This window comes from Ranitomeya variabilis, chromosome 4 (assembly GCF_051348905.1).
Source record: "Ranitomeya variabilis isolate aRanVar5 chromosome 4, aRanVar5.hap1, whole genome shotgun sequence".
Lineage (NCBI taxonomy): Eukaryota > Metazoa > Chordata > Amphibia > Anura > Dendrobatidae > Ranitomeya > Ranitomeya variabilis.
In genome coordinates, this window is record NC_135235.1 from 592339793 (window position 1) to 592411881 (window position 72089).

Here is a 72089-nt window from a genome sequence, read left to right on the forward strand (position 1 = left end):
GACTCAGAAAGAGAATTGGAGGGATCCAATGGCTTGATATCCTTAAGGACAAAAATGTCCAGGAAGGATGGGAAATCTTGAAAAATGAGATTCTTAAAGCACAATCAGTAACAATTCCAAAAAGAGAGAAGAATACGAAGCATTTAAGGAAACCAGGATGAATGAACACAGAACTTAAACACATGCTAAAAAGGAAGAAAAAAATGTTTATCAAATGGAAAGAGAGAGGCATATCTAAAGAAGAATATAATGTTGTCTGCAGAACCTGCAGGGCACGAATCAGATTAGGTAAAGCTGACAATGAACTTGTAAGCTTGTAAGAGACGTCACAAGCAATAAAAAAGGATTTTGGGGATATGTCAAAAGTAAAAGAAAAGTAAAAGATTCTATAGGATTTTTACAGGATGAAAACGATGAAATGGTAAGAAAGGATGTTGAGAAGACTGAACTTTTAAATTCCTATTTTGCATCTGTTTTCTCTCAGAAAGGAAATGTAACATCAACTGATCTTCACTGTCCTATTAAAGGAATAGAAGAATCCAGGATATCTATAAACAGAAAGATACTGAGGAAACACTTAGCTAACATAAATGAATTCAAGTCTCCAGGTCCAGATGAATTACACCCCAGAGTACTGAAGGAGATAGCAGAAGAAATTTTTGAACCACTCTCCATAATCTTTGAAAATTCTTGGAGAAGAGAAGAAGTTCCAGAGGACTGGAGAAGAGAAAATGTTGTTCCTATCATCAAAAAGTGGAAAAAGGTGGACCCAGGGAACTATAGGCCGATGAGCCTGACTTCTATACCCAGAAAGATCTTTGAACAAACATGTATGTAAGTACCTGGATAAGAATGAAGTGACTAACCAGAGTCAGCATGGGTTTGTAACTAATAAGTCATGTCAGACTAACTTAATTTCCTTCTATGACAGAATCACTGACTGGGTGGATCAGGGGTGGATGCTGTACATATAGTATTTTTTGACTTCAGCAAAGCATATGTCAAAGTATCTCACACCATCCTTATTGTAAAAATGACTAAGCATGGAATGGACAAGGCAACTGTTAGGTGGATTCATAACTAGCTTAGTGATCGGACTCAAAGAGTGGTCGTAAATGGCTGCACATCCAGATGGAAGAATGTCTCAAGTGGAGTACCACAGGGTTCTGTCCTTGGCCCTATATTGTTCAACGTCTTTATAAATGACTTAGAAGAAGTAATTGAGGGTACACTGATTAAATTTGCTGATGACACAAAGCTAGGAGGGATAGATAATACTAGAGAAGAGAGCGGATTTAAAAAGATAAATAAAATGGAGCAGTGGGCAGCAACCAACAGAATGGTTTTAACAGGGAAAAATGCAAAGTACAACATCTAGGCAATAAAAATGAAAAAAGAATATGCAGAATGGGAGGAATAGGGCTAAGCCACAGCTCATGTGAAAAAGACTTGGGTATACTAATAGATCATATACTGAACATGAGTCAACAGTGTGATGCAGCAGCAAAAAAGGCAAATGCAATTCTGGGATGTATTAACAGAAGCATACAGTCTAGATCACGTGAAGTCATTATTGCCCTCTACTCCTCGTTGGTCAGACCTCATCTGGAATACTGTGTCCAGTTTTGGGCACCACACTTTAAAAAAGACATCAACAAACTGGAGCAAGTTCAGAGAAGAGTGACCAGAATGACGACTGGTCTGCAAACCATGTCCTATGAGGTACGGTTACAGGATTTGGGAATGTTTAGCTTGCAAAAAAGAAGACTGAGAGGAGACTTAATAGCTGTCTACAAATATCTCAAGGGCTGTTTGGGATGATTTAGTGAATCCTACTTTCAGCAGGGGATTGGACCAGATGACCCAGGAGGTCCCTTCCAACTCTATCATTCTATGATTCTATGATTCAATCAAAGATTTTCTTACTGTCATAGTGAGGGTATGACATACTTTACAGGCAAAGGAGGTACTGCTTTTGTATTCTCTGTCCACCAATCCGATTGGCACAACTTTAACAAGTTTTCTAGAAATCCATGAACAAAATGGTCTAGAACTGTGCTAACATTAAAGGGTTTACTCAGGACTAAATAATTTTTTACTATAACATAGTAACATAGTAACATAGTTATTAGGATTGAAGAAAGACTTTAAGTCCATCTAGTTCAACCCATAGCCTAACCTAACATGCCCTAACATGTTGATCCAGAGGAAGGCAAAAAAAAACCATGTGGCAAAAGAGTAAGCTTCACATTGGGGAAAAAAATTCCTTCCCGACTCCACATACGGCAATCACACTAGTTCCCTGGATCAATGCCCTGTCAAAGAATTTAGTATATATAACCTGTAACATTATACTTTTCAAGAAAGATATCCAGTCCCCTCTTAAATTTTAGTAATCACTCATTACAACATCATACGGCAGAGAGTTCCATAGTCTCACTGCTCTTACAGTAAAGAATTTGCGTCTGTTATTATGCTTAAACCTTCTCTCCACCAGACGTAGAGGATGCCCCCTTGTCCCTGTCTCAGGTCTATGGTTAAAAAGATCATCAGAAAGGTCTTTGCACTGTCCCTCATATATTTATACATTAACATAAGATCACCCCTTAGCCTTCATTTTTCCAAACTAAATAGCCCCAAGTGTAATAACCTATCTTGGTATTGCAGACCCCCCAGTCCTCTAATAACCTTGGTCGCTCTTCTCTGTACCCGCTCCAGTTCAGCTATGTCTTTCTTATACCCCGGAGACCAGAACTGTGCACAGTATTCTAAGTGTGGTCGAACTAGTGACTTGTATAGAGGTAAAATTATGTTCTCCTCATGAGCATCTATGCCTCTTTTAATGCATCCCAGTATTTTATTTGCCTTTGTAGCAGCTGCCTAAGACTGGCCACTGAATATGAGTTTGTCATCCACCCATACACCCGAGTCTTTTTCATTGACGGTTTTGCCCAGTGTTTTACAATTAAGCACATAGTTATACATCTTATTGCTTGTACCCAAGTGCATGACCTTACATTTATCCCCATTAAAGCTCATTTGCCATTTATCAGCCCAAGCATCTGGTTTACATAAATCATCCTGTAATATAAAATTGTCCTCCTCTGTATTGATTACCCAGCAGAGTTTAGTGTCATCTGCAAATATTGAAAGTGGACATGGACAAAACAGAATACATCATCTTTCAACCATCTCACGCTAAATAGACATGAGAGCTGTGTATACATAATTCGGTAACACTTTCGTAAGAGGGAAAGTTTGCCCAAGAGAAAATGATTTTCCATACATTCACGGCCTTTTTTGCACATTTTTGCAGCTTGCTTCTTGGTGTTGATGTGGTAAATTTCAAAGTCGTTATCAATACCATCATCGCCCATATCTTGTAAAGCGGAAATCTGGTGTTTCCCAGGGTCGTGGTTATCTACATATAGTGGCATTCCTTTAATAGTGTTTGTTACACTAGAACAAATAATTTTCGACTGTAACATTTGGATATTATTGGTAATATGTATGGGTGAAGATGAAGAAGCTTGCGCCACGGGTGTGTTTATAGTTACAGATGGTGCACTCCTCTTTAAACTTAGTTTTTCACAAGCATCTATCAGTTTGTTTGGTTTTCCTCCAACACTGATCTGCTTTCTATAATTCAGCATCTCACGAACATGTTGCACTTTGCCCTTTAGACAGACACGTGCGTCTTTGGTTTGGCAACATATTTTTGACATGCAGTTTTTAGGCTGAGTCAAACACGCGCATCTGTTACACCGATCTTCTGACGGGCATGAAACACATTCTGGTAATCGGTGGTGGATAAACGACTAATCATTGTAGGCTGTATCCTGGATCTCATACCTCCCATAGCCACCGCTGTTATTAATCGTGTACGTTCCCATTCCTGTCATCACAATGCCCCAACGATTTGTCTGCCATATTTTTACTAAAAACCTGCACCTTCCCAGCAGCATCTGTGTAGGAAACCACTTTACAGTTTTGCAAGGTGTTTATGATGCCTGTAAACAATTTTAAACAAAAATTGCACCCCCCATGGAGAAATGTTAGTCAGCCCATGTACTTAGTGTATGGGCATTACAAGTCTAGGAGACCCACTCCTTTACATTGGGCCTACTTTTTAATGAGGCCTTCCTCCACATCTCATCATTTTCCATGACTAGATCACCAGGGTTCATGTGTTCCGTGCTGCTACACACAGTCAATTTTTTGGAAAGGGTGTCTAGGATGCCCATAGTATGTTTTTAATAAATGTACCCCCCTTGGGGAAATGTTTGTCAACCCATAGGCACTTAGTGTATGGGCATTACAAGTGTAGGAGACACAATCCTTTACATTGGGCTTAGGTTTTAATGAGGCCTTCAGCAATGTCTCCTCATTTTCCACCACTAGATCACCAGGGTTCACGTGTTCCGTGCTGCTACAGACTGTCAATTTTTGGGAAAGTGTGTCTAGGATACACATGAAAGATTTTTTTAAAAATTAACCACCCATGAGGCCAGGGACTCCATTACAAGTCTAAGAGATCCTCACCCCTACATTGGGCCTACTTCTCAACTCTCCTGCAATGTCTTTGTTTAACTGCCACTAGATCACCAGGGTGAACGTGCTCTGTACGGTGCATTTTGGGCAAGGGGCCTGCGATGGCACTAGTATATTTTTTAAAAAAGGTACCCCCATTGGGGAACTGTTTGGCAGCAAATGAATTGCATTACAAGTCTCAGAGACCCACACCACTACATTGGGCCTACTTCTTAATTCTGTCTCCTGCAATGTGTCCTTTAACTGCCACTAGATCACCAGGGTAAATGTGCTCTGTACGGTGTATTTTGGGCAAGGAAGCTGTGATGGAACTCTTTTATTTTGTAAAAAAAAGGACCCCACATTGGGGAATTGGGCATGACATCACATTGTGCCTACTTCTTAATTCTGTCTCCTGTTATGTGTCCTTTAACTGCCACTAGATCACCAGGGTGAATGTGCTCTGTACGGTGTATTTTGGGCAAGGAAGCTGTGATGGAACTCTTTTATTTTGTAAAAAAAGGACACCACATTGGGGAATTGGGAATGACATTACATTGGGCCTACTTCTTAATTCTGTCTCCTGCAATGTGTCCTTTAACTGCCACTAGATCACCAGGGTGAAGGTGCTCTGTACGGTGCATTTTGGGCAAGGGGGCTGTGATGGCACTCTTTTATTTTGTAAAAAAAAAAAACCCACATTGGGGAATTGGGCATGAATTGGGAATTGGGCATACACCACATGGCCAGCTAGGGTTGTTAAATGTTACAATGACATTTCCCAGTGAACGCATTTGTAGTGGTTGAAAGCAATGTTAAAGTTGAAAAATGCTTTAAAAACGCTGCGACTGAACTAAGCTTAAGTGAGGGAGGAAACTTTCGGGATGGGGTTAATTATTTGGCCTTACAGGCAAAGTCATTAACCTGAAAAGGATGTACCTTAACATATTTCCCAGCAAAATCTGTTTTGGTTTCTTTTTAACGTGTTTTTGGTGGCACCGGGAAAAATGGCATGAATCTGGGAAAAAGTTGATTAAAGCTGTGAACTAGGAGTCAGGAATGCTTCCAGGGGCGATCCCCATGATGTCCCTGCGTCATTTGAGCAGTGTTTCCATCATTTTTAGACGTTTTTAGATCTTAAAAAGACCCCCGGGGTGGATCGCGGTAAAAATACTCGGGTCTCCCATAGACTTACATTGGGCTCATTGTTCTGGCCGAGTACCCAAGTATTCCAATCTGCTCGACCAGAGCAACGAGCACGCGAGCATTTTAGTGCTCGCTCATCACTATTTATAGTAAATGTCAAACTGACAGGCAGGTAGATGCTAACCATTTATCAGCTACCTGCCTGTTCTATTAAGCGCAGGCTCAAAGTGGTCATTGACTGTTCCTGCCAGCAATTCAGCTGCTCCACATCAACAGAGTCATGATGATTGACAGATGGCTTTCCGCAGTTAGGCAGCGGGGATCCAACTGTCAATCAGCATGACATCAGCAGTAACTCCCTGTCAACAGAGTAGAGCGCATGAGAAGCCACTGCTATGTCAACATGACATCAGCAGAGGCCGCAGAATCGCTGGTAGAAGTGAACAGTGACTGCTCTGTGCCATCAGAGATGTGCACTGGGCAGAGCAGACCTGAAAGTTTTTAGGCCTACAGTAGAATTCATATAGTATTGAAAAACTATTTTTAGTCAAATTAGGAGCTGTAACACAATAGATGCATAAACAGTTGTGTGAAGTAGTGTTTGCCTCGTTCCTAATTTCCTATTTTTTTTACGTTTGTCACATTTAAATGTTTCAGATAACCAAATAAATTTAAATATTAGACAAAGATAACACATGTAAAAACAAAATTAAATTTTAAATGAAGGTCTTTATTATTAAGGAAAAAAGAAAGCCAAACGTACAGGACCCTGTTTGAAAAAGTGATTGCCCCACCCCCTTAAAACATAAATTAACTGTGGTTTATCACATCTTAAGAAGCTGAGCTCAGATTCTCTAGCCACATGCAGGCCTGATTACTGCCACACTTGTTCTCAATCAAGAAATCACTTAAAAAGCACTTGCCTGACAAAGTGAAGTAGACCAAAAGATCTTCAAAAGCTAGACATCATGCTGCAATCCAAAGAAATTCTGGAACAAATGAGCAACAAAGTATTTGAGATCTATCAGTCTGGAAAAGGTTATAAAGCTATTTCTCAAGCTTTGGGACTCCAGCAAACAAGCAAAAACATGGAATAGTGGTGAATCTTCCCAGGAGTACCATCCAAACAAGAGCGTTACCCCAAGAGCGCAGTATTGACTAATCTAAGAGGTCACAAAAGACTACACAACAACATTCAAAGAACTTCAGGCCACACTTGCCTCGGTTAAGGTCAGTGTTCATGACTCCACCATAAAAAAGTGACTGGGTAAAAATGGCCTGCATGGAAAGAGTTCCAAGACGAAAATCACTGCTGAGCAATAAAAACATAAAGGCTTTTCTCAGTTTTGCCAGAAAACATCTTGATGATCCCCAAGATTGTTGGGAGAATACATTGTCGACTGACAAAACAAAAGTTTAACTTTTTGGAAGGTGCGTGTCCCATTACATCTGGCGTAGAAGTAACACAGCATTCCAGAAAAGGAACATCATACCAGCAAAAAAATATGGTGGTGGTAGTGTGGTGGTCTGGGGCTGTTTTGCTGCTTGAGAACCTGGAAGACTTGCTGTGGTAAATGGAACCAGAATTCTGCTGTCTGCCAGAAAAAGGAGAATGTCCGCCCATCTGTTCATGACTTCAAGCTGAAGCGCACTTGGGTAATGCAGCAAGAGAATAACCAAAAACACACCAGCAAGTCCACCTCTGAATGGCTTAAGAAAAACAAAATTAAGGCTTTGGAGTGGCCTAGTCAAAGTCCTGACCTTAATCCGATTGAGATGCTGTGGCATGACCTTATAAAGGCTTGAAAACCCTCTAATGAGGCTGAAGTGCAACAATTCTGCAAAGACGAGTGGGAGAAAATTCATCCAGAGCTTTGTAAAAGATTCATTGCCAGTTATCGCAAACTCTTGATTGCAGTTATTGCTGCTAAGGGTGGCCCAATCAGTTATTAGGTTTAGGGGGCAATCATATTTTCACACAGGTCCCTGTAGGTTGGGATTTATTTTTTCCTTAATAATAAAGACCTTCATTTAAAAACTGCCTTTTGTGTTTACTTGTGCTATCTTTGTCTAATATTTACATTTGTTTAGTGATCTGAAACATTTAAGTGTGACAAACATGCAAAGGAATAGGAAATCAGGAAGGGGGCAAAAACATTTTCACACAACTGCATAGTCCTTGCACATGGAAACATTTTGTCAAAATTCAACCCAGTCTAGGGTCCAATTTTCCATATATTTCCCTAAGTATAACCTGTAGCTACATTTAGAAGAAAATAACCAGCACATCCAAACTAGTGTGAACAGGTGCCAACCAAAAAATATAACTATAGAAAATGATTAAATTGCACGCTGAATTGCTAAGAATGATAACTCTAGTACATTGGAATTGCATTACTGCCATATAACATAGAACAATTCTTTATTATATACATATGGAATATTGGAAAAATGAAACTGCAATATTGTTACAGTAAAAAGGAAGGTACTTAGTGTAACAACCCTGCCGGCATCACTGCATGGCCTCCCATCACCCACCTGCCTTACACACCAACTTACTCACTATCCCGGGCCATGTTGTGAGTTCTGTCTTCTGCCAGCTCCATGCTGGGTGCCTCTTGTCTTCTGCCTGCTCTCTGCATACTTCCTGGCTGTGTGCATAGGGGGGTGGCGCCGGCACTTCCAGATCCTTATAGTGACAGTTTGTACCTTCCTAAGGTGTCCCCTGCCAATTGCCAAGAGGCATCAGGTACTAAAAGCATTCCCACCCCTGAGCAACGTTTTTACTCAGTTAGTGTCTTGCTACCGAGTTGCCAGGTCCTGTCTTACTGTGTATCTTGTGTCAGCCACCCAGGATAGCTTTGTACCCTGGCCTGTACCTGTGTCTTGCTTTATCTTTCATGTCAGCCACCCAGAGGGGCTTCGTACCCTGGCCTGTACCTGTGTCTCTTGTTTCTGCCACCCAGAGGGGCTTCATACCCTGGTCTTAGTCTTTGTTCCTGTGCCTAGTTCCGTTCCTGACCCTGTCTGAACTTAGTCCTATACCTGTGTCCATTTGTATCCCTGTTTTGTAGCCTTTCCTGTTCTGCTGTGTTTCCTTGTTTTCACTCCTCTTTGCTTTGCCTTCTGCGGTTCTGCTCTTGGCTCCGCCTCCAGCGGTTCTCCTATTGGCTCCGCTTCCAGTGGTTCTGCTCTTGGCTGCACCTCCTTTGGTTCTGCTCTTTGCTCTGCCTCCTGCAGCTCTGCTCTTTGCTCCGCCTCCTTTGGCTCTGCTCTTTGCTCCGCCTCTTGTGGTTCTATCTTGCATCCGCTCCTTGCAGTTCTGCCTTGCATCCACTCCTTGCGGTTCTGCCTTGCGTCCAATCCTTGCGGTTCTGCTTTGCTCTGCTCCTTGCGGTTCAGCTCACTGCACTGCAACCAGCGTCTCTGTTCTGCTCTCCGCTCCGCAACCTTGAGGTCCTGCTCTACTTCCTTTCTGCAACCTGCAGGTCAGGTCCCAACCTGTTCCCATATACCTGCCAGTCTGAACAGGTCCCTACCTGTTTTTTTATACCAGCCCGTATTCCTGTCCCTACCAAGTCAGTACCTATCCTGCCTGAGTACCAGCCATGTCCGCCTGTCCTGCCAGAGTGCCGGTGTCTCACCCATGCCTGCCTGCCATTGTCTCACCCATGCCTGCCTGCCATTGTCTCACCCATGCCTGCCTGCCAGTGTCACTGCCGTGCCCATCTGCCTGTGTCTCAGTCATGCTAGTCTGCCAATCGAGCCCGTTGCCTGCACCTGTTCATAGTGATCAGTCCCTCAGTGGGATCAGCAGCCACAGCCAGACACCACCCTGGAGTGGTACCTGGCAGCTACCTGCCGCACAAGCCTGACCTCACCATCAGAGACTTCAGTGAACACCAAGGCAGCTGCTTAGTCATGCCCCTTCCAGGGTAGTCTGGTTTGTGGCACAGTGGGGCCACACACCCAACACTCGTGCCAACCTGTCAGGGTGCGAGCGTAACACTTAGTGCATAGATTGGCCAATACATGTGAGCCCAATAACAAACGTAACGGTGTCCTTCATTGTTGGTCCTTGTCCTGAGATGACACCTCTCCTGGGCAAGAAGTCTACAATTTATGGGGCAGGAAGGAGCCAGCTAACTACTTAAAATCACGTAAGACTGAAGGGAGTAGGAGTGCATATCCCATAGGTACATAATGTAGCGTTTTCCCATTTTCTATGGCAGTAATACAGTTCCAATGTTCTAGAGTTATCATTCTTAGCAATTCATGGTGCAACTTAATCTTTTTCTATAACCTGTAGCCACCTCACAAAATTAGCCCTATACCCTTAATCGCCTTTTTAAGATTGATTTCTCTTCTGATGGACTAGGATGAACTCTTGTCTCCATATTCAGTAACTCCATAACAATTCTGAATAATCTTTTCCAAAGTTTTATAAAACAATGAATCACATGAAATAAAAAAAATCCACTTTATCCCTTCAGCTCTGTGAATGTGGCACATTAAATGAGGGGTCATCAGCGAGACGACTTCCAATTGATTTACGCAGGGCTCACAATGAACATTTTTCTGGTGTCTGCTTGGCGGTGGCCTCTGCTTACATTATGCCTGACTTGTACATAGAATAGCATTGCATTGCTTTAATACCCCGCTGCTACAGCACAATTGTTAACAGAAAAACGCACCAAGAAACTTTCTTATATTCTCTGTATGATAAAACATCTCCCTACAGGGACGACAAGATGCATCTCTCTTCTGCTCAGAATCTCTAAGATGGGGAAAGCATGTTCATTTGTCATGTCTGATAACCCACTGCCACTGGTGCTTTAAGAGAGAGGTTTGCAGTGCAGCACTCATAGTCACCAATGCTTTAGGTCAAGTATTTTTGGTAATGATAATCATTTTTTTGTTGGTTTCCCCTTCCTTCATCTATTTTGAATACGGTATATAAAAAATATATCTAAATTCATTGAGATGCTTTCTGTTGTAAAGCCTTGTGTCCCTTGTAGGGGCGACAAGTTTTAATCCTTTTTATTATTTTTTTAATAATATATACAGCATGTAAAGAAAAATAGATATTTTTTGGTATGTAAGGCTGGTTTCACATTTGCGGTCGGGAGGGCTGCGGATGGCAGCGTACTTCCTCCCTTCTTCCTGCTTGAAGCTCCACCTACTTCTCCATGCGTCCTGAGTTTCCCTGAGTATCTATCTTTAACATTGGGTATGCAGGGACGTGCATTGTATGCGATGATTTTTCATGTGCGGCGACTGCACGGAAATGCAAAATTTTGCTCTATGGAACGCTCGTTCTGTCTACAACAAGCTTTCCTACATCCATGATCTTTTTATTACTAACAAACTTTCGTTCTTTGCCATCACCGAAACCTGGCTCACCCTTTTTGGCACAGTCTCTCCTGCTGTACTTTCGTATGGTGGCTTCCACCTTTCTCACACACCCCGCCCAGCAGCAAACATGGCGGAGGAGTTGGGTTTCTCCTGTCAAATAACTTCTTCACCCACATCCCACTGCCACCCTCTGTTACCCTCCCTTCCTTTAAGGTGCACTCTATGCACATCTACTCTCCCTCCAACCTCCAACTGACTGTCATTTACTGCCCCCCAGGGCCAGCGACCACCTTCTTTGACCACTTCACCACCTGGCTACTTCAATTCCTTTCTGCAGACATCCCCACTATCATCATGGGCGACTTCAACATACCCATGGATACTTTCCTCTCAGCTGCCACTAAACTTCTGTCTCTCACTTCCTCCTTTGACCTCACGCAAGTGCAGCGCCCCAGACTCCTGGTCGTTGCAGTACTGTGGCTCCGCCACTATGGGGAGCTATGGTACGTCTGATTGCACTAAAGGAGTTTCTCTGATCAGGTAACACCTCACTACACTTCACACTCCGGCCACCAGGGGGGGTGGTCCTATCTAGTAGGCCACTCCTCACACTCTGGTAAAACTGGGGGTTGGACAGGAAGACAGGGAGAAGTAGCTGGGAAGAGCTAGTAAGAGGACCTGTCAGGGATGGGATCCTGACAGACTCCTCAGAGCAGAACTAACCAGTGCACAACGGGAATACAGTAAAGAGGAATTGGGACCAGAAGGAGTCGTGCTGTTAGACCGAGGCAACATCCTTCTGAGGCGCAAACAGTCGGTGGCCGGAACGCCGAGCAAGTAAGAGACTTTAAGTACTACTGCAAACCACGGCAGGACAGCCAATTACAGGTTGGCTGTCTCACTTAACACCTAAGCAGACAACGGAGGCAGCTGTGGGAGAGGGGCGACTCTAGGGTCCCGGAAGAACTCCAGGCCTACCCCGTCATACGGGTGCGTCCTACCATATCACCTGGAGGACGGAGAGAACGAACATCAGAGATAGACAGAACCAGTTGTGAGGAATATCCCGGGAGCTCAGCAGGGAAGGACTACAACACCCAGCGCTAGAAGGTAGACACTGATTCCCACCTGTAAAGAGAACTCCTGATGTGTCTTTAGACCGGCCGGTCTCTGACAGCCCTGGTAACAGCGCTCTGGACTGAGGACTCTAAAACCTTCAGTAAAGAGGTAAAGAGACTGCAACTTGGTGTCCTCGTTATTTACTGCACCGCACTACAGCCTCATCACCATCATCCGTTATACCTATTACACTGTGCGCCCCACGGCAGGGTCACGGACCGGGGCCTAGCCACTGTGACAACCCCGGAGCAGAGACTCAGAGGCCCGGTACCGGGTACCCCTCGGCCCTGCGGCAGTGGGGGCGCTACAACTTGGCGTCACGAACAGGATCTACTTAAGCCTGAAGAATCAGGTCATGTGTGCTTTGGAACTGTGATTTATTGTGCTTGAACTGTGTATTGCCATTTACCGCCAAAAACTCGCCATTGCCGCGCACGGAGGGAGGAGCCTCAGCTTCGTGGGTGGAACCGGCCAAAAGAAGCGCGGAACGGAAAGCGCGGTAAGGCGCCAATCCCGGAAGAGGAACTCCGACCTCCAGCAGGTTAGTGGGAGGAAGGGACAGCCATGTCCGAGTCGGGAGGAGAGGAGGTGGCGGCCGCAGCCGCGGACGCAGAGGCAGCTCCGGTCCCCGCAGCGGGCGAAGCCGCGGCCCTAATACCACCACCGGTTGCCGCAGAACCCGCTGTTCCCCTCAGCCAGTCGGACGCTGCCGCTAACACAAAAGCCATAATGCCCTTCTCTATGCCGTACCTGCCCGGAGCGGCCTGGCTCCCACGATACTCTGGGGAGTCGCATACATTCACTGACTTTAAGGAAGGGCTCTGCAGCCTGCTCGAGTTCTATCCCCTGACAGAGCCGCAGAAGGTTCATATGATAATTGGCCAACTCTTTGGGGCGGCTCTGAGAGAATTGAAATCCTGGCCCGCCGAGGATAAGGGAACTGCACAGCAGATTTTTGCAAAGCTTAAAGCCACCTTCGATACTCGCACTGCTACGGAAATTAAACTGACTTTCTATGGATGCAAACAGAGACCGCAGGATAGCTTACGGGACTATGCCCTTAATCTCCAGGAGGCGATGCGGGCCATTAAGCAGAGTGACCCCGGCAGCATGCAGGATGAGGATAAACTCCTGAAGGAGCGGTTCATTGAGGGGCTCCTGTGCAGTCACCAGCGGGGCCAATTGCACTTCCTGGCCATGCAAAATCCAGACTTGACTTTTGCGCAATTCAAAGATAAAGCTATCCAGGCATTGCAGGAGCGACAGCCCAGCCGCGCAGTACCACCCAGGCGCCCCGCTCTCACACACCACCAGGAGGTGGCATCGGAAACCCCAGTTGCCGCGGAGGCCGACGCCCAGAGCTTCGAGGACGACTCCCCTGCAGGACTCCGTCTTCAGATGCAGGAGCTGACCAAGAGCGTTGCTGCCCTAGCCCGGACGGTGCAGTCCCTACAGGAGGCCCCCAAGGAAAAGATCCAGCTAGCCTCCAGACCAGAAGATGTCCCCTGGACGCGACAGAAGAGAACCCCACCGACCAGAGGCCGGGACAGCGATCGCTTCCATCAGGACGGACAACCCATCTGCCGCCGCTGTCACCAGGTGGGCCACCTTGCAAGGTACTGTCCTTTAAACGAGCAACCCCTGGGGCAAAGGGCCAACCCCCAGGAGTAGGACGGTCAGGCCCGCAGCATTGGAGAACCAAGTATATTGGAGGACGACCAGTTCTCCCTGTAGTGGTTGATGGAATCCCCTTGAACGCTTTGCTGGACACCGGTTCCCAGGTGACGACTATACCTTACGTGCTTTATAAACGGTATTGGGAGGACACTGATATTACTCGTGGTCCTGACGATGATTTCACCATAATAGCCAGTAATGGTCAGCCGTTGCCACAAGTGGGGTATAAGGAGGTCACCATCAAGGTGGGGCGGGTGGAATTGAAAGCCCAAGGGATTGTGATTGTTGATATTGATCGTCGAGAATGTAATCCCATGATGACTCTTGGTACTAATGTTATAGAAAATTGTCTTGCAGAAGTTATTGTTTTGTTGCAACAGGTGGCAGAAACCGCTGGCCACAGTGAGCAACGTGCCCTGCAGAAGGAAACCAGAGCTCTGATGCAGAGACAGCAGGTAGAGCTGACTGGTGGTGAGATTGGTCGTGTCACTGTGAGTGATTCAAACCCCATCGCGATACCCCCCAGGAGTGAGATGTTAATATGGTGTCGGGCAGCCATAGGCCTCAGGGGTAAGGACTACCAGGCCTTGGTAGAACCCGTATATTCAGACAATAGGCCCACTGTTCTGACAGCCCGGGGGGTGGTTGACGTCCGCCAGGGGAGAGTGCCCGTATGTGTCCTCAATTGTGGGGAGGAAGAGGTTCACCTCACCAAGTATACCACGCTCGCCAAACTGTTCACTGTCAATAATAGTGTGATACAGACACCCGAACCCTTGGTCCCGTCAAACGTGGCGGAGAACAAAGGTTCTGCAGTGCACTCGAAAGACTGGTGTCGTGAATTGCATGTGGGCACTGACTCTACCCCATCCCATCAAAAACAGGGGGCCTACAGGGTGGTACACGAGTACGAGCAGGTATTCAGCAAACACCCCTTAGATTTTGGGCAGGTGAAAGGGATCCAACATCACATCCCCACGGGAGATCACCGACCCATAAAAGAGAGATATCGCCCTGTACCCCCAGCTCATTACCAGTGTGCCAAGGACATGTTGCGGGAAATGAAGGAGGCTGGGGTGGTGAGAGACAGCTGTAGCCCCTGGGCAGCTCCGTTAGTCCTTGTTAAAAAGAAAGATGGTACAATGAGGATGTGTGTTGATTACAGGCAGTTGAATCGCATTACACATAAGGACGCATACCCACTGCCCAGGATAGAGGAGTCTCTGGCTGCCTTAAAATCTGCTAACTACTTCTCTACCTTAGATCTCACCAGTGGGTACTGGCAGGTTCCTGTAGCGGAGGCGGACAAGGAGAAGACGGCCTTCACGACACCAATGGGTCTCTGCGAGTTCAACTACATGCCCTTCGGATTGTGCAATGCTCCCGGGACATTCCAGAGGATGATGGAGTGCTGCCTAGGACACATGAACTTTGAAACTGTGCTGCTGTATTTGGATGATGTCATTGTCTTCTCTAAGACCTACGAAGACCATCTGAAGCACCTGGCCGAGGTGTTTGAAGCCCTGTCCAACTTCGGCTTAAAGGTGAAACCGTCCAAGTGTCATCTGCTGAAACCTAAAGTGCAGTACCTGGGCCATGTGGTGAGCGCTGAAGGAGTGGCCCCAGACCCCGACAAGGTCACAGTGAACAAGTACTTAAATGAAAGAGGAGATTACACAAGCTCGATGACCAATGGGAAGCGGAACCGTATACCATCCTGCCATCCGACTTCGACAACACGAAGGTCTGTCTCATCAGCAAGGACAGAGGGGAGACCTCGACAGCAGTATCCAGGGATCACCTTAAGGTCTGCCCCGATAAGTTGAGAGAGAGGGACACGGCCCCAGGAATCTCCCCGCCGGTGGAAAAGGAGAAGATGATCCATACCATCCTTGGTGACTTTCCCCAGTCCTGGACTCAGATAAATCAGGCCATCGTGGTACCTGTTCTAATGTTTCCACAGCCGGACCCACCAGAAACAATGGTGGTACCAGATCATCCGGCCCCGCAACCTCAACAAGCCTTACCTGAAGATGCCATGCCAACCGTTGAACCAGCAAATCCTCCCTCTGCTGTCAGTGAATCTGCTGTACCCATTGTTGATAGCAGCAGCCCTGAGAGCTCCAGCCTGCCAGTGCTACCCAGACTCACTAGAAGTGTAGCTAGAAGACAGTACACTACACCAGCGGTAGCAAGCATAGCGGGCCCCGTTAGGCCAATAGCAACCCCTGCGCTGCGACGGTCCACACGCAGCACTCAAAATCAAACTCATCTCCGCTACAAAACTTGGAGGTATTAGCGGGGGCTGCTATTCAGTTGAAAATGTTTGTGTATATCTTTTGTTACAGGTTTTAAAATGGACAATAGAGTAATGGACAGTGAATTGCTCAAAAACTTTCACAAGGGGGCCCCTTTGTTTACCCGGGGTCCCCGCTGTTTCAACCACTGAACTGAGAGTCATAAACTGTGCATGACCTAACTTTTGCAACGTACAAGAGTCCTCACCTCCCATAAAGGGAAGCACTGTTATGTTTAATTGTTTATGCTATTTCAAAATTTTGTGTGTTTTCTGTTAACATGTATTGTTGTTCTTGTTTTCCCAGACCCGGAGTACTGGATTTAACCGGGGGGGAGTGCAGCGCCCCAGACTCCTGGTCGTTGCAGTACTGTGGCTCCGCCACTATGGGGAGCTGTGGTACGTCTGATTGCACTAAAGGAGTTTCTCTGATCAGGTAACACCTCACTACACTTCACACTCCGGCCACCAGGGGGGGTGGTCCTATCTAGTAGGCCACTCCTCACACTCTGGTAAAACTGGGGGTTGGACAGGAAGACAGGGAGAAGTAGCTGGGAAGAGCTAGTGAGAGGACCTGTCAGGGATGGGATCCTGACAGACTCCTCAGAGCAGAACTAACCAGTGCACAACGGGAATACAGTAAAGAGGAATTGGGACCAGAAGGAGTCGTGCTGTTAGACCGAGGCAACATCCTTCTGAGGCGCAAACAGTCGGTGGCCGGAACGCCGAGCAAGTAAGAGACTTTAAGTACTACTGCAAACCACGGCAGGACAGCCAATTACAGGTTGGCTGTCTCACTTAACACCTAAGCAGACAACGGAGGCAGCTGTGGGAGAGGGGCGACTCTAGGGTCCCGGAAGAACTCCAGGCCTACCCCGTCATACGGGTGCGTCCTACCATATCACCTGGAGGACGGAGAGAACGAACATCAGAGATAGACAGAACCAGTTGTGAGGACTATCCCGGGAGCTCAGCAGGGAAGGACTACAACACCCAGCGCTAGAAGGTAGACACTGATTCCCACCTGTAAAGAGAACTCCTGATGTGTCTTTAGACCGGCCGGTCTCTGACAGCCCTGGTAACAGCGCTCTGGACTGAGGACTCTAAAACCTTCAGTAAAGAGGTAAAGAGACTGCAACTTGGTGTCCTCGTTATTTACTGCACCGCACTACAGCCTCATCACCATCATCCGTTATACCTATTACACTGTGCGCCCCACGACAGGGTCACGGACCGGGCCTAGCCACCGTGACAACCCCGGAGCAGAGACTCAGAGGCCCGGCACCGGGTACCCCTCGGCCCTGCGGCAGTGGGGGCGCTACACAATGGTCTTCTGCAGTCACTCACAAAGATGGTCACACACTGGACCTCATCTTCACCCGCCTCTGCTCCCTATCTAACCTCTCTAACTCACCTCTTCCTCTTTCTGACCACAATCTACTCACATTCTCTTCCCTCTCCACTCCTTGTCTACAATCCCCACCCCACAAACTTGCACACCCTCACAGAAATCTGAAACACCTTGATCTACACTCACTCTCTGAATCCCTCCTCCCTCTCACAGACATAAGTTCCCTACACAGTGCTGATGATGCTGTTGCTCTATGTAACACCACAATAGCTGTAGCTTTGGAATCTCGTGCCCCTCTCACACATACCAAAGTTGGCACAATCAACAGAGAGCCCTGGCACACCAGCCTGCTTCTAGGGCTGCTGAGTGGAGATGGAAAAGATCCCACTCCAATGAGCACTTCATTGCATTCAATTAGTCCCTCACTACTTTCAAGACCACACTCACCATAGCAAAACAAACCTACTTCTCATCTCTCATATCTTCCCTGTCTCACAACTAGTGTTGAGCGATACCGTCCGATACTTGAAAGTATCGGTATCGGAAAGTATCGGCCGATACCGGCAAAGTATCGGATCTAATCCGATACCGATACTCGATACCAATACAAGTCAATGGGACTCAAGTATCGGACGGTATCCCTGATGGTTCCCAGGGTCTGAAGGAGAGGAAACTCTCCTTCAGGCCCTGGGATCCATATCAATGTGTAAAAGAAAGAATTAAAATAAAAAATAGGGATATACTCACCCTCCGACGCAGCCTGGACTTTACCGCCGTAACCGGGAGCCGTTGTACCTAAGAATGCGCGCTTGAAGGGCCTTAGATGAGGTCACTGCGCTCTGATTGGTCCGTAGCGGTCGCGTGACCGCTACGCGACCAATCACAAAGCAGTGACGTCACCTAAGGTCTTTCAAGCGCTTGAAATACCTTAGAAGACGTCCGCAGCTTCTGATTGGTCGCGTAGCGGTCGCGTGACCGCTACGCGACCAATCACAATGCAGTGACGTCTTCTAAGGTATTTCAAGCGCTTGAAAGACCTTAGGTGACGTCACTGCTTTGTGATTGGTCGCGTAGCGGTCACGCGACCGCTACGGACCAATCAGAGCGCAGTGACCTCATCTAAGGCCCTGCAAGCGCGCATTCTTAGGTACAACGGCTCCCGGTTACGGCGGTAAAGTCCAGGAGCCGCCGGAGAGGTGAGTATATCCCTATTTTTTATTTTAATTCTTTATTTTACACATTGATATTAATCCCGATACCGATTCCCGATACCACAAAAGTATCGGATCTCGGTATCGGAATTCCGATACCCGCAAGTATCGGCCGATACCTGATACTTGCGGTATCGGAATGCTCAACACTACTCACAACCCTAAACAGATTCAACACCTTCAATTCTCCCCTCCGTCCCCCAGCACCTCCTCCCTCCCCACTCATCTCAGCTGAAGACTTTCCCTCATTTTTCAAGCAGAAGATTGAGAACATCAGAAACAGTTTTAGACGACAACCCCCAGAGCCCTTCTTTCCAACTACCCAGCCCTCCACCTACAAAACCAACTTCTCCACCAATACAGAAGATCAACTCTCCACTTTACTCTCAAGATCGCTTCTCACCACCTGTGCTCTTGACCCGATCCCCAACCCACTGTATCCCAAACCTCGCCACAGTTTTCATCCCAACTTTAACCCATCTCTTCAACCAATCACTAACAACTGGTGTTTTCCCCTCAAGCTTTAAACATGCCTCAATCACACCTATCCTAAAAAAGCCCTCCCTTGACCCATCCTCTGTATCTAGCTATCGCCCTATATCACTTCTCCCCTATGCCTCAAAACTACTGGAACAACACGTCCATCTTGAACTGTCCTCCCATCTATCTTCCTGCTTCCTCTTCGACCACTTACAATCAGGCTTCCGGTCACACCAATCCACTGAAACTGCCCTAAGTAAGGTCACCAATGACCTATTAACCACCAAGAGCAAGCGACACTACTCTATCCTCCTCCTCCTGGACCTGTCCTCTGCCTTTGACACAGTGGACCATTCCCTGTTGCTGCAGACCCTCTCATCCCTTGGCATCACAGACTTGGCCCTATCCTGGATCTCTTCATACCTAACTGACTGGACATTCAGAGTCTCCCACTCACACACCGTCTCCTCACCTCGCCGCCTATCTGTCGGAGTCCCACAAGGTTCAGTTCTAGGGCCCCTGCTCTTCTCCATTTACACTTTTGGCCTGGGACAGCTCATGGAATCTCACGGCTTTCAGTATCATCTTTATGCTGACGACACAAACGCATCTACATCTCTGGACCAGATATCACCACCCTACTAACCAGAATCCCTCAATGTCTGTCCGCTATTTCATCCTTCTTCTCCACTAGATTTCTAAAACTTAACATAGACAAAACAGAATTAATCATCTTTCCCCCATCTCACGCGACCACCCCAACAAACCTATCCATTACTGTAAACGGCTGCCCACTCTCCCCAGTCCCACAAGCTCGCTGTCTCGGGGTAATCCTTGACACTGATCTCTCCTTCAAATCACATATCCAAGCCCTTTCCACTTCCAGCCGCCTTCAACTCAAAAATATTTCACAGATCCATACATTCCTAAACCAAGAATCTGCAAAAACCCTAATCCATGCTCTCATCATCTCCCGCCTCGACTACTGTAACCTCCTGCTCTGTGGCCTCCCCTCTAACACTCTTGCACCCCTCCAATCTATTCTAAACTCAGCTGCCCAACTAATCCACCTGTCCCCCCGCTATTCCCCGGCCTCGCCCCTCTGTCAATCCCTTCACTGGCTCCCCATTACCCAGAGACTCCAGTACAAAATCCTAAGCATGACATACAAAGCCATCCACAACCTGTCTCCTCCATACATCTGTGACCTCGTCTCCCAGGACTTTCCTGCACGCAACCTCCGTTCCTCACAAAATCTCCTTCTATACTCCCCTCTTATCTCCTCTTCTCACAATCGCATACAAGATTTCTATCGCGCATCACCCCTACTCTGGAACTCTCTACCACAACATATCAGACTCTCACCTACCATCGAAACCTTCAAAAAGAACCTGAAGATCCACCTCTTCTGACAAGCCTACAACCTGCAGTAACCACCAATCGACCAAACCACTGCACGACCAGCTCTATCCTCACCTACTGTATCCTCACCTATCCCTTGTAGATTGTTAGCCCTTGCAGGCAGGGTCCTCTCTCCTCCTGTACCGGTTGTGACTTGTATTGTTCAAGATTATTGCACTCATTTTTATTATGTATACCCCCTCCTCACATGTAAAGCGCCATGGAATAAATGGCGCTATAATAATAAATAATAATAATAATAAGAGAGGGGATCCTCTCTGATCCGTCGGTATGCTTTTGTGGCCAGATGTGCACCAATGCTCCATTTATTCTTAATGGGCTTGCCAGAGATAGGTGAGCACAGAACTCAGCTTTTTACAGTAGTCCTCTAGAGAATGAGGGTGGTGTGCATACCGAGCCTCTGCTCCATTTAGATATGGCACTGAAAAATCCTGTTTTCGAGATCAATGGAGGTGCTAGCAGTCGGACTCCCAACCAATTAGCAAGATATCACCTATCCTCGGATATGTGATAATTTCTAAAGATGAGAAAAACCCTTTAAATCTCTGCCTGTAGACTACAAAACATCATCTGATTTAGAAACCAAATGTGAATGATTATATGGCAGACATGAATACATCACTAATCAAAGCCTTCATTGTTATTTCTAGTTTGCTTTATTTTTATGGTAAACTTAATCTATGGACGTCATAAGTTGGCATGTAGTCAGATCCCCTGCCTTTTATCTTAAATAGAAATGAATAGCGGTGCAAAAAAAAGTGTAAGGCAGGTTTCACATTTGCGTTCGAATCCGCAACGTTTAATCCGCTTCCGCAAGTGCAGGAAAAAACATATAGAAACACATACAGACGCAGCGTTTTTTAGACGCATGCGGGAATGCATGCGGTTAATAAAACGCCGCGTTTTCACGCTTTACCATGTGTTTTGTCATGCGTTTGCGTTTTTTGTGCGCATGGTGGAAAATTTTACAGGAGAAAAATCTAGATAACCTGACACCGCCAATGGGTCTACAGAGGGCGTGTATTATGGGATATCTATATATACACCCTAGGACTGCTGAAATCTTAACAGTGTGCTACTGTATCCTGTGTCTTGATGGATCTTTGCATGGAGAGCTTTTATTTCAACCTTGATTTAAGCATCAAGCTGTTTTTTCCTGTGCGTTTGCTTGGGAGCAACACAGAAATCGTGAAAGATGGAGAAGGACATGGCGTAGGCGTTTTTGGCGTCACCCCATTATCGAACTACGTGAGAGCTGTGGAGCCTATCGCACGCTATATGGCGAGCTTAATACCAACCCAGACAAATTCCCAAAATATACCAGGATGTCGCAAGACTCTTTTCGGGATTTGCTTGGTCGTGTCCAAGGAGCCATCCGGAGACAGGACACCCAGCTCCGCAGAGTGATTCCACCAGAGGAACGTCTGCTGGTTACAGGGGTAGATTAAGGGTAGCCAGGGCCCCGGGCTGTTCAGACACTGTGGGCCCCCCCCCGGTCATGTGACGGGGGTCATGTGACAGGGGTCATGTGATACCCGAACCAGATTATTCCGGAAAAATGGCCCTACTTTACTGTAACCTATTAAATATTTGTTGAAATCTGCAATACAATTTAGGTATATTTTGACCAATAATATCACATACAAGAAACAAATACCACCGTACCAGGTCAAGACCACATATTACCACCACTTGGTGACCAAATAGCACATTCAAGGGACAAATACCGCAACACCATTTCCAGACCACATATTACCACCACATAGTGACTGAATACTACAATACTGATTAGTAATTTAAAAAAAACAAAAAACACAATACTATCACAAGTGCCAGTATTCACAGGAGATCTGTACTTAGTATGCAGTGTCTGTGTACAGGTAATACAGTGATCACTGGTGACATTGTACACAGGACCTCTGTATATAGTATACAGTGTATAGTGTCAGTGTATAGGTAACACTGACTCACCAGTGACGTCTCTGGGTGAAGTCCTCCATCTTTCATCCAGCACAGACCGCCATCATTTCTTCCAGCCAGGACTCGTTTCTGCAGGAAATAACATAGTTATCTAGAGCTCTGCTCGCAGAACACATTACTTAATTTTTCACAACTTCTACATTACACCACATGGAGAAAAAAAGGCGATATAGTGTCACTCTGCACAGTAACAGGACCGCCCCCCCTCCCATTAAAAACAGTATACTCAATAAATAAAATAAATACATCACTGCAGTAATAATATCCCTTAATTAGCCCCTATGGTAATAATATTCCCCATCCTGGCCCCGTGTGTCTCATTACTGGCTCCAGCCATATGTTCTCCCATCCTACACTCATGAGTATCCATTCTACACCATATGATCTCCCCATCCTGCCCCATCTGTCTCCATCGTATCCATCCTGCCCCATGATCCAATCCTGCCCCGTGTCTCCAATCATGCCGCGTGTCTACATTCTGCCCATGCCTCCAGTCCTGCCCCCAGTGTGTCCAGCAATCTGCCCCAGTGTGTCCAGCATATTACCCCCAGTGTGTCCAGCAATCTGCCCCAGTGTGTCCAGCATTGCCCCCAGTGTGTCCAGCATTGCCCCCAGTGTGTCCAGCAATCTGCCCCAGTGTGTCCAGCATATTACCACCAGTGTGTCCAGCATATTACCACCAGTGTGTCCAGCAATCTGCCCCAGTGTGTCCAATTGTCCAGCATTGCCCACAGTGTGTCCAGCATTGCCCCAGTGTCTCCACGCATTGCCCCAGTGTCTCCAGCATTGCCCGTGTCTCCAGCATTGCCCCCAGACAGTGTGTTCAACAATATGCCCCAGTATGTCCAGCATATTGCCCCAGAGTATCCAGCATTGCCCCCAGTGTGTCCAGCAATCTGCCCCAGTGTCTCCAGCATTGCCCCAGTGTCTCCAGCAATCTGCCCCAGTGTCTCCAGCATTGCCCCCAGTGTCTCCAGCAATGTGCCCCAGTGTCTCCAGCATTGCCCCAGTGTCTCCAGCAATCTGCCCCCAGTGTCTCCAGCAATCTGCCCCCAGTGTCTCCAGCAATCTGCCCCCAGTGTCTCCAGCAATCTGCCCCAGTGTCTCCAGCATTGCCCCAGTGTCTCCAGCAATCTGCCCCAGTGTCTCCAGCATTGCCCCAGTGTGTCCAGCAATCTGCCCCAGTGTCTCCAGCATTGCCCCAGTGTCTCCAGCAATCTGCCCCAGTGTCTCCAGCAATCTGCCCCAGTGTCTCCAGCAATCTGCCCCAGTGTCTCCAGCAATCTGCCCCAGTGTCTCCAGCATTGCCCCCAGTCTCCAGCAATCTGCCCCAGTGTCTCCAGCATTGCCCCAGAGTCTCCAGCATTGCCCCCAGTGTCCAGCAATCTGCCCCAGTGTCTCCAGCAATCTGCCCCAGTGTCTCCAGGATTGCCCCAGTGTGTCCAGCAATCGGCCCCAGTGTCTCCAGCAATCTGCCTTAGTGTCTCCAGCAATCTGCCCCAGTGTCTCCAGCAATCTGCCCCAGTGTCTCCAGCAATCTGCCCCAGTGTCTCCAGCAATCTGCCCGTGTCTCCAGCATTACCCCCAGTGTCCAGCAATCTGCCCCAGTGTCTCCAGCATTGCCCCCAGTGTCCAGCAATCTGCCCCAGTGTCTCCAGCATTGCCCCCAGTGTCCATCAATCTGCCCCAGTGTCTCCAGCATTGCCCCAGTGCCTCCAGCATTGCCCCCAGTGTCTTCAGCATTGCCGTTCGCAAAAAAAAAAAAAAAAAAAAAAAAAAGTTCTCCTCACCTTACCAGCGCTCCAGCGGCGAGCAGCTCCCTCCAGCAGCGCACACTCGCCGGCGACTGACAATGACGTCAGACGCCAGCGACGTGTGCGCTGCGGCCGACTTCAGCTGCCAGCCTCCAATTGGCTGGCTGGCGGCTGTTGTTAACTATTGAGGTGCGGGCGAGAGCCCGCACCTCAATAGGAAAGCGCCGCAGCGCCGGAAGGGGCCCGGTGAGCAGATGAGAAGGGGCCCGATGCCGGCCCCCTCTCTCTGCCCACCGGGTCTGGGGGCACATAAATGCCGGCGGCGGCGGGCATTCGCAGTACTCGGGCGGTCAATCTGTGCGGTAGCCCAGGGCCCCCTCACACCACTGGGCCCTGGGCTACCGCCCATATTGACCCTCTTATAATCCGCCCCTGGCTGGTTACATAAGGTACGTAACAGTTCTAAACAAATGCCAGTCCTAATTTTGGTTGGTCTGACATGTATTCTTTGTATTTTCCTTTATGTCTTTAGCAGAACAACACCATAAATAGAATTGATTGTAAATTATTTTTTATTTATTTTATTACAGATTTCTGGCAACCTGAGAGAGTTTATCTTCCCTCCATTTCCAATACTGGCTTGGATTTTCCACCCTGTCCAGAATAGTTGCGGACACCTCCGGGCTTTGTGGAATGTTCTCCGGGATGAGTTTTTACCCCTACACACCTCGGACATGTGGATTAAAATTGCTGAAAAATTCTGGTGTGTGATTTCCCCAACTGTTTAGGAGCGGTGGATGGAAAGCACATCCGCATTATCAAACCAGCCAGAACAGGATCGGAGTACTTCAACTATAAAAAATATTTTTCTGTTATGCTCATGGCAATAGCAGATGCGGACTGTCTCTTCATCACCGTGGACATTGGAGCTTTTGGCCATGGCAACGATTCCCAGACTTTCAAGAACTCGGATATGGGCCGCCGTGTGCATGGCAAAAATTTTAATTTTCCATGGCCACGACCTCTCCCCAACACTTAAGGTCCACCGATGCCATTTGTTATGGTTGGCGATGAGGCCTTTCAGATGTGTGAAAACCTACTGAAGCCATATTCCAGTCAGGACTTGAACCACACTAAAAGGATCTTTAACTACAGACTGACCAGGGCACGAAGAACAGTAGAGTGTACCTTGGGACCTTGGGGATTATAGACTCAAAATGGCGCATTCTTGCAACAGCCATTAATCTAAAATGGAGACAGTCGATGAGGTGGTTAAAGCCTGTGTGGTTCTCCACAATTACATAATGGCTAATGAGCGACCCAACATTGAACTGGATGAACCAGTTGCAAACCCATTGCCAGATTACCAGCATCACCCGCGGCGGTCAACTGCTGAAGTTGGCCACATGCGGTACCAATTTGTTGCCTTTTTTTATTCTGATATTGGACGTGTAGCATGGCAGGAAAATATTGTTTAAAATGTCCCATTGGGTTTGGGTCTGTACCAGTTATGTTTTAAATGTTACTAATATTTGTTATTAATAAACTTTATTTTTTTGGTATCTTGACCGTGTCTCCTAAGTATTTCCTCTACAAACCACTTAGGTTGTTAGTGGTAAGGTTGTTGATGTCATTGCATCCTGATTCTGTTCCGAGGTATCTATTGGACACAGACTGAAGAGACGATGGCTGTTTAATACAAAACAGATCTATACTCATCAAGTCAGGTGTCAGAAATAATGAATTCATGATGCACATATAACAGCCTTATGAATTCACTATTTCTGACACATGTCCAGGTGAGCATAGATATGCCTTGTATGACCGCCATCATCCATTCACTTTGTGTGAAATAGATTACGTACACATAAGAGAAAATGGAGGTTATACAAGGATTTTCTCTACTCACCAGGTCAGGTGTCCAAACTAATGAGTTTTTGGACACATGACCTGTTGAGTATAGTTCTGCATTGTATTGCCGCCATTTTCTCTTCAGTCTGCAACACTAGTCACAGACTAAGCAGAAGGAAGAGATTATCTATAAAATACAAGCATACATTTTTTGGCCCACCTCATATCTCTATACTAAAGACACACAAAACTGCAGTGTTGTACTTGCTAACTACTGGAGCTATGATGTGGGCAAAAAATAAAGTGTGCGGCACAGTGTTTTATTTGGCGCATGGTGTGTACACAATTAACCAAACATTTTTGGGGGCAAAAAACATTATTATTTATTTTTATAACAAAAAAAAAAAAACTGCGACTGCTTTGGGTAGAGTGCTGGAAACGGGGGGGTATGTAACTGTGAAGCTTGACTCACTGTGGACGACGCAGGGGTGGCAGGAGAAGGGGCAATTAAATTACTGGGGTCTGGCAGATTGGGGATGGGGCTCGACGCATGAGAGGGCTGAGACACTCTAGAAGGATGAGACAAAACTGACATAACAGACACTTTGGGAGGTGAGGGGGGAGGAATAGAAATAGTCCGCTGTTTTCTTTTCCCTTTTTGGGATTGGCGCTGCGGTCTGGGGAGCCACGGCGGGCTCATTTCTTGCGGCCTGGTCATAGTGGTCAAACTGTCACTGTCTTTGTCCCGCTGCTGCTGCTGCATGGTGGTGGTAGGAATTTGGAAGGCCATGCCATTGTCCTGCTGCATCATGGTGGTGGAGCGGAAGGGAATGCTAGGGTCCTGCTGCATCGTGGTGGCGGAGCGGAAGGGAATGCCAGGGTTCTGCTGCATCGTGGTGGTGGAGTGGAAGGCCATGCCAGGGTCCTGCTGCTGCATGGTGGTGTCAGTGGAGGAGGTCCAAGCAGGAGCAGCAGTTGTCATGGTGGTGGCGGTGGGCTGTCCTACAGCACTCGGCATGGTGGTGGTGCTGTAGTAGTGTACGGCAGTGCTTGGAATGGAGGTGGCCGTGCACTGGTATGCAGCAGAGGTTGGCATTGAGGTCAAGCGTGACAGTGTAGGCACAGGTGGATATGCTGCCACTGTCTGCTGAAAATACCGACTCTGCTGCATAGCCTGCACGTAAGCAGCATTGCAGGCCTGCATGACACTAAGCTGGAGATCAGGAGTAATTGACATGCCCTGTTCAATTTGATTAAAAAAATGATGTGCTGGCCTCTGGAGGTCGGCTTTTACTTGGTCAAGGTTTTTGGTGACCTCCTGGATACATGTATTCATATGGCTAATGGCAGTATCCAGGCATTCACCCAAAGCCTTGAGTCCATCGTCAAAAAACGAGCTCAAGTGCAAAAACTCTGGCATGAGTGACGTGTCCGATGCCCTCTGCTGCTGCCGGAAAAAGCCCAAAAAAAGGGGCAGAGGCAGAGGACTGGGAAAGGGAACACCTGATGGACCAGCTTCCTGGTCTCCAGTTAGTGTGTCAGACCCACTTGCTGCAGCGCTGCTGGATGGCTGGGACGGGTCTGTGGATGTCTGATGAAGGACCACTCCAGAACCTGGGTCAACAGTGCTGCTCCATGTGCTGTGAAAATAGAAAAAAAAATTAATACCAAACATTTACTAAACGCCAACTCCTGTGGAATAGAAACATACAGATTATGGCAATACAACACAACCTAATACACCGAAAAAATACTTACGTTCTCTGGGCAAGGACTGGTCTTAAAAATGCCAGAATGCGGTGGTATTTATATTTTCGGATCCTTGCTCCAGAACCACTGGGAACACGGCTCTCTTGACGCAGGTCATTGTTGAAGTGGTCCTTCATCGAACGCCAACGTGTTTTGACTTTGAGCACTGTTGAAAAAACAAAAAATAATGGTTAGACAATGGACTTTTGGCTGTGCTCACACAACTGTGTTAATACTGATCCTATGTACAAGAATATAACTACTATAATGCTGCTACTGTGTACAAGAATTTATCGAATATAATACTGCACCTATGTGCAAGAATACACCTACTATAATACTGCCCCTACTTACAAGAATATAATTACTATAATACTGTCCCTATGTACAAGAATATAGCTACTATAATACTGTCCCTATGTACAAGAATATAACTACTATAATACTGCCCTTTATGTACAATAATATAAAAATTATAATACTGATCCTATGTACAAGAATATAACTACTATAATTCTGCTCCTGTGTACAAGAATATAATGACTGTAATACTGCACCTATGTACAAGAATATAACTACTACAATACTGCCCCTACTTACAAGAATATAACTACTGTAATACCGCCCCTATGTACAGGAATATAACTACAATAATACTTTACTTGTACAAGAAAACAGCTACTATAACTCTGTCCCTATGTACAAAATATAACTACTATAAAGCTGCCCCATATGTACAAGTATATAGCTACTATAATACTGTCCCGATGTACAAGAATATAACAACTATAATACTGCCCCTATGTACAAGAATATAACTACTATAATACTTTACCCTATGTACAAGAAAATAACTACTATAATACTGCCACTATGTGCAATAATATAACTAATATAATACTGCTCCTATGTACAAGAATATAACTACTGTAATACTGCCCCTTGTGTACGAGAATATATGATTACCATAATACTGCTCCCATGTACAAGAATATAACTACTATAATACAGCCCCCTATATACAAGAATATAACTTCTTTAATACTGCACCCTATATACAAGAATATAACTACTATAATACTGCCCCTATGTACAATAATGTAACCACTATACTACTGTAGCGCCCCCACCGCCGCAGGGCCGAGGGGTACCCGGTACCGGGCCTACGAGTCTCTGCTTCTGGGGGTTGTCACGGCGGCTAGGCCCCGGTCCGTGACCCTGCCGTGGGGCGCACAGTGAATAATAGGTGTGGATGTTGGTGGTGCAGTTGTGGGGTGCAGGTCGCGGTAAATAACGAGGACACCAGGTTGCAGTCTCTTTACCTCTTTACTGGAGATCTCTGAGTCCTCAGTCCAGAATATGGTTCACCAGGCTGCGCAAGTCCGGCTGGTCCAATGGCACCTTCAGAGTTCACTTCACAGGTGGAAATCGGTGCCTTCCTTCTTAGCGCTATGTGTTGTAGTCCTTCCCTGCTATGCTTACGGAAAGTACCCCACAACCGTTGTGTCTGTTTCTTAAGTTCCCTCACAACTCGATTAAATGATGTTCTTCTAATCTTCCGTCCCTTCCTGATGTTACAGTTAGAACGGCACCCGTTTGTCGGATAGGCCTGGAGTTCTTCCGGGACCCTAGAGACGCCCCTCTCCCGCAATTGCCTCCCAAGACTTCATAGGTGATATGTGTTAGACAGCCCGCCTTAAACTGACTGTCCTGCCGCTGTTTAGAGTATTGCTTGAAGCTGGTTATTGTAATACTCCCTCGGCGTTCCGGCCACCGGTAGTGCGCCTCAGTAGGATGTTGCTCCGGTCTTACAGCACGACCCCTACTGGTATTCTCCTATTGCTTGATCTCGTTTCTCACTCAGCACAATCTATCTCGCTTCTAGTCCTTTCTTGGGTCCCGCCGCTTCCCGGAGCTGGCGCGGACCCGTTACGTTCTTTTCAATGCCAAGCCTCTGTCAGGATCCCACCCCTGACAGAGACCCTACTGTCTCTTCCTCCACAACACCCTCTGCCACTAGGTGTTGCTTCGTCCAATCCAGTCAGCTTTCTGATCTAACTTCCTGCCTGACCCCCAGTTTACCCACTATGGTGGGGAGTGGCCTAATGAATAGCACCCTTAGCTCCCCCCGGAGGCCCGGCTGTGAAATGTATTGGTGTCTGTGATACCTGATCAGATGAACTCCTTCAGTGCCATCGGACGCACCATAGCTCCCCATAGTGGCGGAGCCACAGTACTGCAACGACCAGGACTCTGGGGCGCTGCACTCCCCCCTGGTTAAACACAGTACTCCGGGACTGGGAAGAAAACAACAATACAAGTTTAGCAAAAAGACATACAATTTTTGTTGAGTGTAAATAACAATACGTATACTTGAACAAGCTTCCCTTTATGGGAGGTGAGGACACTTGAACGTTACAAAACATGGTTAAACATTATAAATTACAGGCTATAAATAACTCCTGTTACCCAACCGGGTATTCTACTAAGTGCAAAACCTGCTGAACAGTACTTTAACATTGCCTTTAAGGACATACACTCTATATCCACTAAAGACCTTCCTATAATCACATTATAAGGTAAGTTAACTTTTTTCATTCTCCTTCTAGAATCTGCAGGACCGCCTGTCCTATCGGCACCAGACCTAATGCCTCTCCTTTCTGTTACAGGACCGCCCCGTTCAGCCAGGGCCTACTGCCTTTTCAACTTCTATACGCAGTATAGACCATAACATTACTTTCAGTTTTAGAAGCACCGAGCCATCTACGTATGGCTCCTGTTGTGAATTTGCTTTTTGCTCCCTCTAGTGGTTACTAGTTTTTTGACTCTGGTTTTTCTGTCTTTCCTTTTATCCGCACCTGGGTCGTTAGTTAGGGGTGTTGCTATATAAGCTCCCTGGACCTTCAGTTCAATGCCTGGCAACGTAGTTATCAGAGCTAGTCTGCTGTGCTCTTGTCTACTGATCCTGGTTCCAGTTATATCAGCTAAGTCTGCCTTTTGCTTTTTGCTATTTGTTTTGGTTTTGTATTTTTGTCCAGCTTGTTCCAAATCTATATCCTGACCTTTGCTGGAAGCTCTAGGGGGCTGGTGTTCTCCCCCCGGACCGTTAGACGGTTCGGGGGTTCTTGAATTTCCAGTGTGGATTTTGATAGGGTTTTTGTTGACCATATAAGTTACCTTTCTTTATTCTGCTATCAGTAAGCGGGCCTCTCTGTGCTAAACCTGGTTCATTTCTGTGTTTGTCATTTCCTCTTACCTCACCGTCATTATTTGTGGGGGGCTTCTATCCAGCTTTGGGGTCCCCTTCTCTGGAGGCAAGAAAGGTCTTTGTTTTCCTCTACTAGGGGTAGCTAGATTCTCCGGCTGGCGCGTGTCATCTAGAATCAACGTAGGAATGATCCCCGGCTACTTCTAGTGTTGGCGTTAGGAGTAGATATATGGTCAACCCAGTTACCACTGCCCTATGAGCTGGATTTTTGTATTCTGCAGACTTCCACGTTCCTCTGAGACCCTCGCCATTGGGGTCATAACAGTTTGCCAGGCCAGTATTAAATGTTTAATGCATTGCAGAAGAGGGATTATAAGAAAGAAGATTCTGAGTTTTTTTTTTCTCCTTCCCCTTTACCTCAGAGTGGCTATGCTTGCTGCAGACATGAATGTCCAGACCTTGATTACAAGTGTGGACCAGCTGGCTACTCGTGTGCAGGGCATACAAGACTATGTTATCAGAAATCCTAGGTCAGAACCTAAAATACCGATTCCTGAACTGTTTTCCGGAGACAGGTTTAAGTTTAGGAATTTCGTGAATAATTGTAAATTGTTTTTGTCCCTGAGACCCTGTTCATCAGGAGATTCTGCTCAGCAAGTAAAGATTGTTATTTCGTTCTTACGGGGCGACCCTCAGGATTGGGCTTTTTCGCTGGCGCCAGGAGATCCGGCATTGGCTGATCTTGATGCGTTTTTTCTGGCGCTCGGTTTACTTTATGAGGAACCCAATCTTGAGATTCAGGCAGAAAAGGCCTTGCTGTCTATGTCTCAGGGGCAGGACGAGGCTGAAGTGTATTGCCAAAAATTTCGGAAATGGTCCGTGCTGACACATTGGAACGAGTGTGCACTGGCCGCTAATTTTAGAAATGGCCTTTCTGAAGCCATTAAGAATGTTATGGTGGGTTTTCCCATTCCCACAGGTCTGAATGATACTATGGCACTGGCTATTCAAATTGACCGGCGGTTGCGGGAGCGCAAAACCGCAAATTCCCTCATGGTGTTGTCTGAACAGACACCTAATTCGGTGCAATGTGATAGAAAAACCGCAAATTCCCTCATGGTGTTGTCTGAACAGACACCTGATTTAATGCAATGTGATAGAATCCTGACTAGAAATGAGCGGAAAATTCATAGACGCCGGAATGGCTTGTGCTACTACTGTGGTGATTCTACACATGTTATCTCAGCATGCTCTAAACGTATAGCTAAGGTTGTTAGTCCTGTCACCGTTGGTAATTTGCAACCTAAATTTATTCTGTCTGTAACTTTGATTTGCTCACTGTCATCTTATCCTGTCATGGCGTTTGTAGATTCAGGTGCTGCCCTGAGTCTCATGGATCTCTCATTTGCTAAGCGCTGTGGATTTACTCTTGAACCATTAGAAAATCCTATTCCTCTTAGGGGTATTGATGCTACACCATTGGCAGCAAATAAACCGCAGTATTGGACTCAGGTTACCATGTGCATGACTCCTGAACACCGCGAGGTGATACGTTTCCTGGTTTTACATAAAATGCATGATTTGGTCGTTTTAGGGCTGCCATGGTTACAGACCCATAATCCAGTCCTGGACTGGAAGGCTATGTCAGTCTCAAGTTGGGGCTGTCGTGGTATTCATGAGGATTCCCTGCCTGTGTCTATTGCTTCTTCTACGCCTTCGGAAGTTCCGGAGTATTTGTCTGATTATCAGGATGTCTTCAGTGAGTCTGAGTCCAGTGCACTGCCTCCTCATAGGGACTGTGACTGTGCTATAGATTTGATCCCAGGCAGTAAATTTCCTAAGGGAAGACTGTTTAATCTGTCGGTACCTGAACATACCGCTATGCGTTCATATATCAAGGAGTCTCTGGAAAAAGGACATATTCGTCCGTCTTCTTCCCCTCTTGGTGCGGGATTCTTTTTTGTGGCAAAAAAGGACGGATCTTTGAGACCTTGTATTGATTATCGGCTTTTAAATAAGATCACTGTCAAATTTCAGTATCCTTTACCGCTGTTGTCTGACTTGTTTGCCCGGATTAAGGGTGCCAAGTGGTTCACCAAGATAGACCTTCGTGGTGCGTACAACCTTGTGCGCATTAAGCAAGGTGATGAATGGAAAACCGCATTCAATACGCCCGAAGGTCATTTTGAGTACTTGGTGATGCCTTTTGGGCTCTCCAATGCGCCTTCAGTTTTTCAGTCCTTTATGCATGACATTTTCCGGAAGTATCTGGATAAATTTTTGATTGTTTATCTGGATGATATTTTGGTTTTTTCTGATAATTGGGATTCGCATGTGGAGCAGGTCAGGTTGGTCTTTAAAATTTTGCGTGAAAATTCTTTGTTTGTCAAGGGCTCAAAGTGTCTCTTTGGTGTACAGAAGGTTCCCTTTTTGGGGTTCATTTTTTCCCCTTCTGCTGTGGAGATGGACCCAGTCAAGGTCCGAGCTATTCTTGATTGGACTCAGCCCTCGTCAGTTAAGAGTCTTCAGAAGTTCTTGGGCTTCGCTAACTTCTACCGTCGTTTTATCGCTAACTTTTCTAGCATTGTGAAACCTTTGACGGATATGACCAAGAAGGGCTCCGATGTAGCTAACTGGGCTCCTGCTGCCGTGGAGGCTTTCCAGGAGTTGAAACGCCGGTTTACTTCGGCGCCTGTTTTGTGCCAGCCTGACGTCTCACTTCCCTTTCAGGTTGAGGTGGATGCTTCGGAGATTGGGGCAGGGGCCGTTTTGTCGCAGAGAGGCCCTGGTTGCTCTGTTATGAAACCTTGTGCCTTTTTCTCTAGGAAGTTTTCGCCTGCCGAGCGAAATTATGATGTGGGCAATCGGGAGTTGTTGGCCATGAAATGGGCATTTGAGGAGTGGCGTCATTGGCTCGAGGGTGCTAAGCATCGTGTGGTGGTCTTGACTGATCACAAAAATCTGATGTATCTCGAGTCTGCTAAACGCCTTAATCCGAGACAGGCCCGCTGGTCATTGTTTTTCTCCCGCTTTGATTTTGTTGTCTCGTATTTACCAGGTTCAAAGAATGTGAAGGCCGATGCTCTTTCTAGGAGCTTTGTGCCTGATGCTCCTGGAGTCGCTGATCCTGTTGGTATTCTTAAAGATGGAGTTATCTTGTCAGCTATTTCTCCGGATCTGCGACGTGTGTTGCAGAGATTTCAGGCTGATAGGCCTGAGTCTTGTCCACCTGACAGACTGTTTGTTCCGGATAAGTGGACCAGCAGAGTCATTTCCGAGGTTCATTCCTCGGTGTTGGCAGGTCACCCGGGAATTTTTGGCACCAGAGATCTGGTGGCCAGGTCCTTTTGGTGGCCTTCCTTGTCAAGAGATGTGCGGTCATTTGTGCAGTCCTGTGGGACTTGTGCTCGAGCTAAGCCTTGCTGTTCTCGTGCCAGCGGTTTGCTCTTGCCCTTGCCTGTCCCGAAGAGACCTTGGACACATATCTCCATGGATTTCATTTCTGATCTTCCGCTATCTCAGGGCATGTCCGTATCTGGGTGATATGTGATCGCTTCTCCAAGATGGTCCATTTGGTTCCTTTGCCTAAGCTGCCTTCCTCTTCCGATCTGGTTCCTGTGTTTTTCCAGAACGTGGTTCGTTTGCACGGCATCCCTGAGAATATTGTGTCAGACAGAGGATCCCAGTTCGTTTCCAGGTTCTGGCGATCCTTTTGTAGTAGGATGGGCATTGATTTGTCGTTTTCGTCTGCTTTCCATCCTCAGACTAATGGACAGACGGAGCGAACCAATCAGACTTTGGAGGCTTATTTGAGGTGTTTTGTCTCTGCTGATCAGGACGATTGGGTGACATTCTTGCCGTTGGCTGAGTTTGCCCTTAATAATCGGGCTAGTTCCGCCACCTTGGTTTCGCCTTTTTTCTGCAACTCTGGTTTCCATCCTCGCTTTTCTTCGGGTCATGTGGAGCCTTCTGACTGTCCTGGGGTGGATTCTGTGGTGGATAGGTTGCAGCAGATCTGGAATCATGTGGTGGACAACTTGAAGTTGTCACAGGAGAAGGCTCAGCGCTTTGCCAACCGCCGCCGCGGTGTGGGTCCCCGACTACGCGTTGGGGATTTGGTGTGGCTTTCTTCCCGCTTTGTTCCTATGAAGGTCTCCTCTCCCAAATTTAAACCTCGTTTTATTGGGCCTTACAAGATATTGGAAATCCTTAATCCTGTATCTTTTCGTCTGGATCTTCCTGTGTCGTTTGCTATTCACAATGTATTTCATAGGTCCTTGTTGCGGCGGTACATTGTGCCTGTAGTTCCTTCTGCTGAGCCTCCTGCTCCGGTGTTGGTTGAGGGCGAGTTGGAGTACGTGGTGGAGAAGATCTTGGATTCTCGCCTCTCCAGGCGGAGGCTTCAGTACCTGGTCAAGTGGAAGGGCTATGGTCAGGAGGATAATTCCTGGGTGGTCGCCTCTGATGTTCATGCGGCCGATTTAGTTCGTGCCTTTCATGCCGCTCATCCTGATCGCCCTGGTGGTCGTGGTGAGGGTTCGGTGACCCCTCACTAAGGGGGGGGTACTGTTGTGAATTTGCTTTTTGCTCCCTCTAGTGGTTACTAGTTTTTTGACTCTGGTTTTTCTGTCTTTCCTTTTATCCGCACCTGGGTCGTTAGTTAGGGGTGTTGCTATATAAGCTCCCTGGACCTTCAGTTCAATGCCTGGCAACGTAGTTATCAGAGCTAGTCTGCTGTGCTCTTGTCTACTGATCCTGGTTCCAGTTATATCAGCTAAGTCTGCCTTTTGCTTTTTGCTATTTGTTTTGGTTTTGTATTTTTGTCCAGCTTGTTCCAAATCTATATCCTGACCTTTGCTGGAAGCTCTAGGGGGCTGGTGTTCTCCCCCCGGACCGTTAGACGGTTCGGGGGTTCTTGAATTTCCAGTGTGGATTTTGATAGGGTTTTTGTTGACCATATAAGTTACCTTTCTTTATTCTGCTATCAGTAAGCGGGCCTCTCTGTGCTAAACCTGGTTCATTTCTGTGTTTGTCATTTCCTCTTACCTCACCGTCATTATTTGTGGGGGGCTTCTATCCAGCTTTGGGGTCCCCTTCTCTGGAGGCAAGAAAGGTCTTTGTTTTCCTCTACTAGGGGTAGCTAGATTCTCCGGCTGGCGCGTGTCATCTAGAATCAACGTAGGAATGATCCCCGGCTACTTCTAGTGTTGGCGTTAGGAGTAGATATATGGTCAACCCAGTTACCACTGCCCTATGAGCTGAATTTTTGTATTCTGCAGACTTCCACGTTCCTCTGAGACCCTCGCCATTGGGGTCATAACAGGCTCCTAGGAGGACTCACTAACCAACCCCTACGGGTTCACTTTCTGTCTTCTGTAACACATTATTAACTCCTTCTTTACAATAACTAACTTACTATGGAGGACTCAGGGTTTACCTTCTATCCCCATTTTTTTTATCAACATTATCAACTATTCTCTTATAACATCAATCCTCATTATTACGTTCTTACTACTGACTATGCAGAACACTCTGTCTACCCCTACGGGCCTTCTGCATCTTTCTTCTAACTTTCTTTCTGGAAACATCATCTACATTTCTTTACGTTTAACCAATCAAATACATATAACTGTTTCATGTAAAAAATTATCATTTTCACTTTAAGCATTGTCATCACATTACTGTTCTAAAACAGTATCACTCATAAGTACACTTTTGGCATCCCCTTTAAGAGGGGATCAAGTCTTTCTGAGGTAGTTCGTCTTCTCAGACTAGCAGTCCATGCTCAGCAAAGGTTCCGGTACGGTATCTTCGCAAAGAGTCTTTAAGTAAAACCAGTAGGAAGCGCCTTAAGAAGGTGTGAACTATGTACAAGAAGTTTGTATCATGCACTGTTCATGATTCAGCAGTTTTTATAACATTGTGGAACAAAAAAGCAAAAATGAAAGTGAAAGCAAAAATAAAAAGCAATAGGGATCCCGGGTAAACAAAGGGATCCCTTTAAGAGTTAACCCAGGACGGGTTTTAGCAGCAAAACAGCAAGGAAATAAACAGTTAACTATGTACAGTTTCAGGTTTCCGAGGTTTAGTTGAACGGCTTCCAGGGCTGCACCTGGCACTTAACCCTTCCTGGCCGGGGAAAGGTGAGGTCCAGGGTTACACCCAGTGCTGGACAAACGCCGTTAATCCGTCTTTCATGTACGGTTAAATCATGCGCAGCGATGTAGGTCTGCACAGTTTGAGTATGGGCATTTGCTGCAGCAGAGGTAGCGGCTGCTGCAAGATCAGTCACTGGAACGGAGTCAGCAGCTGTGGCACTAGCAGTCACTGGAGGGGTGTCGGTCGTCAGGGCAGGGTCGTCCTTCCTACCTGCTTCAGATGCGGTTCCTCTGGTGCCGGTCTGCTCCGTCTCTGCTGGGGTCTGGAACGCTAGCTGCAGGGCCTTGCGCTGCGGCGTTGTCATCTCCGTTTGCAGCACCTTGCTTTCCGGCAGGGCCTTGCTTTCTGGCTTCGGAGCGCTGGAACTTCTTTCTTGCTCCGGACAAGACGAGGCTGCCGGCAGATGTCTGGCGAGGCTCCCGATGATGGTCTTCTTCCACCCGGCCTCAGTGCTCGGCTGCGTCCGCGGGAGTTGGTGGATCAGCCCGTCCGCTCCGGTCTGCAGGAGGTCAGCGCCCGCTGTGGAGGTCTGGCTGCGGTGCCTCTCCGGGTAGCTGGGGGAGTCCTCGGCTCCGACCCCACGCTCCGGCTCCGAGCGGCTGGCCATGGCATCCTCCATGTCGCTGACTTCTTCTTCCTGGTCCTTTTCCCGCTCTCTCCTTCGTGGGCGGTTTCGTTTTCTCTGTCTCTGCCCACCATTGAGGATCAGGAGGCGGATCTCGGCTGCTGACGGACACGTCCTCAAGGGGCCGATATATTACGACTGGGCGGCCATCGTCTTTCGCGCTCTTCAGCTTGTTCACGCCCACTTCCACGCCCTTCTTCTTCTCCTGCGCTCTCCTTAGCGCTGTAATGGCGGCGGTTTTGGCGCGAACTTTTGGCGGCAAGTGACAATCCACAGTCTTTGCAATAAAATACAGTCCAAGCACAGTAAATCACAGTAAATTACAGTTCCAAGGCACACATGACCTGATTCTTCAGGCTTAAGTAGATCCTGTTCGTGACGCCAAGTTGTAGCGCCCCCACCGCCGCAGGGCCGAGGGGTACCCGGTACCGGGCCTAAGGTCTCTGCTTCTGGGGGTTGTCACGGCGGCTAGGCCCCGGTCCGTGACCCTGCCGTGGGGCGCACAGTGAATAATAGGTGTGGATGTTGGTGGTGCAGTTGTGGGGTGCAGGTCGCGGTAAATAACGAGGACACCAGGTTGCAGTCTCTTTACCTCTTTACTGGAGATCTCTGAGTCCTCAGTCCAGAATATGGTTCACCAGGCTGCGCAAGTCCGGCCGGTCCAATGGCACCTTCAGAGTTCACTTCACAGGTGGAAATCGGTGCCTTCCTTCTTAGCGCTATGTGTTGTAGTCCTTCCCTGCTATGCTTACGGAAAGTACCCCACAACCGTTGTGTCTGTTTCTTAAGTTCCCTCACAACTCGATTAAATGATGTTCTTCTAATCTTCCGTCCCTTCCTGATGTTACAGTTAGAACGGCACCCGTTTGTCGGATAGGCCTGGAGTTCTTCCGGGACCCTAGAGACGCCCCTCTCCCGCAATTGCCTCCCAAGACTTCATAGGTGATATGTGTTAGACAGCCCGCCTTAAACTGACTGTCCTGCCGCTGTTTAGAGTATTGCTTGAAGCTGGTTATTGTAATACTCCCTCGGCGTTCCGGCCACCGGTAGTGCGCCTCAGTAGGATGTTGCTCCGGTCTTACAGCACGACCCCTACTGGTATTCTCCTATTGCTTGATCTCGTTTCTCACTCAGCACAATCTATCTCGCTTCTAGTCCTTTCTTGGGTCCCGCCGCTTCCCGGAGCTGGCGTGGACCCGTTACGTTCTTTTCAATGCCAAGCCTCTGTCAGGATCCCACCCCTGACAGAGACCCTACTGTCTCTTCCTCCACAACACCCTCTGCCACTAGGTGTTGCTTCGTCCAATCCAGTCAGCTTTCTCCTCTAACTTCCTGCCTGACCCCCAGTTTACCCACTATGGTGGGGAGTGGCCTAATGAATAGCACCCTTAGCTCCCCCCGGAGGCCCGGCTGTGAAATGTATTGGTGTCTGTGATACCTGATCAGATGAACTCCTTCAGTGCCATCGGACGCACCATAGCTCCCCATAGTGGTGGAGCCACAGTACTGCAACGACCAGGACTCTGGGGCGCTGCACTACTACCCCCTATGTACAACAATATAACTATAATAATAATAATAATCTTTATTTATATAGCGCCAACATATTCCGCAGCGCTTTACAGTTTAACAGTTTCAAACACAACAGTCATAGGTAACAATGTTAGCAATACAGTAATAAAGCAAAATAAGACAAAATAAGACGACCCTGCTCGTGAGAGCAATCTACAATGAGGTGGGGGAGATACAAAGCACAGGTGTGTATTTACAATGATGTATTTACAATGATGGTCCAGCCATCTTCAGGGGGTGGAAGGTAGATGGAGATAGTGAATGGGCTACACAAACACAAACCTAAAATGACTGATTAGGGAACGTGATAGGCCGCTCTGAACAAATGAGTTTTGAGCGAGTACCTAAAACTATGCAAGTTGTGGATGGTCCTAATATCTTGGGGTAGAGCATTCCAGAGGATTGGCGCAGCACGGGAGAAGTCTTGGAGTCGGGAGTGGGAGGTACGGATTAGTGCAGAGGTTAGTCGAAAGTCGTTTGCAGAGCGCAGCGGTTGGCTAGGCCACGTCCGAGTAACGATTAGCCAGATGGACGACCCTAGCTGCTGCATTAAGGATAGACTGGAGAGGGGAAAGTCGCGTGAGGGGGAAGCCAATTAATAGAGAGTTGCAGTAGTCCAGACGGGAGTGGATTAGGGCGACAGTGAGAGTTTTTGTTGTCTCCATGGTGAGAAAAGGGCGTATTCTAGAGATGTTCTTTAGGTGTAAGCGGCACGAGCAGGCAAGAGATTGCATGTGGTAGGTGAAGGAGAGATCGGAGTCAAACATAACACCCAGACAGCGTGCCTGCTGCCTAGGCGTTATTATGGTGCCACCCACAGAGAGGGAGATGTCAGATTTAGGGAGGCTAGTAGAAGGCGGGAGCAGAAGAAGTTCAGTTTTGGAGAGGTTGAGTTTCAGATAGAGAGCGGACATGATGTTAGAGACTGCAGACAGACAGTCAGTGGCGTTCTGTAGTACAGCGGGGGTAAGGTCATGGGCTGACGTGTATAGTTGTGTGTCATCAGCATAAAGATGGTACTGAAAGCAAAATCTGCTGATGGTCTGTCCAATTGGGGCCGTGTAGAGGGAGAAGAGAAGGGGGCCAAGGACTGAGCCCTGAGGTACCCCGACAGTGAGAGGAAGAGGAGATGAAGGGGAGCCGGAGAACAGAACACTGAAGGAGCGTTCAGAAAGATAGGAAGAGAACCAGGAGAGAGCAGTGTCCTTAATGCCTAGTGACTGGAGCCTAGAGAGTAGGAGAGGGTGGTCAACAGTGTCGAAAGCTGCAGAAAGATCGAGGAGAATGAGCAGCGAGTGGTCACCGTTACATTTTGCTGTCAGAAGGTCATTGGTCACCTTGATGAGTGCAGTTTCTGTTGAATGTAGGGGGCGGAACCCGGACTGTGAAGGGTCTAGGAGGGAATGAGTGGAGAGGTAATGGGTAAGGCGGGAGTAGACTAGGCGCTCCAGGAGTTTTGAGATGAAGGGGAGATTGGAGACCGGTCTGTAATTGTTTGCGCATGATGGGTCAAGGGTGGGTTTTTTTAGTAATGGAGTAATGATAGAGTGTTTGAAGGAGGAGGGGAAAATGCCAGAGGAGAGGGAGAGATTAAAGATTGCAGTTAGGTGAGTTGTGATGACTGGAGAGAGAGACTGGAGGAGGTGTGAGGGAATGCTGTCAGTGGTGCATGTAGTCGGACGAGAAGAGGAGAGGAGCTTGGAGACTTCTTCTTCTGTGATGGGATCGAATGTGGAGAGTGAGCAAGGGGAGATGCAGGGAGGAATGGGAGTCATTGCACTTGGTGTCTGGGAGTGGATTTTCTGACGGATATTGTCTATTTTCTCTATAAAGTGGGAGGCCAGGTCATCAGCACAAATGTCTGTGATAGGGTCTTGTGCTTTTGGCCTGAGAAGGGAGTGAAAGGTGTCAAAAAGTTTCTTGGGGTTGTTGGATAGTGATGAGATCAGAGTGGTGAAGTAGGTCTGTTTGGCAAGGTGAAGGGCAGAGTTATAGGTCCTTAACATAAATTTGAAGTGTATGAAGTCTTCTGGGGTGCGAGTTTTCCTCCATAAGTGTTCAGCACACCTGGAGCATCGCTGGAGAAATCTGGTTTGCGATGTGAGCCAGGGCTGTTTCACTCTGTATTTGGAGGTTCTGAGGGTGAGGGGAGCTACTTGGTCTAGGGTGCTTCTAAGAGTGTTGTTGTAGTGATGTACAGCCAGATCAGGACAGGAAAAAGAGGAGATTGGGGACAGTGATGAGTGTAAGGAGTCTGAAAGTGCATGAGGGTTAATGGTATGTAGATTTCTGAATGTGTGGTAGGTAGGAGGGTGCTGGGGTGGGCGAGGAGTTGTGAGTGTGAAGGAGAGAATGTTGTGGTCAGAGAGGGGAAGTGGTGAGTTATGTAGGTAAGAGATTGAACAGAGCCGGGCAAAGACCAGGTCCAGGGTGTTCCCGTCTTTGTGTGTTTCAGAGGTTGAGAGCTGTGAGAGGCCTAGGGAAGTGGTTAGTGATAGAAGCTGGGATGCAGATGTGGAAGTGGGCCTGTTAATGGGAATGTTGAAGTCTCCCAGGATAAGGGTTGGTAGTTCTGAGGACATGAAGTGCGGTAGCCAAGGTGAGAAGTGGTCCAGTAAGTGGGTGGGTGAGCCTGGGGGCCGGTATATGACCGCTACTCTGAGGGAAAGGGGACGGAAGAGCCTGATGGTGTGGACCTCAAAAGAAGGGAATGAAAGTGAAGGAACTGGGGGTATAACCTGGAACGTGCATTGGGGGGACAAGAGTATGCCGACTCCACCACCAGGTCTGTTAGTGGGTCTTGGGGAATGGGAGAATTGTAAGCCACCATGGGAAATGGCAGCAGGGGAGACAGTGTCAGAGTCTTGGATCCAGGTTTCAGTGAGGGCCAGCAGATTGAGAGAGTTGTTCAGAAAGTAGTTGTGCAGGAAAGGGAGCTTGTTATATACAGACCGTGGATTCCAAAGGGCACAATTGAAAGGGAGAGGTGAGGGAGTGCAAATAATATTAATAAGGTTAGTATGGTTTTGATATGAGGTAGGGTAGCGGTTGAGGTTGGGGGATGGGGGACCGGGGTTGGGGGATATGTCCCCCGAAATCAGTAGGAGTAACAAGATAAAAAGCAAGTAATGTTTTGAAATGTTTGAAGTTTTTTTGTGCAGTGTGTTTGGGTAAGATGGGCTGAGGTTTTTCAGGAAGGTGAGAAGTGCATGGGAGCTGTACATGGGAGATGGAAGCAGTGAGGAGCTGATGTGTATGAGTCGTGGTGGAGGGGGGATTGGGCGGTGAATGTGCATTGCAAGGGAGCATAGGAGGATGGGAATAAAGCACCTTGATAGAAGGGTGAGCAGAGTGTGGGTTACCTGACTCCTGCCCTGACTAACTGCCATGAAATAACTGCGGTATCACGACGCTTATCTTCCGTGACGTTTTGCTTCTGTGACGCGTGCCCCCCTAAGGATGGTTCTACATTTAGGCCATGTGCACACGTTCAGGATTTTTAGCGTTTTTTTCGCGTTTTTTCGCTATAAAAACGTGATAAAAACGCGAAAAAAACGCTAACATATGCCTCCTATTATTTACAAGGTATTCCGCATTTTTTGTGCAAATGTTGCGATTTTTTCCGCGAAAAAATCGCATAGCGGAAAAAAAAGCAACATGTTCATTAAAAATGCGGAATTGCAGGGATTCAGCACACCTAGGAGTCCATTGATCTGCTTACTTCCCGCACGGGGCTGTGCACACCATGCGGGAAGTAAGCAGATTATGTGCGGTTGGTACCCAGGGTGGAGAAGAGGAGACTCTCCTCCACGCACTGGGCACCATATAAGTGGTCAAAAAATAAGAAATAAAATAAAAAATAGTCCTATACTCACCCTCGATGTCCCGCGCAGTGTTCCCGCCTCACCGCTGCACGCTGCCGTTCGGTTCCTGTAGCTGATGTGCGGCGAAGGACCTTGCCGATGACGTCACTGTCCTGTGATTGGTCGTCAGCGGTCATGTGACCGCTCACGTGACCGTGACGTCACGGAAGGCCCTGTGCGCACAGACCAGCTATAGGAAGACGAACGGACGCCGCTGATGAGATGTCTGGGTGAGTATAAGCATTTTTTTATTTTTTTTATTATTTTTAAACATTCTATCTTTTACTATAGATGCTGCATAAGCTGCATCTATAGTAAAAAGTTGGTCACACTTGTCAAACAGTATGTTTGACAAGTGTGACCAACTTGTCAGTCAGTTTTCCAAGCGATGCTACAGATCGCTTGGAAAACTTTAGCATTCTGCAAGCTAATTACGCTTGCAGAATGCTAAAAAAACGCGAAAAAAACGGAAAAAAACCGCAAAAAAAAAAATGCGGATTTCTTGCAGAAAATTTCCGGTTTTCTTCAGGAAATTTCTGCAAGAAATCCTGAACGTGTGCACATACCCTTATAGTCCAGTGATGGATCAGAAGAGATGGATTATGGGACCAGGGTGGGGATAATTTGGCAGCTGGGGCCAGCACACCAGGGGGTGGTTAAATGATCAAAGGCATTGTGGCTGGCAACATGCTATCACACCTTCACCTGATTGTATCTAGAGTGGCCACAGTAATGGATATACATCAAACTACAATAATAGTGCCCCTATGTACAAGAACATGGATACTATAATGCTGTCCCCTATGTACAAGAATATAGCGACTATAATACTGCCCCTATGTGCAATATTATAACTACTATAAGGCCATGTGCACACGTTCAGGATTTTTAGCGTTTTTTTCGCGTTTTTTCGCTATAAAAACGTGATAAAAACGCGAAAAAAACGCTAACATATGCCTCCTATTATTTACAGTGTATTCCGCATTTTTTGTGCAAATGTTGCGATTTTTTCCGCGAAAAAATCGCATCGCGGAAAAAAAAGCAACATGTTCATTAAAAATGCGGAATTGCGGGGATTCCGCACACCTAGGGGTCCATTGATCTGCTTACTTCCCGCACGGGGCTGTGCACACCATGCGGGAAGTAAGCAGATTATGTGCGGTTGGTACCCAGGGTGGAGGAGAGGACACTCTCCTCCACGCACTGGGCACCATATAATTGGTCAAAAATAAAGAATTAAAATAAAAAATAGTCATATACTCACCCTCGATGTCTTCCCGCCTCCACTGCATGCTGCCGCTTCGGTTCCTGTAGCTGATGTGCGGTGGAGGACCTGCGATGACGTCACGGTCTTGTGACCGTCCTGTGATTGGTCGAGACCGGTCATGTGACCGCGACGTCATGGAAGGTCCTGCGCGCGCACACCATCTATACGGAACGGACGCCGGTGAGGATATCAGCTGTCTGCGGGTGAGTATAAGCATTTTTTTTATTTTTTTTATTATTTTTAAACATTCTATCTTTTACTATAGATGCTGCATAAGCTGCATCTATAGTAAAAAGATGGTCACACTTGTCAAACAGTATGTTTGACAAGTGTGACCAACCTGTCAGTCAGTTTTCCAAGCGATGCTACAGATCGCTTGGAAAACTTTAGCATTCTGCAAGCTAATTACGCTTGCAGAATGCTAAAAAAACGCGAAAAAAACGGAAAAAAAACGCAAAAAAAAAAATGCGGATTTCTTGCAGAAAATTTCCGGTTTTCTTCAGGAAATTTCTGCAAGAAATCCGCAACGTGTGCACATACCCTAATACTGCTCCTATGTACAAGAATATAACGACTATAATACTGTGCCTATGTACAAGAATATAACTACTATAATACTGCCCCTATGTACAAGAATATAACTACTAAAATACTGCCCCTATGTAAAGGAATATAGCTACTATAATACTGATCCAAGGTACAACAATATAACTACTCTAATAGTGCCCCTATGTACAAGAATATAGCTACTATAATACTGCCCCTATGTGCAATAATATAACTACTATAATACTGCTCCCATGTACAAGAATATAACTACTATAATACTGCCCATATGTACAAGAATATAACTACTATAATACTGTTCCTATGTACAAGAATATAACTACTGTAATACTGCCCCATATGTACAAGAATAGAATTACTATAATACTGCTCCCATGTACAAGAATATAACTACTATAATACAGCCCCCTATTTACAAGAATATATCTACTATAATACTGCACCCTATGAACAACAGCATAACTACTATAATACTGCCCTCTATGTACAAGAATATAACAATTATAATACTGATCCTATGCACAAGAATATAACTACTATAATACTGCCTCCTAGCTGTGAGGTTGTGTTATGTGGATCTCATCAGGTCTTAAGCAAGCCCAGGGAGGGGCCACCCTGGGCGTGGAAGCTTCCCAGGCAAGACCCAGGCTTCCCGGCCTAGAGACCAGGACCCCTGATGTTCAGTACAGGACCCCCCCAGCAGCGGACACAGCCAGTGTTACAGGCTGCCCACTTCTGCTTCCAGGAGGGAAAAAAAACTGCAGCAGCCAGCAGCTGAGTGTGAACAGGAGCATACACTTCAGACTCCAGCAGAGGCACCAAAGGTCCCTGAGTGCCCCACATAGGAGCAGGACAGTATATGTGAGACTGTTTGTGCTGATGAGGCAGAGGCTGAGATACAGACGGGGGCTGTTAATGTTAAGCCCATGGGGTCGGGGGTTGGAGGGGTTTCACATTCTGCAATGGACATGACACTGTCTGATGATAATGATAATGTGCATGATATGTGTGACTATCCCCCTTTACCATGTAGTCCACAAGGTGTGACAGCCCACCCTGCTGCAGGCCCTCTCCCTGTCAGTCGGCCCAGTGTGACCCCGCAGGTACCCCCCAGGAATTCCTGGAGTCACGGTCGGCACCCCATCCTTCACTTCCAGCACCTGGTATACTGGCCAGACATTCAAAGGCATTAATGTGGTGTGGTTTAAATACATAGGTGCCAAGGAGGATGGGGGTTGCGGTAAATGAGATACTAGCTGTGTCTAATCTTCAGGGCAGGCAGGGCTACGAGGTCAGCTTCATGTCTGACCTGGACAGGTTCTGGACCAATTACCCCAGGTTCAGAGACGCTGACCAGTGGTGGACAGAACATCTCTGACTCATGATGATGGCTGTTACTCTGCTCCTTCTATATTGTGTTGTGATGGTGGGGTTCTCATTAACACTGACCTCGAGTAATGTGAATAGTATTAAGGCGAGGAGGATGAGACACGCGTTGTTTGAACATCTCACACATCTGGACACCGATGTAAATTTCCTGCAGGAGACACGACTGACATCTCTGGGGCTTATGAGAGCGGCTGAGAGGGAATAGTGGTCCGGTCCTTCTTTCTGGTCACTGGCTGTGGAGCCTTACACCGGGGTTGCTGTCCTGTTTAACACCAATGATGTGACTGTGCATAGGATGACGGAGGTGGTCATGGGATGATATTTGGTCCTGGAAGTCACTATTCATGGTAGGCGACACTGGCTTATTAACATCTATAGACCACAGATGGTGACTGACAGGATCCAGCTGTTTAATGACGTCAAGCCTATCTAGATGAAGCTGGATAAGGGAGGAGACACGACTCTGAACATAGGCATCATCTAGGAGACTGGAATTGAGCTTCCACAACCCTCTACCAATGTCCAGACGGTTAGAGGTCCCCAGACAGAAGCACAAGGCCAGGTGATCAGAGTTAGGGTACTGTCACACAGTACCATTTTGATCGCTACGACGGTACGATTCGTGACGTTCTAGCGATATCGTTACGATATCGCAGTGTCTGACAAGCAGCAGCGATCAGGGATCCTGCTGAGAATCGTACATCGTAGCAGATCGTTTGGAACTTTCTTTCGTCGCTTGATCACCCGCTGACATCGCTGGATCGTTGTGTGTGACAGCGATCCAGCGATGTGTTCGCTTGTAACCAGGGTAAACATCGGGTAACTAAGCGCAGGGCCGCGCTTAGTAACCCGATGTTTACCCTGGTTACCAGCGTAAACGTAAAAAAAACAAACAGTACATCCTCACATTCCGGTGTCTGTCCTCCGGCGTCTCAGCTTCTCTGCAGTGTGAGCGCCGGCCAGCCGGAAAGCGAGCACAGCGGTGACGTCTGACGTCACCGCTCTGCTTTCCGGCTATGGCGCTTACACAGTGCAGAGAAGCAGAACGCCGGGGGACAGACACCGGAATGTAAGTATGTACTGTTTGTTTTTTTAAGTTTACGCTGGTAACCAGGGTAAACATCGGGTTACTAAGCGCGGCCCTGCGCTTAGTTACCCGATGTTTACCCTGGTTACCCGGGGACTTCGGCATCGCTCCAGCGCCGTGATTGCAAAGTGTGACCGCAGTCTACGACGCTGGAGCGATAATCATACGACGCTGCGACGTCACGGATCGTGCCGTCGTAGCGAATAAAATGGTACTGTGTGACGGTACCCTAAGGGTTGACTTCTATGACAACATGACAGACTGGTGGGAGGATGTCAAGGAGGATATCAGATCCCTCTTAAAGAGACTGTCAGTTAACAAAGGGAGGAATAAGTACAGCCAGTACCTAAAGCTGCATAAAGAATTGGAGTCACTGTATTCGGCGGGAGGGGATGACAAAGTGAAGATCAACCGGCTGAATTCTGAGATAAGGCAGTATCAGTATAGCAGGTATACCTCCCTGGTTCTTGAACGGGATTATGGGTCCTTAGGGGCCCCTGATCCCTTTGAGAATTGCAGGGAGAGGGTAGTCAAAAAATGGTCACGGGTCTCACTAACTTCCAGGGTGTATTGCAGGATTCACGGGAGGGTATCCTGGAGGTGGTGAAATCTTACTATGCTGACTTGTTTCAGAGGAAAGTTTTGGATAAAGATAACATGGCTCAATTCTTGCAGGCAACTCCTGCGCCTGATACTAATGATCTGGACTTTTCTCCTTTGACAGCAGAATTAACGGTAGAGGAAGTTAAGGAGGCTATTGATAAATTATATCTTAAGAAGGCATCAGGTCCAGATGGCATAACAGCAGAATTTTATAAGAAATTCAGAGACCTCCTGGCTCCAATCCTCATGGATGTATATAGAAGTTGTCTAGAAAATCACCTGATGCCTCCATCCATGAGAGTGTCCTCATTAATTCTGCTGTCTAAAGGTAAAGAGCCGAGTGACATCAAGAACTGAAGACCGATTGCCCTCTTGAATGTGGACAGGAAGATTCTAGCAAAGATCCTATTTTCCAGATTAGTCTGTTTGTCCCGACTGATGGCAGGCTCCCAGTTTGGCACAGTAAAAGGGTGGAACATCTCTGGAGCAGTCATCTCGATACGGGAGATGTTTGAGAGATGTAAAGCTCTGCAGTGTGGGAAATATGTTGTTAGTCTGGACCAGGCTAAAGCCTTTGACAGGCTTGATCATGACTATCTGTGGGCCACTTTGTAAAAGTATAGTATTCCGGGCCAATTTGTGGATTGGCTGAAGACGGTGTACAAAGAGGAGGTGAGATTTCCTCTGATTAATGGTTGACAAGGTGACGCTTTTGGAGTTGGGGAGGGGGTGAGACAGGGTTGCTCACTGAGTCTGCTCCTGTATGCTTTTGCCCTAGACCCATTTCTAAGGTCACTGCAGGAGTGCGATTTTCAGGGGGTGCCGGTCCCCACTGCCTGCCTCTGAATATTGTTGCCTATGCGGATGATGTGACATTGGTGATCTCTAATCTCCTCAACCCATACTAAGAACCTAGGGTGTTGTGAATTTGCTTTTTGCTCCCTCTAGTGGTTACTAGTTTTTTGACTCTGGTTTTTCTGTCTTTCCTTTTATCCGCACCTGGGTCGTTAGTTAGGGGTGTTGCTATATAAGCTCCCTGGACCTTCAGTTCAATGCCTGGCAACGTAGTTTTCAGAGCTAGTCTGCTGTGCTCTTGTCTACTGATCCTGGTTCCAGTTATATCAGCTAAGTCTGCCTTTTGCTTTTTGCTATTTGTTTTGGTTTTGTATTTTTGTCCAGCTTGTTCCAAACCTATATCCTGACCTTTGCTGGAAGCTCTAGGGGGCTGGTGTTCTCCCCCCGGACCGTTAGACGGTTCGGGGGTTCTTGAATTTCCAGTGTGGATTTTGATAGGGTTTTTGTTGACCATATAAGTTACCTTTCTTTATTCTGCTATCAGTAAGCGGGCCTCTCTGTGCTAAACCTGGTTCATTTCTGTGTTTGTCATTTCCTCTTACCTCACCGTCATTATTTGTGGGGGGCTTCTATCCAGCTTTGGGGTCCCCTTCTCTGGAGGCAAGAAAGGTCTTTGTTTTCCTCTACTAGGGGTAGCTAGATTCTCCGGCTGGCGCGTGTCATCTAGAATCAACGTAGGAATGATCCCCGGCTACTTCTAGTGTTGGCGTTAGGAGTAGATATATGGTCAACCCAGTTACCACTGCCCTATGAGCTGGATTTTTGTATTCTGCAGACTTCCACGTTCCTCTGAGACCCTCGCCATTGGGGTCATAACAGTTTGCCAGGCCAGTATTAAATGTTTAATGCATTGCAGAAGAGGGATTATAAGAAAGAAGATTCTGAGTTTTTTTTTTCTCCTTCCCCTTTACCTCAGAGTGGCTATGCTTGCTGCAGACATGAATGTCCAGACCTTGATTACAAGTGTGGACCAGCTGGCTACTCGTGTGCAGGGCATACAAGACTATGTTATCAGAAATCCTAGGTCAGAACCTAAAATACCGATTCCTGAACTGTTTTCCGGAGACAGGTTTAAGTTTAGGAATTTCGTGAATAATTGTAAATTGTTTTTGTCCCTGAGACCCTGTTCATCAGGAGATTCTGCTCAGCAAGTAAAGATTGTTATTTCGTTCTTACGGGGCGACCCTCAGGATTGGGCTTTTTCGCTGGCGCCAGGAGATCCGGCATTGGCTGATCTTGATGCGTTTTTTCTGGCGCTCGGTTTACTTTATGAGGAACCCAATCTTGAGATTCAGGCAGAAAAGGCCTTGCTGTCTATGTCTCAGGGGCAGGACGAGGCTGAAGTGTATTGCCAAAAATTTCGGAAATGGTCCGTGCTGACACATTGGAACGAGTGTGCACTGGCCGCTAATTTTAGAAATGGCCTTTCTGAAGCCATTAAGAATGTTATGGTGGGTTTTCCCATTCCCACAGGTCTGAATGATACTATGGCACTGGCTATTCAAATTGACCGGCGGTTGCGGGAGCGCAAAACCGCAAATTCCCTCATGGTGTTGTCTGAACAGACACCTAATTCGGTGCAATGTGAAAAAAAAACCGCAAATTCCCTCATGGTGTTGTCTGAACAGACACCTGATTTAATGCAATGTGATAGAATCCTGACTAGAAATGAGCGGAAAATTCATAGACGCCGGAATGGCTTGTGCTACTACTGTGGTGATTCTACACATGTTATCTCAGCATGCTCTAAACGTATAGCTAAGGTTGTTAGTCCTGTCACCGTTGGTAATTTGCAACCTAAATTTATTCTGTCTGTAACTTTGATTTGCTCACTGTCATCTTATCCTGTCATGGCGTTTGTAGATTCAGGTGCTGCCCTGAGTCTCATGGATCTCTCATTTGCTAAGCGCTGTGGATTTACTCTTGAACCATTAGAAAATCCTATTCCTCTTAGGGGTATTGATGCTACACCATTGGCAGCAAATAAACCGCAGTATTGGACTCAGGTTACCATGTGCATGACTCCTGAACACCGCGAGGTGATACGTTTCCTGGTTTTACATAAAATGCATGATTTGGTCGTTTTAGGGCTGCCATGGTTACAGACCCATAATCCAGTCCTGGACTGGAAGGCTATGTCAGTCTCAAGTTGGGGCTGTCGTGGTATTCATGAGGATTCCCTGCCTGTGTCTATTGCTTCTTCTACGCCTTCGGAAGTTCCGGAGTATTTGTCTGATTATCAGGATGTCTTCAGTGAGTCTGAGTCCAGTGCACTGCCTCCTCATAGGGACTGTGACTGTGCTATAGATTTGATCCCAGGCAGTAAATTTCCTAAGGGAAGACTGTTTAATCTGTCGGTACCTGAACATACCGCTATGCGTTCATATATCAAGGAGTCTCTGGAAAAAGGACATATTCGTCCGTCTTCTTCCCCTCTTGGTGCGGGATTCTTTTTTGTGGCAAAAAAGGACGGATCTTTGAGACCTTGTATTGATTATCGGCTTTTAAATAAGATCACTGTCAAATTTCAGTATCCTTTACCGCTGTTGTCTGACTTGTTTGCCCGGATTAAGGGTGCCAAGTGGTTCACCAAGATAGACCTTCGTGGTGCGTACAACCTTGTGCGCATTAAGCAAGGTGATGAATGGAAAACCGCATTCAATACGCCCGAAGGTCATTTTGAGTACTTGGTGATGCCTTTTGGGCTCTCCAATGCGCCTTCAGTTTTTCAGTCCTTTATGCATGACATTTTCCGGAAGTATCTGGATAAATTTTTGATTGTTTATCTGGATGATATTTTGGTTTTTTCTGATAATTGGGATTCGCATGTGGAGCAGGTCAGGTTGGTCTTTAAAATTTTGCGTGAAAATTCTTTGTTTGTCAAGGGCTCAAAGTGTCTCTTTGGTGTACAGAAGGTTCCCTTTTTGGGGTTCATTTTTTCCCCTTCTGCTGTGGAGATGGACCCAGTCAAGGTCCGAGCTATTCTTGATTGGACTCAGCCCTCGTCAGTTAAGAGTCTTCAGAAGTTCTTGGGCTTCGTTAACTTCTACCGTCGTTTTATCGCTAATTTTTCTAGCATTGTGAAACCTTTGACGGATATGACCAAGAAGGGCTCCGATGTAGCTAACTGGGCTCCTGCTGCCGTGGAGGCTTTCCAGGAGTTGAAACGCCGGTTTACTTCGGCGCCTGTTTTGTGCCAGCCTGACGTCTCACTTCCCTTTCAGGTTGAGGTGGATGCTTCGGAGATTGGGGCAGGGGCCGTTTTGTCGCAGAGAGGCCCTGGTTGCTCTGTTATGAAACCTTGTGCCTTTTTCTCTAGGAAGTTTTCGCCTGCCGAGCGAAATTATGATGTGGGCAATCGGGAGTTGTTGGCCATGAAATGGGCATTTGAGGAGTGGCGTCATTGGCTCGAGGGTGCTAAGCATCGTGTGGTGGTCTTGACTGATCACAAAAATCTGATGTATCTCGAGTCTGCTAAACGCCTTAATCCGAGACAGGCCCGCTGGTCATTGTTTTTCTCCCGCTTTGATTTTGTTGTCTCGTATTTACCAGGTTCAAAGAATGTGAAGGCCGATGCTCTTTCTAGGAGCTTTGTGCCTGATGCTCCTGGAGTCGCTGATCCTGTTGGTATTCTTAAAGATGGAGTTATCTTGTCAGCTATTTCTCCGGATCTGCGACGTGTGTTGCAGAGATTTCAGGCTGATAGGCCTGAGTCTTGTCCACCTGACAGACTGTTTGTTCCGGATAAGTGGACCAGCAGAGTCATTTCCGAGGTTCATTCCTCGGTGTTGGCAGGTCACCCGGGAATTTTTGGCACCAGAGATCTGGTGGCCAGGTCCTTTTGGTGGCCTTCCTTGTCAAGAGATGTGCGGTCATTTGTGCAGTCCTGTGGGACTTGTGCTCGAGCTAAGCCTTGCTGTTCTCGTGCCAGCGGTTTGCTCTTGCCCTTGCCTGTCCCGAAGAGACCTTGGACACATATCTCCATGGATTTCATTTCTGATCTTCCGCTATCTCAGGGCATGTCCGTTATCTGGGTGATATGTGATCGCTTCTCCAAGATGGTCCATTTGGTTCCTTTGCCTAAGCTGCCTTCCTCTTCCGATCTGGTTCCTGTGTTTTTCCAGAACGTGGTTCGTTTGCACGGCATCCCTGAGAATATTGTGTCAGACAGAGGATCCCAGTTCGTTTCCAGGTTCTGGCGATCCTTTTGTAGTAGGATGGGCATTGATTTGTCGTTTTCGTCTGCTTTCCATCCTCAGACTAATGGACAGACGGAGCGAACCAATCAGACTTTGGAGGCTTATTTGAGGTGTTTTGTCTCTGCTGATCAGGACGATTGGGTGACATTCTTGCCGTTGGCTGAGTTTGCCCTTAATAATCGGGCTAGTTCCGCCACCTTGGTTTCGCCTTTTTTCTGCAACTCTGGTTTCCATCCTCGCTTTTCTTCGGGTCATGTGGAGCCTTCTGACTGTCCTGGGGTGGATTCTGTGGTGGATAGGTTGCAGCAGATCTGGAATCATGTGGTGGACAACTTGAAGTTGTCACAGGAGAAGGCTCAGCGCTTTGCCAACCGCCGCCGCGGTGTGGGTCCCCGACTACGCGTTGGGGATTTGGTGTGGCTTTCTTCCCGCTTTGTTCCTATGAAGGTCTCCTCTCCCAAATTTAAACCTCGTTTTATTGGGCCTTACAAGATATTGGAAATCCTTAATCCTGTATCTTTTCGTCTGGATCTTCCTGTGTCGTTTGCTATTCACAATGTATTTCATAGGTCCTTGTTGCGGCGGTACATTGTGCCTGTAGTTCCTTCTGCTGAGCCTCCTGCTCCGGTGTTGGTTGAGGGCGAGTTGGAGTACGTGGTGGAGAAGATCTTGGATTCTCGCCTCTCCAGGCGGAGGCTTCAGTACCTGGTCAAGTGGAAGGGCTATGGTCAGGAGGATAATTCCTGGGTGGTCGCCTCTGATGTTCATGCGGCCGATTTAGTTCGTGCCTTTCATGCCGCTCATCCTGATCGCCCTGGTGGTCATGGTGAGGGTTCGGTGACCCCTCACTAAGGGGGGGGTACTGTTGTGAATTTGCTTTTTGCTCCCTCTAGTGGTTACTAGTTTTTTGACTCTGGTTTTTCTGTCTTTCCTTTTATCCGCACCTGGGTCGTTAGTTAGGGGTGTTGCTATATAAGCTCCCTGGACCTTCAGTTCAATGCCTGGCAACGTAGTTTTCAGAGCTAGTCTGCTGTGCTCTTGTCTACTGATCCTGGTTCCAGTTATATCAGCTAAGTCTGCCTTTTGCTTTTTGCTATTTGTTTTGGTTTTGTATTTTTGTCCAGCTTGTTCCAAACCTATATCCTGACCTTTGCTGGAAGCTCTAGGGGGCTGGTGTTCTCCCCCCGGACCGTTAGACGGTTCGGGGGTTCTTGAATTTCCAGTGTGGATTTTGATAGGGTTTTTGTTGACCATATAAGTTACCTTTCTTTATTCTGCTATCAGTAAGCGGGCCTCTCTGTGCTAAACCTGGTTCATTTCTGTGTTTGTCATTTCCTCTTACCTCACCGTCATTATTTGTGGGGGGCTTCTATCCAGCTTTGGGGTCCCCTTCTCTGGAGGCAAGAAAGGTCTTTGTTTTCCTCTACTAGGGGTAGCTAGATTCTCCGGCTGGCGCGTGTCATCTAGAATCAACGTAGGAATGATCCCCGGCTACTTCTAGTGTTGGCGTTAGGAGTAGATATATGGTCAACCCAGTTACCACTGCCCTATGAGCTGGATTTTTGTATTCTGCAGACTTCCACGTTCCTCTGAGACCCTCGCCATTGGGGTCATAACACTAGGGGTTAAATTTTGGAGGGATGATAATGCCACGCTAAATTGGGAGGAGAAATTGGAAACTGGAAATGCAAAGGTTCAGCGATGGAAGAACTGGAGGCTGACCTACAGAGAAAGGGTCACAATGTTGAAGACTTACCTAGTACCTGTTTTCTTGTATGTCTCTGTCATTTTGCCATTGCCAGAAACTTTCTCAGTGAGGCTCTTCAGCCTGTTCTTCCAGCTCTTGTGGGGGAATAGGTTAAACCAAATAAAGAAAGGAATAACGTACCTACGGCAGAGAGAGGGTAGGCTGGATATGTTGAAGACAAGGGTTTTCTTTGACTCCTTGTTTCTAAAGGTAAATTTTGGGAACATGGACTCAAATAGTAGCTCCTGGGGGTAAATAGTATCAGGTACTGGATATTGCCCTTTGCAGAATCTTTGGTGCGAGGCGGCAGTCTCAAGAGGAGGAGGTGGACAGGTGGCTACCTCCCCCAGTACCTGGATTACGGTCTGAAGTGTGCTAGGAGGTGGGGACTGCAGAAGTCTAAGGCTGCCGTCACGCTAGCAGTATTTGGTTAGTATTTTACATCAGTATTTGTAAGCCAAAACCAGGAGTGGGTGATAAATACAGAAGTAGTGCATATGTTTCAGTTATACTTTTCCTCTATTTGTATTTGTTCCACTCCTGGTTTTGGCTTACAAATACTGATGTAAAATACTGACCAAATACTGCTAGTGTGATGGCAGCCTTACATTGAGAACAGTACGAGAAGAGACCTGTATGGTCATGTGTGTAGGACTTTCTTCTACTCTCCACTGGCCCTGAGAGATTGTGTCACCACCAGCCTGCAGGAAAGCCTTAGGTTCCTAAATGGGAAACGACTTCCTCCTAAACTGTTTGATATCACTTGGCTTTCACTGCATAGTCGGCTCTTTGCCAGGGGGAACCTCAAACATCTAAGTGTCTCTGATCGGAATTCTCCCCTTGGTTGTCAGCAGGAGGAGACTATGGAGCACTTTATATGTGTATCTGTAGCGCCCCCACTGCCGCAGGGCCGAGGGGTACCCGGTACCGGGCCTCTGAGTCTCTGCTCTGGGGTTGTCACGGTGGCTAGACCCGGTCTGTTACCCTGCTGAGGGGCGCCCAATGAAAGGTGTGGGTGGTGATGCTGTAGTGGTGTGGTGCAGGTCGCAGTAAATAACGAGGACACCAGGTTGCAGTCTCTTTACCTCTTTACTGAAGGCTTCAGGATCCTCGGTCCGGAATACGGTTAACCGGGCTGTGGGAGTCCGGCCGGTCCGATGGCACCTCCAGAGTTCCCTTTGCAGGTGGAAATCTGTGCCTACCTTCTAGCACTTGTGTGTTGTGGTCCTCCCCTGCTGTGCTTACAGGATAGTCCCCACAACTGTTGTGTCTGTTTCTGAAGTTCCCTCACAACTCGATTATGATGTTCTTCTTCGTCCCCCAGATGATATGGCTAGGACGCACCTGTATGACGGGTAGGCTCGGAGCTCTTCCTGGACCCTAGTGTTGCCCCTCTCCTGTTGTTGCCCCCTATGTCTTCTTAGGTGATTTGGGTGAGACAGCCCGCCTATAACTGACTGTCCTGCCGTAGGTTTGAAGTTAGGCCTGGAGCTCTATACATCCTCGGCGTTCCGGCCACCGGCTGCGCGCCTCAGTAGGATGTTGCCTCGTCTTACAGCACGACTCCTACTGGTGTTTCTCCTTGTTGCGTTGATCTCGTTTCTCACTCAGCACAATAAACCTCACTTCTTGTCCTTTCTTAGGGTACCGCCGCGATCAGGTGCAGGCGCAGTCCCGTAACGTTCTCTCAGTTCGCTAGGCCTCCGTCAGGATCCCACCCCTGACAGGGACCCCCCTGAATCTTCCCCTGCAACACCCTCTGGCACAGGATGTTGCCTGGTTCCAAACCAGTCAGATTCTCCCTAACTTCCTATCCAACCCCCAGTTTTACCAGATTGTGAGGAGTGGCGTAATACATAGCACCCTTAGTTCCCCCTGGAGGCCAGACTGTGAAGTGTATTGGTGTCTGTGATACCTGGTCAGGTGAACTCCTTCAGTGCCATCAGATGTACCATAGCCCCCTTAGCGGCGGAGCTTCAGTACTGCAACGACCAGGACTCTGGGGTGCTGCACTCCCCCCCGGTTAAATCCAGTACTCCTGGACTGGGAAGAAAACAACAATACATGTCAGCAAAAAGACATACAATTTGAAACACAGTAACAATAAGCAAATTTGAACAGAGCTTCCCTTTATGGGAGGTGAGGACACTTGAACGTTACAAACATGGTTAAATACTTTAAATAACGTACTATAAATAACTTTCTCTTACCCAACCGGGTATTCTACTAAGTGCAAATTTTTGAACAATAATTTAACATTGCCTTTAAGGATGTACACACTGAATCCACTAAAGACCTTCTTATAAAACACTATAAGGCTAATCAACTTTTCCTTCATTTTCCATCTTTACATCTGCAGGACCGCCTGTCTATCTGCCCCAGGCCTACTGCCTCTCGTTCTGTTGCAGGACCGCCCCTTTCCACCCGGGCCTACTGCCTTTCTGCTACTATACACAGTATAGAACGTATCATCCATCTCTCAGTTCAAGATCACTGAGCCATCTCTGTATGGCTCCTAAGAGGACTCACCGACTAACCCCGTACGGGTCCACTTCCTGTCCTCATTCTCTGACACATCATTAAACATTTCTTACTATCAACTGTCTGACTACATATAACTTTACATGTAAGTATTATCACTATTTCTCTTAAGGCATCATTATACTTTAAGTGCTATGGGTGAACGTTCCCTTTAAGAGGGGACCAAGTCTCTATGAGGTAGTGCAACTTCTCAAGCTGCAAGTCAGTATGCAGTAAGGACTCTGGTGCTGTTCCCGGAACAGTTTCTTCGCAAAGAGTCCTTTCTTTTGTAAAACCAGTAAAGGGCACCTTTAAGAAGGTGCAAACTATTTGCAATGAGTTTGTAATCATGCAGTGTTCATGATCCAGCAGTTCTTTTAACAATGATAAAACAGGAAACAAAAACAAAAGCAGAAGAAGGGATCCCGGGTAAACAAAGGGATCCCTTTAAGAGTAACCCTGATCGGGTCATAGCAGCAAAAACAGCAAAAAGACAAACAGTTAACTATTTACATGTTCAGAAGATTAGGACATCTACTTGAACCACTCAGGAGGCAGCACCGGCGGAGGCAACCCCTTTGGATATTGCCCGCCGCCTGGTACTGCGTAAGGGGGAGCGTTGTCCCATCTGGGTGTCTGCGTACCCACTGTCTTCAGTCCTGGGACAGCAGAGGCACCGACCACCTGAGGAGGCGCCTCCTTGGCCACAACGGTGGTTGAGGTGACGATGCTGCAGGTCGTGGTTTTGATAATGGTGCACGTTGGAGTGGCCACGGTGGTCTTGGTGATGATTGCGGGCTGACCACACGGGGGCACCTTTGCTACGGGGGACAGCTTCACCGGCACGTTAGTCGGGGGTGTCACGGGGTTCCGCTTCTTATGGACATTCAGGGCGAACCACCCCTTCTCCCCAAAGTGCCGGGTGTAAGTGACGTCGTCCCCTGGATAGAGATCCCAGTCTGGATGGCCTTCCCTGAGATGGGACTCCACATCCCGCCGGTTGACGAAGACTTCGGCGTACAGGCCCGGCTCTTTTTTAAAGCCCCAGCCTCTGCGGAGCTTGAAGGCGATGACGGTGCCCTGCCTGCGCGGGGCCTGGTGAGCGGTGGGGTTCTTGCGGGCCCGGTCCTTGACCGCCAAGTCTTTTTGGTGGTAGGCCTCTAGCCCGGCCTGGTACGCCTTTTCCTTCTTCTCCCACTGCTGTTCCAGCTGGGCCTGGTATTCCTTCTGCTCAGGGACTGCACCATCTCCCTTCATGTGCCTTCACCCCGGGGAATCCCATAAGGTCGGGTCCTGGGTTCACCCAGCAGCACACTGTACGCTCCGCATAGACCTCTCCCGGCAGGGCAATTGGTGGAATCGGGGCTTTCATGAAGTGTTCCATACCCGTTCTCTCCTCCCACGGTAACAGGCACTTGAGTCTATGGGTCCCAGGGAGAGGGGGTGCCGCGACGGGGCCGATTAGCAGACCCTCGGCCAGCGGGACAGGGTCGGCGGACTCACCAGTCAGTGTAGGCCCCTCCTCCTTGATTGGCTCCGCTGGTGATATGGTCGATGGGGGTGTCGGCTGGGGTTCCGGCGGCAACGCAGGGTCAGACGTGAGAGGGTCCCCCGCCGGCGCTTCCATCCGCAGCTGGAGGAGTTGTTCGATCAGGCCTTCCATTTCAATCTGCAGGAGGCCGGTCCCAATCACGGAGAGCTGACCACTGTGCTCGTCCGGGTGTCTGGGGGAGTCCTCCGCTCCGACCCCGCATTCCTGGTCCGAGTAGCTGGTCATGGCGTCCTCCACGTGGGTCGCTTCCTGGTCTTTTTCCCGCTCTCTCCGTCGTGGGCAGTTCTGTTTTCGTTGTCTCCGCCCTCCATTGAGGATTAGGAGGCGGATCTCGGCTGCTGACGGACACGTCCTCACGGTGCAGAAATATTTAGACTGGGCGGCCATTGTCTTTCGCGCTCTTCAGCTGGTCCACGCCTACTCCACGCCCCTCTTCTCCTCCTGCGCTCTCCTCAGCACTGTAATGGCGGCTGGTTTTGGCGGCAAATGGCAATCCACAGTCTTTGCAATAAGTCACAGTCCAAGTATAATAAATCACAGTTCCAAGGCACACATGACCTGATTCTTCAGGCTTAAGTAGATCCTGTTCGTGACGCCAAGTTGTAGCGCCCCCACTGCCGCAGGGCCGAGGGGTACCCGGTACCGGGCCTCTGAGTCTCTGCTCTGGGGTTGTCACGGTGGCTAGACCCGGTCCGTTACCCTGCTGAGGGGCGCCCAATGAAAGGTGTGGGTGGTGATGCTGTAGTGGTGCGGTGCAGGTCGCAGTAAATAACGAGGACACCAGGTTGCAGTCTCTTTACCTCTTTACTGAAGGCTTCAGGATCCTCGGTCCGGAATATGGTTAACCGGGCTGTGGGAGTCCGGCCGGTCCGATGGCACCTCCAGAGTTCCCTTTGCAGGTGGAAATCTGTGCCTACCTTCTAGCGCTTGTGTGTTGTGGTCCTCCCCTGCTGTGCTTACAGGATAGTCCCCACAACTGTTGTGTCTGTTTCTGAAGTTCCCTCACAACTCGATTATGATGTTCTTCTTCGTCCCCCAGATGATATGGCTAGGACGCACCCGTATGACGGGTAGGCTCGGAGCTCTTCCTAGACCCTAGTGTCGCCCCTCTCCTGTTGTTGCCCCCTATGTCTTCTTAGGTGATTTGGGTGAGACAGCCCGCTTATAACTGACTGTCCAGCCATAGGTTTGAAGTTAGGCCTGGAGCTCTATACTTCCTCGGCGTTCCGGCCACCGGCTGCGCGCCTCAGTAGGATGTTGCCTCGTCTTACAGCACGACTCCTACTGGTGTTTCTCCTTGTTGCGTTGATCTCGTTTCTCACTCAGCACAATAAACCTCGCTTCTTGTCCTTTCTTAGGGTACCGCCGCGATCAGGTGCAGGCGCGGTCCCGTAACGTTCTCTCAGTTCGCTAGGCCTCTGTCAGGATCCCACCCCTGACAGGGACTCCCCTGAATCTTCCCCTGCAACACCCTCTGCCACAGGATGTTGCCTGGTTCCAACCCAGTCAGCTTCTCCCTAACTTCCTATCCAACCCCCAGTTTTACCAGATTGTGAGGAGTGGCCTAATACATAGCACCCTTAGCTCCCCCTGGAGGCCAGACTGTGAAGTGTATTGGTGTCTGTGATACCTGGTCAGGTGAACTCCTTCAGTGCCATCAGATGTACCATAGCCCCCCTTAGCGGCGGAGCATCAGTACTGCAACGACCAGGACTCTGGGGCGCTGCACTTCGACAGAGAGACGATGTACATTATAATCAGTGTCATCAAATACTCTCATTGGCTCATGAGAATCCAGGTGTCACTGCACAATGAACAGTTTGATCACACCGCTGCGGCTAGTCAGGTTATGTCAGAACTCCGGTGGATAAAATCGCTAGAAGTTGGAAAGAGTCAGAGAAACATTAAGTTACTGAGGAACGTAAAATTCAGTATGGAAATATGATTTTTTTTTTGTTTAATTTTATTCTCCCTCCAGGTGTGGACACTTTAATTTATTTATGAATATGATCTGATTGTTTAGTACTTGTGTATATACAATGCGTGCAGAATTATTAGGCAAGTTGTATTTTAGAGGATTATTTTTATTATTGATCAACAACTATGTTCTCAATCAACCCAAAAGACTCATAAATATCAAAGCTTAATATTTTTGGAAGTTGGAGTGGTTTTTTTTTTAGATTTGGCTATCTTAGGAGAATATCTGTTTGTGCAGGTAACTATTACTGTGCAGAATTATTAGGCAACTTAAAAAAAAAAAAAAAAAACATCTCACTTGTTTATTTTCACCAGGTAAACCAATGTAACTGCACAAAATATAGAAATAAACATTTCTGAGAAGCAAAAACAAAATCCAAAAAAAATTAGTGACCCATAGAGCCACCTTTCTTTATGATGACACTCAGCAGCCTTCCATCCATAGATTCTGTCAGTTGCTTGATCTGTTTACAATCAACATTGCGTGCAGCAGCCACCACAGCCTCCCAGACACTGTTCCGAGAGGTGTACTATTTTCCCTCCCTGTAGATCTCACATTTTATGAGGGACCACAGGTTCTCTATGGGGTTCAGATCAGGTGAACAAGGGGGCCATGTCATTTTTTTTCTTCTTTGAGACCTTTACTGGCCAACCACTCTGTGGAGTAGTTGGAGGCATGTGATGGAGCATTGTCCTGCATAAAAATCATGTTTTTCTTGAACGATACCAACTTCTTCCTGTAACACTGCTTGAAGAAGTTGTCTTCCAGAAACTGGCAGTAGGTCTGGGAGGTGATCTTCACTCCATCCTCAACCCGAAAAGGTCCCACAAGTTCATCTTTGATGATACCAGCCCATACCAGTACCCCACCTTCACCTTGCTGGTGTCTGAGTCGGAGTGGAGCTGTCTGCCCTTTACTGATCCAGCCTCTGGCCCATCCCTCTGGCCCATCAAGAGTCACTCTCATTTCATTAGTCCATAAAACCTTTGAAAAGTCAGTCTTAAGATATTTCTTGGCCCAGTTTTGACATTTTATCTTATGTTTCTTATTCAAAGGTGGTCGTTTTTCAGCCTTCCTTACCTTGGCCTTGTCCCTGAGTATCGCACATCTTGTGCTTTTTGATACTCCAGTAACGTTACAGCTCTATATGGCAAAACTGGTGGCAAATGGCATCTTGGCAGCTTCACGCTTGATTTTCCTCAATTCATGGGCGTTTATTTTGCGCCTTTTTTGCCCAACACGCTTCCTGCGACCCTGTTGGCTATTGGCCATGGAAAGCTTGATTGTTCGGTGATCAAGCTTCAAAAGTTTGGCAATTTCAAGACTGCTGCTTCCCTCTGCAAGACATCTCACAATTTTGGACTTTTCAGAGCCTGTCAAATCTCTCTTCTGACCCATTTTGCCAAAGGAAAGGAAGTTGCCTAATAATTAAGCACTCCTTATACAGGGTGTTGATGTCATTAGTCAACACCCCTCCTCATTACAGAGATGCACATCACCTGATTTACTTAATTGGTAGTTGGCACTCAAGCCTGAACAGCTTGGAGTAGGACAACATGTGTAAAATAAAAAAAAAGTATCATGTGATCAAAAATACAACTTGCCTAATAATTCTGCATGCAGTGTATATCCTAAGTGATTTGTGTTTTGTAATGCTGGGTGATTTTTGTTTTTATTATAATTGTATTTATGTTTGGCTTTTATAATAAAAATTGCCAGTATGTACAAGAATATAACTACTAAAATTCTGCCCCTATGTACAAGAATATAACTACTATAATACTGCTCCTATGTACAGGAATATAACTACTATAATACTGCCCCTATATACAACAATATAGATGCTATAATGCTGTCTCTACGTATAGGAATATAAATACTATAATACTGCCCCTATGTGCAAGAATGTAACTACTATAATGCTGATCCTATGTACAGGAATATAACTACTATAATAGTGCCCCTATGTACAAGAATAAACCTACTATAATACTGTCCCTATGTACAACAATATAAATATTATATTACTGCCCCCTATGTACAAGAATATAACTAATAATACTGCCCCCTATGTACAAGAATATAACTACTATAATACTTCCCCTATGTGCAAGAATATAACTACTATAATGCTGATCCTATGTACAGGAATATAACTACTATAATAGTGCCCCTATGTACAATAATATAGCTACTATAATACTGTCCCCTATGTACAAGAATATAACTACTATAATACTGCCCCTATGTACAAGTATATAGCTACTATAATACTGCACCTATGTACAAGAATGTAATTACTATAATACTTTACCCTATGTACAAGAATATAATGACTATAATAATACCCCTATATGCAATATTATAACTACTATAATACTGCTTCTATGTGTAAGAATATAACCACGGTACTACTGCCCCATATGTACAAGAATATAATTACTATAATACTACTCCCATGTGCAAGAATATAACTACTATAATACAGCCCCCTATATGCAAGAATATAATTACTATAATACTGCACCCTATATACAAGAATATAACTACTATAATACTGTTCCTATGTACAAGGATATAGCTACTATAATGCTGCCCTCTATGTACAAGAATATAACAATTATAATACTGAGCCTATGTTCAAGAATATAACTACTATAATACAGCCCCTATGTACAAGAATATAACTACTATAATAGTGTCCCTATGTACAAGAATATAACTACTATAATACTGTCCCTATGTACAATTATGTAGCTACGATACTTTCCCTAAGCACAAGAATATATGGTAACTACTATAATACTGCCCCTATGTGCAATAATATAACTACTATAATACTGCTTCTATGTACAAGAATATAACTACAGTCATACTGCCTCCTATGTACAAGAATTTAATTACTCTAATACTGCTCCCATGTGCAAGAATATTACTACTATAATACAGTTCCGTATTTACAAGAATGTAACTACTATAATACTGCCTCTATGTACAAGAATATAACTACTACAGGGTGGGTCATTTATATGCATACACCTAAATAAAATGGGAATGGTTGGTGATACCAATTTTCTGTTTGTGGCCCATTAGTGTATGGAAGGGGGAGTTTTTCCAGCAAGATGGTGCACCACCACATTATGGGTGTCAGGTCCGAGCATTCCTACAAGGAATCTGACCCCCTTAGACTAGCATTTCTTCTGCGGTGTTGCTATCAGTGTGTCAAGAGTGGGAGAAGAGGGTTTCATTGAGAATACAACAAAATGGGCAGCACTTTGAACACATTTTATAAGTGGTCATAAGCTTGTAAATAACTCATGAAAGAATAAAGTTCTGTTAAAACCAAGCACACCATTATTTTTCTTGTGAAATTCTCAATAAGTCTGATGTGTCACATGACCCTCTTCCCACTGGCAAGAATAAAGTTGGATCCAAAATTGCTGACTTCAAAATGGCCGCCATTGTCACCCACCCATCTTGAAAAGTTTTCCCCCTCCCATATACTAATGTGCCACAAACAGGAAGTTGATATCAACAACCAGTCCCATTTTATTTAGGTGTATCCATATAAATGGCCCACCCTGTATAATACTGCCCCCTATGTGCAAGAATATAATGGCAATTTAGTTAGTCTTCGATGACTTGTCAAGTGTGTCCCTGGCAGAGAACCCATTGTCAGCCAAAGGCTCACACACAGCCTGGTATAGCTGGCCTTAGCATACATAAGCACAAAAAGGCAAACAAGGGACAAATACTGTTTAATTACACCTGTCCCCTATATAATGCTTTCTTTTATATATAAAAGACTTATAAAAATCTGATTACCCCATAATCCGCAGCTACTATATTACTTATAATAGCAAATTTCCATTTCCTATTTCACATTGATTCCGAAAAAAAAAATCTAAAACACAGAACGTGAATTTACCATATTCATAGAATTTTTATTCTTATCTGAGCTTACTTGGCCATCCCTGAAATAAACCTCCAGCTTCCGGCATCTCATATTCCAGTCATGTCCATAAACTTATTTATCACACATTTTCAGCAAGAAACTTTTAACCAGTCTGTTTCACATTCAAAGAAATGGAATGTGTCGGTCGGTTAGTAAGAGACAAACAACTTACGGGCAGAATGAAAAAAAAATAAAAAAAAAAAAGAAAGAAAAATAATTCATTTTTTTATTTCCTGTAACAAATTAAAAAAAATTATATCAAGACAAACAGACACCTGAAATGGCAGGAGTCTGCCTGCTGGACACTTTACAGATATGTAAAATCTCCAAAACACCTGTGGTCGAAATTTCACCATCATTTTTTTTTTATTCTTGTAAAGACTTTATGAGACGTTTTTGTCTAACTCCGGAAGTTAACAGATCCCAGCGCCTTTTATTGAGTAAATTGTCCTTTTATCTGAGGTTTTGTTCTTGTGATGCGTTTACCACCTGCTCCGATGCTTTCATAGCCTTCTGTTCTTTTGCCACGAGATATATACTTAAAACTGGCACTACGCATGGTGCAAAGTAAATCGGAGTAGATTGTGCGCTCTTAAGATTGTTATCCAATTATGTTTGTCATTTTATTCCCACCGTGGTATCTACCGTTGCTAGAAATCATTTGCACAATCATGGTTATATTTTAGCTTTTATTGTATTTTGGGAGATACATGTGGATTCTGTGCTTTCATTTTCTTCTGATGACTTATGTCATTTTTCTACGTAAAGATAGGTTCGTTAGAAAATAAATCATATTTTTATTTTTTTTAATGCTAAAGTACATGAAAATTTTAAGAAACAAGATAGCACTGCATTAAGGTAAAGCGACGCCATCTGGTAGCTAATACTTGTAGTAGGTGTATACAGGAGACTACTGGCCTTAGTGCTTGTATACATGACTGTTTTAAAAATTTTCTAATTTCCATCTTATAAAATGTTGTATTTTGACATCCGTTTTAAACCAGTTTTTATTGTTATATGCATACCAATTTGGTTAGTATTAGATATGAGTTGATCTTTTAAAATTCGATTTTGCCAAATGTTTCTAAAAAATTAGATTTTTGAAAAATAAGTTTGCGCAAATCTCAATGCTGTAAAACTTTTAGCTGCTCAGGAAATACGTGTGGGGGAGAGGAGAGAAAGAGTACCCAAAATGCGAAATGTGAATCAAATCTCTTCAAGTCTTCAAAATTGCAGGCAAATTTCAGAAAATTCGATTATAGCTCCTTCCACCTCAAATCATCTCTAGTTTGTATATCCATTTTAGGTAAATTATTGTATCAGTTTTTGTCATCCAGTTTATATAATGATATATAAAAAAAAAAGTGTGGAATTATGAAAATCACAATATCTATAGACATGTTAATGACATGCAAATGATTCAAAGCATCTCAAGTTATTCCTTATGGAGTGTGAGCACCACTTGTAGAAACCCAGCACTTCATTTTTTCGGCTTTCAATGAGGTTATTAATAGTTGTCTGAGAAATGTTCTGCTGCACAGAATGTAACTTGAGCAAATCATCAAGGTCAGCTGCTGACAGCTCCTTTTACAATTGCTGACCAATGGTGTCCCTGATGGGAGACAAGTCTGTTGGTGCTGCATGCATATGTAGTTTGGAGAGGGTTGACCTTTCTGACAGATTATCTTTAAGGTAATCTTGGCTATATATAACTGTGCAAGACCGCCATCAGGGCATTATTGCCCTTACTAGTGTATGGGGCTCGGTGAGCAGAGAGGGACCTGGACTGGATCCCCACTTTTTGCTTTTGCTCACCTAGTACTAAGTCAATGTGGTGGAATGCCGGGTATCTGTGCAACCACATGTAATCTGCTCCTTCACTCTCTGCATAGTGAGGAGCAGAGCATGGGTAGTGCGCGTGGCTGTACAGAGAGCCGTATACTGTGACAACACTCACCCATCAGCACCTGCACTCAGCAGCAGAGCTAGGAGCCAAGCATCCCCTCCCCTCCAGCAGCGTCACAGCAGTTTGACTGTGGAACAACATGTAGGGGGGGCTAAATTGTGGGGGGTGGAGCCACGTACAATCAGGGAAAGGGAGGCAGAAGGAAAGAAAAAAATGAGCAGGAGAGAGAAAAGATGGAACTGCTTGTTAAAATAGCAGGCGGTTGCATGAACAATCAAGAAGCCGCGCTCCAATTCGGTTCCCTGGCCTGCAATTTTCAACCGAATGTGCATCTGATGAAGCACATTCAGTTGAAATAAATTATGGTACAGATAGCCACAGATAGACATAACATTGATAACTAGTGTTGAGCGATACCTTCCGATATTCAAAAGTATCGGTATCGGATTGGATCGGCCGATATCCAAAAAGTATCGGATATCGCCGATACCGATACCCGATACCAATACAAGTCAATGGGACACAAATATCGGAAGCGATCCTGGAAGGTTCCCAGGTCTGAAGGAGAGGAAACTCTCCTTCAGGCCCTGGGATCCATATTCATGTAAAAAATAAAGAATAAAAAAAAAATATGGATATACTCACCCCTCCGACGGACCCTGGACCTCAGCGGTGCAAGCGTCTGCCTCCGTTCCTAAGAATGCAGTGAAGGACCTGCGATGATGTCGCTGTCACATGAGCAGTCACGCGACCAGTCACAAGACCGTGACGTCATCACAGGTCCTACACTCACTGCATTCTTAGGAACGGAGGCTGCCGGTTGCACCGCTGAGAGCCAGGGGCCGTCGGAAGGGTGAGTATATCCATATTTTTTATTTTTATTCTTTATTTTTTACATGAATATGGATCCCAAGGCTTGAAGGAGAGTCTACTCTCCTCCAGACCCTGGGAACCATATTCACCGCACACGCCGAAGATGACTGGGAACTTATATGAACTTCCGATTCCGATTTCCGATATCACAAAAATATCGGAACTCGGTATCGGAATTCCGATACAGCAAATATCGGTTGATACCTGATATTTGCAGTATCGGAATGCCCAACACTATCGATAACATCTACAACATCTGTGAGGACCTTATGAGAGGCTTAGCAATAAGGTACTACAACACCCAGGCGCTAGAGGAAGGCTACTGATTTCCACCTAGATAAGGGAACTCTGGATTTACCTCCAAACTGGCTGGACTCTGCCTGCCCTGTGATCTGTGCTCTGGACTGTGGATGCTGAAGCCTTCAGTAAAAGGTAAAGAGACTGCAACCTTGTGTCCTTGTTCTTCACTGCGCCTCACACCATCCACCATCTACACACTGGGAAGCCCTGGGGACATACTTCACCTGTGGGAAGGTATACTATCTAGCTGCCATAACATCAGCCGAGCGGACCCCTAAGCAGTGTCGGTCACCCTGACCGAATACCACAGGTGGCCTCACAAACATATCCCTTTAAAGACCTTTCCCTTTACACAGACGTCCCTAGGGCCACGGGCTGGGACAGCCATCGTGACATCGCCCTGAGAACCGAAGGACCCGGTACCGAGTTCCCCTAGCCCTTGGGGGCGCTCCACCTGGAGTCAGAATGTGTTCCATGTAAGGTTACATGCCAAAGGGACTCCTGTCTCCAGGCATGGTATTACCCTCCCCAAGAGGAAGGCAATACCACTGTGATACCTGAACTCCTGGGGTGCCACATCCCCCCCGTTAAATCCAATACTCCCAGACTGGGAAAAGAAAACATAAACATACAGGTTAGATACGTGCAAACATTTTGAAAAAGGCATTTCAACAGGTTAAACTTTTTCTTCCCTTACGGCAGGCGCTTTTGGCTTAAACGTTGCAAACATATTTTCCAAAGTATAACTGATCTTATACCAGAGTGTCATTGTTCATTAGCAACAGTACTGATGTGAGGGATCAGTCATAAACCCCCAACGTAGGTCTTGGGTGGGCTACAAGGCATATATCCAGACCCGATGTTCGGCCTTGCCAGACAGTTTTACCTTCAGGTCTGTGAAGAAACAAGCAAGGCCCTACCCATGCTGGCAATGTGGGTAGAACCAGGGTGCACCTTGAGGGTGCCAACTATTTACAGTAACAGTTTTTGGGCAATTCACTGTCCATTACCCTATTGTCCATATTAAACCTGCAACAAGCATAAGCAAACATTTTTAAAGCAGATAAAAACAATTATTGACAGCAGTCCCTGTAACGGGCTGGGATTTGACCCTTGGTGCTATGCATAGACCTATGTAGTTCCAGGTCTAACATGTCTGCTGTTGTGAACCCACTAGTGTCTGTGCTACTTGTAGGCCTGCATCGTATTGGTAAAGTGGGCAAACGTGTGCGACTTCTTAGATTCACCATGAGTCTGACAGATTCACCGATAGCAGAGGGTGTATTCTCTGGTTCCACTGCTGGTGTGACATCTGTTGCTTGAGCCTGCTGGTCTAGAGTCTCATTTTGTGTTGGTATTTCCTACTGGGGAAAAGTCAAAACATGTATCACTATAGCTTGATGTACTTGACAGGGGAAAATCTCCTAGGATGGTATGGATTTTCTTTTCTTCCTCTTCTGTAGGTTGAGAAGTACTGGGGTCTTTTTCCTTGTCTCTCAGTTTGTCAGGGCATACTTTAAGGTGATCTCTAGATACCACAGTTGAAGTTTCTCCTCCATCTTTGCTTATGAGACAGACTTTAGTGTTGTCAAAGTTTGATGGTAAGATGGTATATGGTTCTGCTTCCCACTGGTCTTCAAGTTTATGCATTCTCCTTTTTCGCTTTAGCACTTGTTCATCTGGTGACAAGATAATTGCAGGGGCAAGTTGATTGTAGTTTCTCTCTTGGTTTTGTCTTGCCTGGGACAAGCTTCTTTCTACACATTCTTGTACATATTTCTGTTGTCGCTCAGTATCCCAATCTGCATCTTCTGATGTGAGGACTCCCATATCAAGATCAATGGGTAATTTGCTAGATCTTCCTCTCATCAGGTATGCTGGAGTGCAGTTGGTGGAATTCACTGGGATGTGATTGTACAGATCTACCAGGTCTGGAAACTTCTCTGGCCATTAGTTTCTCTCTTCTAAAGGCAAGGTTTTCAGTAAGTCAATTACCACTTGATTAATCTTTTCACACATACCATTTGTCTGTGGGTGGTACGGTGTTGTTCTTATCTTCTTACATCCGTACAGGTTGCAGAACTCCTGGAACACTTCCGCTTCAAAAGCTGGGCATTGGTCTGTTAGCACCTTCTCAGGATATCCGTGTGGTCGACAAAAGTGTTGTTGGAAGGCTTTTGCTGCCATTTTCGCTGTCTGGTCCTTGACAGGTACGACTACCAGGAATTTGGAGCAATGGTCCACAATGGTCAGAGCATAGATATATGCTGACCGGCTTGGAGTTAGCTTCACATGGTCTAAGGCCACCAGTTCAAGTGGCTGTTTGGTGACTATGTGCTGTAGGGGAGCCCTTTGGCTGTCATGGTCCATTCTGCGCAGGTTGCATGGGCCACACTCTCGGCACCACTTTTCAATGCAAATCCACTAGAACCTTCCACATAGTAGGATCTCTAACTTCTTCCATCCGAAGTGTCCTGCCCCATCGTGGTATGCTTCCAGAACCATTGGCGCATCTTGTCTCGGGACCAGTATCTGCCAGACCAACTCGTGAGTGCATGGATCGATATTCCTCTGACACAGCTTACCACCGTAGATAAACAATTTGCCTTTCTCCTTCAACAGCTGTTGACTCTCTTGTGGAGCATCAGGACCAGGGTGTGAATCTGCTGTGTTAGCAGCTCTTTTACCAGACGTACCGCGGGGTCACTATCCTGCATCTCTGCCCATCCATGGTGGGGCAATGGATTCAGTGTGGCTTCTTGCTTGTTTTTGCGTTTGTTCCTCATATAATGGGATAACTGAGTCGCCCCGGGGCGAATGGAAGCTGGTAACTCAATCTCTTCAAGTGCTTCTGGATCTTCTTCCTCCTCTGGTAAGTTGGGCATCCTGGACAACGCATCAGCATTGGCATTTTTGTGCCCTGCACGGTACTTGATGGTGAATTCATAGCTAGATGACCGGGCCATCCATCGCTGCTCCAAAGCACCTAGTTTTACCGTCTCCAGGTGTGTCAGAGGGTTGTTGTCCGTGAAAACTGTAAAACTTGCTGAGGCCAGGTAGTGTTTGAAGCGCTCTGTCAAGGAACTCCAGCTTGAAGGAACTGTATTTTTCAGGGTTCCTTTCAGTGGGATGAAGCTTCCTGCTGGCATAGGCAATTACTCTTTCTTTGCCTTTCTGCACCTGGGACAACACTGCTCCCAATCCCATGGTGCTGGTGTCCGTATACTGCACAAACGGTTGATCATATTCAGGGTAGGCCAGTACCTCATCTCCCGTGAGAGCCAACTTCAATCGAGTGAAGGATCCCTTCAGCCTGTCATTCCAGTCAAACGGGGTATTCTTACCCTTGGTTTTCTTGAATTGGCCCACTAACAGGTCTTGCAGTGGTGTGGCTATGTTGGTGAAGTTTTTAATGAACCTTTGGTAGTAGCCTACCAACCGAAGGAACTGCCAGACTTTGTGGATGTTGCTGGGTTTTGGCTAGTCCCTGATCACGGTGACCTTGCCAGGGTCTGGTGCCACTCCTTCAGAGCTTACCACATGGCCCAGGTACTGCACTTTGGGCTTTAACAGATGACACTTAGATGGCTTTACCTTCAGGCCAAAGTTAGACAGAGCTTCAAACACCTCGGCCAGGTGTTTCAGGTGGTCTTCATTAGGGTTGAGCGAAACGGGTCGTTCATTTTCAAAAGTCGCCGACTTTTGGCTAAGTCGGCGTCTCATGAAACCCGATCCGACCCCTGTGCTTGTCGGCCATGCGGTACGCGACTTTCGCGCCAAAGTCGCGTTTCAATGACGCTAAAAGCGCCATTTCTCAGCCAATGAAGGTGAACGCAGAGTGTGGGCAGCGTGATGACATAGGTCCTGGTCCCCACCATCTTAGAGAAGGGCATTGCAGTGATTGGCTTGCTGTCTGCGGCGTCACAGGGGCTATAAAGGGGCG